This window comes from Cryptomeria japonica, chromosome 10 (assembly GCF_030272615.1).
Source record: "Cryptomeria japonica chromosome 10, Sugi_1.0, whole genome shotgun sequence".
Classification (NCBI taxonomy): domain Eukaryota; kingdom Viridiplantae; phylum Streptophyta; class Pinopsida; order Cupressales; family Cupressaceae; genus Cryptomeria; species Cryptomeria japonica.
The window spans coordinates 847,627,944-847,700,032 of record NC_081414.1 but is presented as its reverse complement, the minus strand read 5'-3'; the positions used below and the strand labels follow the sequence as shown (position 1 = coordinate 847,700,032).

The 72,089-nt window shown below is 34.9% G+C and overlaps 2 protein-coding genes across 2 annotated transcripts; one reads left to right on the top strand and one right to left on the bottom strand.

The window, feature by feature from the left end:
• Positions 1 to 21,050: 21,050 nt before the first annotated feature.
• On the top strand, positions 21,051 to 23,373 carry LOC131054440 (cysteine-rich receptor-like protein kinase 2). The gene is made up of 6 exons (XM_057988955.2): positions 21,051 to 21,924; positions 22,130 to 22,255; positions 22,361 to 22,488; positions 22,568 to 22,781; positions 22,876 to 23,107; positions 23,192 to 23,373. The coding sequence occupies exons 1-6, from the start codon at positions 21,129 to 21,131 to the stop codon at positions 23,343 to 23,345; spliced, it is 1,650 nt and encodes a 549-aa protein (XP_057844938.2). The 5' UTR covers positions 21,051 to 21,128; the 3' UTR covers positions 23,346 to 23,373.
• A 32,533-nt stretch (positions 23,374 to 55,906) lies between these two features.
• Positions 55,907 to 58,597, bottom strand: LOC131859601 (cysteine-rich receptor-like protein kinase 2). The gene is made up of 7 exons (XM_059213546.1): positions 57,965 to 58,597; positions 57,691 to 57,816; positions 57,453 to 57,583; positions 57,159 to 57,372; positions 56,833 to 57,064; positions 56,601 to 56,751; positions 55,907 to 56,501 (listed from the first exon to the last, which is right to left on the bottom strand). The coding sequence occupies exons 1-6, from the start codon at positions 58,239 to 58,241 to the stop codon at positions 56,733 to 56,735; spliced, it is 999 nt and encodes a 332-aa protein (XP_059069529.1). The 5' UTR covers positions 58,242 to 58,597; the 3' UTR covers positions 55,907 to 56,501; positions 56,601 to 56,732.
• Positions 58,598 to 72,089: the final 13,492 nt, after the last annotated feature.

The window sequence follows — 72,089 nt, the reverse complement described above, 5'->3', positions numbered from 1 at the left end:
ATGATTTTATAGCTAACCTGAAAAAATTGAGTGATTTTACGATCTGTAGATAGGCCAAATTAAAGTTGCAATTTCAAAATTGAACCCTACCAAGATTGTCGAAAAATGCAAAATTTGAATTTTGAAAAAGAGAGGGAAACTGAAATTTTGAATTTTATGATTTGAGAGGGAATACCAAAAGCAATGCAAGTTTTGAAATTTGAAAGTTGACTCAATTTCATGCAAAATTCAATTTTGAAAGCAGAAATCAAAGTTGTTGTAATTAAGCACTTAATTTCAAAAGTGACAAATTGCAAAAAATTGAATAAAGCATTGAAATTTCGAATGAATGCTAACACACTTTTCAGATTTAGGACAGTAAGAAACACAATTTTGATATGAATTTTAATTTCAACAATTTTTGAATGATTAGAAGCCTCAATCCAAGCAATCGCTAGACCAACTTTGATTGTAATTTTGAAAGTGTCAAAATTGATAAAATCAGCCAAAATTCTGGATTTTAGCAGAAAAATACAGTAAGATCTAGCTCCCGAAATTTCAGAAAAAATGTCGGGGACGATGGTGCTCGGAGTGCACACGGTCCTCGCAACTTTTTTCCAAATTTTCAGGGATGAAAGATATTATGATTTTATTGTGGAATCCAAAGTTACAGCTGATTTGGAAATGTTTTGATCAGTGAAATTGTCGGACAAAGGTTGAATCAAGAGGGTTTCAAAAATTAGGGTTTTGACACTTAACCACTTAATTTTCAAAATTAATGCACAAATATGAATTGACAATTTGTAATAGAAGGGCAGATCTGAAACAAGCATTTAACAATTAAACATTTCACAAGTTTAATTACTTAAAAAGAAAATTTAGGGTTTTTATGCAATTAACCTCTAAAATTTTGCAAAAGATCAAACATGGAAATGTAATCAAGGAATCCAATTTTCAGATCTAACTATGAATAATTAGAAAGGATGTTCACGTCGGGTTCACCAAAATGTAAAGCGGAAAAAAATCGAACCCTAGTCGTTCTCCCCTCCCCAACTCCGAGGAGAGAGAAGGGAGAGTCACTAGGGTTGATGGTTTTCACTTAGGAGGGACTTTACATTCAAAAGAGGGGTTGAAACCCACAAGATCCAATCCCACACAATGCAAGATTGGATTCTATATGAGTTTCAAGGGTTATGACATCAAGGATACCCTCTTTTGTAAAGAAATGTGGATAGAGTGATTAAGCTAGGAATGCATAGAAAGTGAGAAAGATTCGCTTATAAACTGAGTTAGGGATATGATATGAAGCTGCGGACCTGGAATTAGCAGTAAAATGTCGAGACGGCGCTGTCCTGCAAATTTGAGCAAAAGTTGATGGGACGATGGCGCCCGGCGTGCACACGGTCCTCCAAAAAATCCGCGAAACGAAGGGGGATCTATTCGTCTCTGCACAAGGATTCCAGATCTTCAATTTCAGCCGTGTACCTGCAACCTACACACAGAAAAGAGAAGACGATTGGGGGGTTAGGGATTAGGGGTTTGCCCTTAGGTCAAACCCCGGTTTTGGAATTAACCAAGAAATGAGAAATGTTGTAAATGTAATGTAAAACAAGTACTAATACCTTGTTGTAAGGATGTTTGTATCCTTATATGCGAAGGTATAGATGTTGTTGTTTGTTGTATGTTGTATGTTGTAGTATGTGATCTCCTCTTCAATGGTTGAATCCTTGTCTTGAATGCAACACTTAGCCTTGAATGGAGACTTAGAATGATCAATTGCTTGAAGGAATGCTTGAATGCTTGAATGCTTGAATGTTTGAATATCGTTTCCACCTTTTTCCATCCTCCCCAAAATGAGAGAGGAAAAGTAGTTTATATACTTGCCAATTAGGGTTAAAAGACTGATTTTCCTGACCTTAGGCCGACCAGGAAATGCTATTTTCCAATTTGCAAACAAAAAGGCCCGAAGTCCCATAGGAGACCGGGCCCAAAATAGGGCCAGGGACCAGGGTGCTGGGCACCATGGTCCTGGGGGACTAGGGCGCTGGGCGCCCTGGTCCTAAAGGACCAGGGTGTTGGGCGCTCTGGTCCCACCTCCCGGGACAACGGGGTGTAAGGAGGATCAGGCCAAGGTGCTAGAAAAATGCAGTTTTTGGTGTCGTGAGCAAGTTTCGGGGTCTCCATTCAGGTTCAGTGTTGCGTCACCATCGTGAAGACCCAAATGTGGTCGAAATTGCAAGTGTCGCAATTTTAGGACACTACAAAACTGATCAAGTAATACATGCCATCATGAGTTTTCATTACCAAAATAGTTCTGCACCATAATAAATAGTTGCAGATTGTCGATCTTGACCTAAATTGGCCAGAAAATGAGTAGGGAAATATTATCCAAGGGTTGCATTCTCTTGCATGGAATTAATGAACTAGTTTTTCAAAATATATTTCAAGGTTATTGTTTTATTAGAAAAGATTGCCAGACAAGCTGAAAATCATGAAGAGCATCTTCAAGAGGAAATAGTCATAGAAAGAAACCATGGTATCAAAGTTTTCACACAATAAAGAAGATGGTGCTTAAAGGAAATGGCCCTATGATATAGCCAAATGTTGAGAATATGCAAGATGACATTCTCTTTGACTTGACCAATCACACCCGAGATCTCATAGAAGATGAGGATGAGCTTTCAATAGTTCTTTGGGTGCTTATTGAAGAAGAGACAAAGACAAAGATGATCAACAACCAAATCATTAGTCAGAACCCAGTGCCTAATGAAGAATTATGAAGTTGGTAGCCATTTATAATGTGGAATTTAGTGTTAATGGCCTTATAATTTTTTTTTAATCTAAAATTATGTTTAAAACGACCATTTTCAAAACCATTACTCTGGAAGGAACCGTTTCTTGAAAATGGTAAGAGGGGTTTTAGATATAAATGGATAGAAAATTATAGATTATAAAAAGGGGAGCAAAATTTTTGAAAGACAGAACTTGTGTTGTTTTCAGAAAGACAAATAGAATATGGATATGGTTTGGAATTTGTTGTTTAATTCTATCTATGGAAACTTTTGAATAGTTTATCTGTATAATTGGACTTTGTGCCATAGTACATGAGTTTTGTATTTATCTTATGTGAATGCATTATGTTCAAATTTATGTATGATGAGTAATTTAAGACTTGTTTCCCTCTAATGTTCATTGTGTTGGAATCCAAGAACACTAATAGGGGGGGGTGAATCAGTGTTCTACCAGTAATAGTAGTTTTGAACGTATTACTTTTGAACTAGTTAATAGTAAGTAAAGTTAAAGTGCATAAACCAAATAACACATAAAGAAGAAACACCATAACACCAATATTTATACGTGGAAAAACTTGCAAAGGGAAAAACCACGGTGGAGCTGATACCCACAATATCTATATACTTGATCAAGGTATACACATATTACTTTGAGGGGATTGCACATGCAATGAAGCCAACTACCTAGAGATCACTGCTCAAATAGAAGTCCCACTAACTTACACAGTATTACAAGATGATTACAAAAAAAAATGAACTCATAATATTCATCTAACCATGCTGGATAAGTTGCAGTTTAATCTCTGTTACCCCTTGTTGTGTACTAGTTTTTCTGATGCTCTGTCTTGTCTAGTTCTAGTACCGATTTAGGCTATGCACGTGAAACTACACACAAAAGTTTCCTTTCATTGACCAAAAAGCATATCATCGATTTGTGAAAGATTCACAACCAAAATCACATTCCAAAACTTATATAATCCATTGCTGAAAGTATCTTCTTAAATACCCTTCTAAGTTTTCACCATGTTAGGTTCAATGAAGAATATAATCTTGTCGGCTGCCGACTCACAAGGTATTTCATACTTAATCCTGATGACCATGTCGGCCTACATACGTTACCAAAAATTCCTTAACAGAAATTATCAATGCCACAAGATAACTTAGTTGGGTCCTATCCATAACCAGGTTCCAAATACGCATTATCGGGATGATGACTTAACCGGATGTAAAGAAAATTGAATACCGGTTAAGTGTAGTGAATATCATTTAACCCAATCAAAGAAAAATGATAAATTAATGAATCCTTATAAGGAATATCAACACCTGGAGATGAGTTGCCATCAATGACAACCCAAAATGTCATTAACCCTTAACAGGTGAGTGCCAATTGCCAACACATTATTGTATGATATTCATCTTTTCATGAGTACTAAATGACAGTGGCTAATTGATGGTTGATTGAAAAAATTATTTCATTATCTTTGTGGTTAATTACTTTTGCTTTTCCTTCTTTTTGGTTAAAATCATACCCTGAAGAAAACCCTAAATTTATATCATAAGAGGGAGTCGTACCTCTAAAATTTAGAGGAAAGATGCAAAACAAATGCAACTTATCCAACAATTGTTAATAGTTTGTTCCCTAATCCAAGGCTAGGAATCATATTGCCATATTTTGAAGGGAAAAAAATCTTTTAACCAACATACATGAATCCATCATCATCTGTCATTGACTGTGTTAGATTTTGATTTCCTTATACACACCATGTCAACTAGTATTTTGATCTCTCTTCATTTCCTTGTGGTGAACCCATCATCATCTATCATTGACTGTGTTATCTTTTTCTTTCCTTGTACACATCATGCCAACTAGTAATCTGATCTCTCTTCATTCCTCTGTGGTCCAACAACTACAAAAACATGTCCTTGTTGTAGAAGATCTAAAAGATGATCATATGCAACTGAACTTTCCATGACAATGTTTGGCATGAATATTTTTTTAAATAAAGGAGTTAGATATTGTGGAATCCATCTATCCACCCACTCTCTTGACTCGCATTGATCCCACTCACACTAAATACAACTCTTACAAAAATAAGTCAACTCTCATGTCTAAATGGTCCATGCACTTGCATCTGAGCTTCAAAATGAATGCATCTTTGAAGAATCTTTGATTGTCTGAAAATCCAATCTATGTCCTACTATACCCTCCTCAACTAACCAAAAAAATCTGCACACTATTGAACCACGTGTCCCTCTTGGTAGTATTGTTGAACTACACCAATCAAAAATAGAACATGCATCATAAAATTTAGCACCTGATATCTTCAATTGATCCTTAACTAGAACTCTCTTCAAACATGCACCTGCTCCATCATGCTCCCCTTTCTCATACCCATCTTCAAAAAAACTCCAAATATAAGGTGCACCCCTCTCTACATGCATTCTACTCAACCAGTAAAACACATGAGAATTCTTAAATTGAACCATGCAGTTATTTGACCAAATGAGATGTCAACCCACTATAATACCTTTATCCTACAAGAACTCCAAAAAAATCTCAAACAAATGTTGCACATACTCGGAGGAGTGAGATCTATCATCATTGATATAAAAATAATACTCCCTGATTATCTACCTATCTTCTCTTGTACTATTAGGGGCATGCCTATATGTTATGTGGATAAAAATAGCAATTTGAATGGAACTATAATATTGAGCTTGTACTTCATTTTGTGGTTGCAATGTGTAGTTTTCTGCAAAATCAACCACTAATTTAATGTCAATTGGGAAAGTGTTCTTACACATCTTGAATTGCTAATCCAACCACTAAGGCCTATGGCTTATGCCTTGCATACTTGTAAAAAATATTTTCCTTAAAATCTTAAATAAAATCAGCAATACTACATTTTTTTGTAACCAACTTACATTTAGAATCTTCATCTCCATTCATCAAAGTATATTTGACCATCTCATATCTTTTTTTCTCACAATATTTTTTCCAAATTCATTTTTGTTTCCCTCATGAAAACATAAAAAAAACTTTGAAAAGCCACCACATTATGAGCACTTCGCATTTAAACAATCATTTCTATAGAGAAAACAACCATCATCTCTAGGACATAAAAATAGATGTAGCAAGTCCCTCGATGATTTAGGAAGTTGCATTGTACCACACTCATGCAACATTTTATTTTTATGCAAAGTAGAATGAATATAGCATAATAGTTCATGGTACACTGAAAATTCTACATGGTATTTGCAACAAGTATTACAAATCTTAAGAGCTACACAGTAAAATGGGTTCAGATATTCAAAATCCCTTTGTGAGATTTGCAAAGTTGGATGTGTTTCACAAAATTGTTTGAATGAGATAGAGATAGAGAGAGAGATTGGGCAAGGGAGGGGGAGAGAGGAATCCATAAGGAGAAAGGGAGAGAAGGGGTAAGGGATCTAGAGAGGGAGAGGGGGGGATTGGGAAGGGGTAGGGGGAGAGTGATCTATATAAGGAGAGAATGAGAAAGGGAGAAGGATAGATAGGAAGAGAAGGGGAAATAGATCTAAAGAGAGAGAAAGAGAAGGGGAGAGGGAGAGGGGGTTGGAAAGGGATAGGGGAATGATAGATAGGGAGAGAAGGAGATAGGGAGAGAAGGGGAAAGGGATCTAGAGAGAGAGAGAGAGAGTTGGCAAGGGATAGACGGTGAGTGATAGATAAGGAGAGAAGAGGAAAGGGAGAGAGAGAGAGAGAGGGGGGGGGGGGAGAGGGGAGAGATGGAAGTATCAACAAAGGGATAGATAGTGGGAAATGGAGAGGGGGGAGAGAGGTAGAGAAGGGGATAGGGAGAAGGGGTTGGCAAAGGATAGGGTGGAGATGCATAGGTAGGCAGAGAATGGGAAATGGAGAGAAAGAGATGGGGAGAGAAGGGGAAAGGGATATAGAGAGAGACAAAGTAATTAGAATGAGGGGGATAGGGTAGAGATGGAAGTATCAATAAAGGGATAGGGAGAGAAGGGGAAAGGGAGAGGGTGTGAGCAAGGGAGAGAGTGAAGAAAGGGAGAGAAGAATATATGGAGAGGGGCGAGAGAGCGAGAGAAGTGGACAAGGAGAGGTTGTTGGCAAGGGAGAGAGAGAGAGAGAGAGAGAGAGAGAGAGAGAGAGAGAGCTCAATATATAGAAGTATGATAGATAGGAGGAGATATTTGGGTACAAATAAATTTACATGGTGTTAGGGATAGTGAGAGAGATAGACCTATAGTTAGAGGGAAAGAGATTCCAAATGGGATAATTATACAAGGGATCTAGGGAAACATAATTTATTTAATATAAAATGTGATATCGGGATATATATATATATATATTAATATCATTAATTATATTATATTATATGTATTAGTAATATATATAAATATTTATATATTAAATATATATATAAAATAATTTTTTAAATATTACACATAATTGTAATATAATATATTATATATTATATTTATAAAATTAAACTAATAGAATTAGGATATCCATTACTTGCGGATATATCCGATATTTATTACCTCTAACAAAAGTATGCAGTCTTGGGATTTACCTTGGGATTTCTTTGGGATTCGGATAGGAAATGTCAAACCTAGAAAGCCAACATAAAAAAATGTATTTAGGAGTTTTCCTTTCTTTTCTAAACTTTTACCATGTGGCTGATGACTTTTTTTTAATCCAAAATTGATAAAATGAAAAGGGTTTTTAAGGAGATTCTGAAGTTCCAACAAATATTTATTATGCCTTATTTTGATTTTAATAAATAATTATTATCCATTTTCTATTTGAATTACGATGAAAGTTGTGTTTGACAAGCTGATTGAAAAACATCTAAAACTTTCAAATGATATCACATTTTTTTAATCCGAAATATGCATCACATTCTATACTTCACATACTATAGGATTAAAAAAAATTGAATTTCATAAAGTTTTGACCAAGTTATGGTGGTCAGACATACAACTTTTTATATTTTAAAAAAGTTCTAGTAGAAAATTCACAATTAATTATTTAATTAAAAAAATACAAACAAATATGTGTCAGATTTGGACATGAGTTTTCTGCTTATATCTAAAATATTATAAGAAAATATTATGATTTGATTGTGGTTAGGGTTGTTAAACTGAAACCTCCTTCTTATTTGTTTTCTGAAATTTTAGTTCTACTACATTGAATTTAAAAATTTTTGGCAATTAGATTTGTTTTTTTTTTCATAAAACAACTAGTAGCCTAGAAACTACATTCAATTTGCTCTAGATTCTACTCTTACATGTTTTTCAAATAATGTTGATAACTTATTCAAATTTTTATGTCAACTTTTCTAACTCTATTTTTCTAAATTTTTATCACCACTTAAGGGCCTAGTTTCTCTCACCATGATCCTGCACATACCAACAACCAAGAGGGAACAACAAAGATACATTCTCTCAAGGCCCTATCATGTTAAGGAGAATTTTCCTGAGTAGATTGTAATTTCTCATAATGTCTAAAAAAGACTTGAAGGATATTCAATAGCTCAAAAACCACCATTTGACCATCCTTTATGTGCTTAATACTAGGTGAGGAGTGATGATGATGCAGAGCCAAGGAACAAACTAGGAGATAACTTCTCTCACCCACAACTACTATGTCCAAACCAAGTTGTTTTGTTTGTTCAAGGTGTCAAACAACATACCTAACAAGTTCTCAACTCACACAACAATTTGTGTGACCAGATCCATAAAGGATTTGTATCTAACACTATCTTTCGGTACCAGTGGGATGGAAACACTCAACCCTTGTGTGAATGGTAGATAATATTTAGGTACCATTGGGATGGAAACCTATTTTATTTTGTCTATTTGTGGTCTAACCAACTCAAAACATCAATTAGATTTGACCATCAAATGTGCTTGGGGGGTACTTGTCTCACAAGTGTCCTATTTGTCTAGTAGCCCTATCGGTTGCATTTTCCCCACGCAACTTAATAAAATTCCAAAGGACAAGAAAAACTAAGGGAAGATTCAAATACCCTTTATCAAGTTACACAATTCACCAAAGGATTATACTTTTGTTGGCATTATGTGAACCAGTATGAGGACATAATGACATTGTATGTTGTCATTGATGTCACTATGCTGAAGAGGAGAGAACCGGTATATGTGAGAACTAGTATGTTACCAAGAACTGGTATAACACTGTGAACCGATATATGTGCCAAAGTGAAGTGGTGTGTTTGTTTAAGGTGAATCGGCATGTGGGTATGGGAACCGGCACATGGAAGCTTTGTATGACTACTGGTTGGTAGTCTCAACTTCAGGGTTTCCGATTGAAGTGCTTCAAGCTTGTGTGGCTCAACCGGTGACTTTGTGTGATGAGTTAGCATTGTAACAAGGAACAAATCATGTTGCCACATCAGCCTTGTGCGTGTGAAGGATCTTGCATGAAGGAGATTGTTCCTATCTACCTCAGGAATGTGCGAAGTCTATAAACGGTGATAACGCGTGATGGGTTATCAACCACCATGAAATCGGTGGAAAATGAATGATGGAGAACGTCTTGAGATTGGATCAAGACTTTTGCATTTAATGCAATGTGCTCAACGGTCAGGATTGAACCATTTGAATTCCTTAACTTAACAGGTTTAGGGTTTAGGGTTTAGGGTTTATGCTACCAACCTATCTGTTTCCTATAAGGTCGATGTTGTGTTTCTTTCTGAGGTTGTTGGCAAAAGTTGTGTGTGTGTATCCAAGAGAAGAGCTGCGTGATTCTTGCCAGACCAGAAAAGAGAAGTGATACCTGCAGAGTGTAAGTGCAGAAGGTGAAGAGGAGCTAAAGTGGATCTGCATTGGCATTGAGTGTTGTTACCAGATCATTGTAATACCTACTGATCTCTAACCACTTCAATAGTTGGTAAATCCCTTAACAGGGTAGCTTTAACCAACTTTCTGTAAATCCTTTAACAGGGTGACTCAAAACCATTGAGTTCTTGAAATCCTCTAACAAGGTAACCTCTAACATGGTTTAACCCTTAACTGGGTATTCTAGCCATCCCTTAACTGGGTGATCCCTAACAGGATTGGTTCCTAACAGAACCTATTGTATCAGTCTTTAACCGGACAAGGCTCCTAACAGAGCGGACTTCTAAAAAGTTCAAAAATAGCTTGTGGGTATTCATCCCCACCGTGGTTTTTCCCAATTGGGTTTCCACATGAAAAATATGTGTGTCATATGTGATGTCCTTTTCATGTGATGCTATGTTGTTTTCTATCAAGCGGTGAATCATGTTGATCTAGTTGTTTATATATATATATATATATATCTTTGATGATAGATTACCTATTCATGCACTAGGGTGAAATGGAAATGAAGTATTAGATTGTATGAGAAGATAAGTGTCAACCGGTTTATGCTTGTCTCAACTATTCTGGGTTTTGCCGGTTGTACTCTGTTTAAGACCGGAGTTACTGTCTGTCTGCCTAAGCACAGTGTCTACTGACAAACCAGTTTAGGATTGTGTTTTTGTCTATACTAATTCACCCCCCCCCTCTCAGTACCGATTTGGTACTATCTATTCATCATTGAGTTATCAATTGGTATCAGAGTGTCGTCCAGGTCCTCTGTGTTATAAGCTTAACCACTTGAGGTAAAGATCCCAACCTAATGATGTAGAGTGAAGGTCCAAAGTTCAACAGAGAAAATTTCAATATATGGAAAGACAGAATGAAGATATACATCAGAAGCATGGGTGCTCAACACTGGAGCTATGTTGAGAATGCCTATGTTGCCCCTACCGGTACTCTCACCGATGACCAAAAGAGAGAGATGCAGGAGAATGGGCAAGTCATGGAAGCCCTAACTAGTAGTTTATCTGACATTGAGTTTATTGATGTCCAAGATAAGGTAAATCCCAAAGAGGTATGGGATACTCTTGAAAATATCTATGGCGGTGATGAGCATGTAAAACAAGCTAAGGAAGAAAGCCTTAGAGGGAAGTTTGAAGACATGTGGATGGTTGAAGGTGAGACCATTCAACAGTATGGAATAAGAATCAAAACTGTTGTCGGAGATATCAAGAGTGCAGGTGGTAAAATGGAAGATTCCACTATGGTAAGAAAAGTCCTGAGATCCTTATTACCAGTCTATGCAATAAGGGTTGCTGCTATTCGGGAGTTGAGATCAATAGACAAGACTAAGGTATCCCTAGACTCCATCATTACAAAGTTGACAACCTATGAGCTAAATAGTTTTGATGGCAGTGTTCAAAAGACTGAATCAGCTTTTAAAGCTTCTGTTGTACCATCCAGAAAAGGAAAAGAAGCTAGCACTAGTGGTGAACCAAGACATAGCAGAGAAATGGATGATGAGGAGATTCTGATGGCATTTGAAGCTCTTCTTGCCAGGAAACTTCCTAAAGGAACCGGCAAATACAGAGGTAAGATCCCTTTGAAATGCTTTTCTTGTAACCAGATAGAACATATTGCTGTAAATTGTCCTAATGGTGACAACAAGGACAAACCAGAAAGGTTCAATAAATTCAAAGGAGGAAACTGGAGAAACTATTTTGTGGCAGTTGATGAAGGTGTCACAGAAGAGGAATCAGAAGATGAAAAAAATGAAGATATTGTGTTTGTTGCTGTCAAGGAAGATGGGTCAGACAAGAAGGCTCTTGTCTCCCACTTTGATAATTCCAATGAGTGGATTATTGACAATGGTTGTTCTCACCATATGATTGGTGACCGGAGCAAGTTTCTATCCTTGGAAGAGTATGATGGTGGTGTGGTTCGCTTTGGTAATGATGCACCATGTATGATCAAAGGCAGAGGGTCAATCTCTCTGAATGGAAAGAGTAGTGTTGACAATGTGTATTGGGTTGATGGTCTCAGACACAACCTTCTAATTGTTGCCCAGTTGAATGACAGTGGTCTCACTCTGGAATTCAAAAATGGAGTGTGCAGAATCAAAGGAAAGAGTGGTGAATTGGTGGCCACCGGTATGTAGACCAAAGGTAACCTATTTCAGTCAAATGCAAATATAAGTACATGTCTTATGGCTAAATTTGATGATAGATGGATATGGCATAGGAGACTCTGCCATGTAAACTTTGATAACATTGTGAAGGCCAATAAGATCAAGGTAGTTAGAGGGTTACCGGTGCTAAGAAAATCGGAAAATACCTTGTGCAGAGAGTGTCAACTAGGGAAAATGTCTTCCTCAACCTTTAAAGGTAAACCTTTCACTACTGACAATTTACTTGATCTTGTGCATACTAATTTGTGTGGTCCTATGAAAACTAGGAGTGTGTAGGATGATAGGTACTTCATGATTCTCACTGATGACTGGTCAAGAATGATGTGGGTCACATTCTTGAAAGATAAGTCTGAAGCTTTTGTAAAATTCAAAGCTTTCAGAGCATTAGTGGAGAAGGAAAGTGGTAAAAGGATCAAGTGCCTGAGAACTGTTCAAGGAGGGGAATTCACTTCCAGTGAATTCAACAAGTACTGTGAAGAACATGGCATTAAGAGGCAATTGTTTGCCCCCCGGACTCAACAGCAGAATGGCCTAGCAGAGAGGAATAACCGGATTGTGGTTGAAGCAGCTAGAACTATGTTGATTCAAGGAAAAGTTGCTCACACCTTTTGGAGAGAAGCGGTGAGCACTACAGTCTACACAATGAACCAGGTACTCATCAAGAAAGGTAAGGATTTAAAACTTCTTATGAGTATTGGACCGGTAAGACACCTGTGGTTAGCTACTTTAGAGTGTTTGGTAGCAAATATTACATCAAGAGGAGAAAACACCAGAGCAACTTTGATGCGAAATGTGATGAGGGAATATTCCTAGGGTATTTCACCAAGAACAAAGCTCTCAAGTGTTTCAATAATAGGACTCAGAGAATTATGGAAAGCATCAATGTAAGAGTTGATGAAACATCTGAGAAAACTGAGGAAACTGGTAGTGAGCAAGCAGTAAATGAACCGGTTGTAACCTTTTGGGAACCAGTTGTCAGTCAACCTAGTACTAGTAACAGTGTTTCTACACTGGTAGATGTAGATGTTGATACTGATGGAGATGAGGATGAAGAAGAAAAGCAAGAGGAATCTATCAAGACCATTCCTTGATATGTCAAGCTGAATCATGATCCTAAGCAGATCATAGGAGATAAGGATGCAGGAATTCTTACAAGAAGAAAGGTAAGAGAAAACTCATGTATGATCTTTGAATTTGAGCCTATATCATTCAAAGAGGCACATAAAGATGAAGACTGGATCAAGGCAATGGAAGAGGAACTTGACCAGATAGAGAAAAATGGTACATGGTCTTTGGTACCTAGACCGGAGCATAAAAATGTCATTGGCACCAAATGGGTTTTCAGAAATAAGCTGAATGAGGATGGCACAGTGATTAGAAACAAAGCCAGATTGGTGTGCAAAGGATATGCCCAAGAAGAAGGAGAAGACTATGGAGAAACCTTTGCTCCTGTAGCCAGATTGGAAGGAGTTCGTATGCTTCTTGCATATGCAGCTTTTAAAGGATTCAAAGTATATCAAATGGATGTAAAATTTGCATTCCTAAATGGTGTACTTGAAGAGGAAGTGTATAAAGAGCAACCACATGGGTTTGCCCTATCTGAAGATAGTGACATGGTGTGTAGGCTACATAAAGCCTTATATGGTCTAAAGCAGGCACCTAGAGCATGGTATGAACGCCTGCATTCCCATCTTGTGAAGATTGGATTTGAAAGAACAAGCGAAGATAGCAATATCTACTTGAAGTCTAAAGGAGATTAGATCCTGATCTGTGAGGTATTTGTTGATGACATTATCTTTGGTGGAGATGACAAGATGAGTCATGAGTTTGTAGATGAGATGAAGAAAGAGTCTGAGATGTCACTCATAGGGGAGATTAAGTTCTTCATTGGACTGCAGATCCAACAAATGAAAGATGGAATCTTTATCACTTAGTCCAAGTATGTCAAAGAGGTGTTGAAGACCTTTGGCATGGAAGATAGCAAACCGGTTGGTACACCGATGGTGACCGGTTGTAAACTATCCAAAGAGGATGACTCGGCATTGGTTGATGAGAAGGAATACCGATCAATGATTGGTAAATTGCATTATGTAGTGCATATCAGACCAGATATTGCACATGCAGTTGGCATTACTGCAAGGTTCCAGAAAAGCCCAAGAGAATCCCACTTGGTTGCAATCAAGCCGATTCTTAGGTATCTGAAGGGAACTGTTGATTCTTAAGTATCCATATAGTAAGGATTTCAACTTGAAATTATACACAGATGCTGATTGGGTAGGTAATGTAGATGACCGGAAGAGCACAACTGGTGGTGCATTCTTTCTCGGTGGTAGAGTAGTCTCATGGATGAGTAAGAAGCAGAGTTGTATCTCTCAGTCTACAGCTGAAGCAGAGTATGTTGCAGCTTTCATGAACTGCACTCAAATAATTTGGATGAAGCATGTATTGAATGGCTTCAAAGTTCCTATATTTGAACCGGTATGTATATTTTGTGACAATACTAGTGTAGTTAACATCTTCAAGAATCCAATTTTACATTCAAGAACTAAGCACTTTGAGCTTAAGTATCATTTCTTGAGGGAAAAGGTTCAAAACAAAGAGATTGCACTGGAACATGTTTCCAGTAAGGAGCAGTTAGCAGACATATTCACCAAGCCTCTCCCAAAGGCTACATTTATGTACTTAAGAGGTGAATTAGGGGTGTTGCCCCTTCAGGAGGTGAACTAAAGGTATATGCTCCACATCAGTCAATTGTTGCATAGCCAAAAAAATTTTTGGATTGATGTGTTGAAGGATGCTACTCCTTAGGGCGAGCAGCATAATGGACTAGGGAAGCTTGTGCCTCCACTTTGGCATTGTTGTCAAACGGGGAGAAGAAGAGAAGTGGAGAAGATATCTGCAGAAATTGGGTGAGATGTGAAGTGGAGAGATATCTTTGTATATTTCCATCAATGCCAAAGGGGGAGATTGTTGGCATTATGTGAACCGGTATGAGGACATAATGACATTGTATGTTGTCATTGATGTCAATATGCTAAAGAGGAGAGAACCGGTATATGTGAGAACCGGTATGTTACCAAGAACTGATATAACACTATGAACTAGTATATGTGCCAAAGTGAAGCGGTGTGTTTGTTTAAGGTGAGCCGGCATGTGGGTATGGGAACCGGCACATGGAAGCTTTGTATGACTATCAATTGGTAGTCTCAACTTCAGGGTTTCCGGTTGAAGTGCTTCAAGCCTGTGCGGCTCAACCGGTGACTTTGTGTGATGAGTTAGCATTGTAACGAAGAACAGATCATGTTGCCACGTCAGCCTTGTGCGTGTGAATGATCTTGCATGAAGGAGATTGTTCCTATCTACCTCAAGAATGTGCAAAGTCTATAAACGGTGATAACGCGTGATGGGCTATCAACCGCCATGAAATCGGTGGAAAATGAACGATGGAGAATGTCTTGAGATTAGATCAAAACTATTTCATTTAATGCAATGTGCTCAATGGTCAGGATTGAACCGTTTGAATTCCTTAAGCTAATAGGTTTAGGGTTTAGGGTTTATGCTACCGACCTATCTGTTTCCTATAAGGTCGATGTTGTGTTTCTTTCTGAGGTTGTTGGCAAAAGTTGTGTGTGTGTATCCAAGAGAAGAGATACGTGATTCTTGCTAGACTAGAAGAGAGAAGTGATACCTGCAGAGTGTAAGTGCAGAAGGTGAAGAGGAGCTAAAGCAGATCTGCATTGGCATTGAGTGTTGTTACCAGATCATTGTAATACCTGTTGATCTCTAATCACGTCAACAGTTGGGAAATCCCTTAACAAGGTAGCTTTAACCAGCTTTCTGTAAATCCTTTAATAGGGTGACTCAAAACCATTGAGTTCTTGAAATCCTCTAACAAGGTAACCTCTAACAGGGTTTAACCCTTAACCGGGTATTCTAGCCATCCCTTAACCGGGTAATCCCTAACAGGATCGGTTCCTAACAGAACCTATTTTATCAGTCTTTAACCGGACAAGGCTCCTAACAGAGCAGACTTCTAAAGAGTTCAAAAATAGCTTGTGGGTATTCATCCCCACCGTGGTTTTTCCCAGTTGGGTTTCCACGTGAAAAATATGTGTGTCATATGTGATGTCCTTTTCATGTGATGCTATGTTATTTTCTGTCAAGCGGTGAATCATGTTGATCTAGTTGTTTATATATATATATATATATATATCTTTGATGGTAGATTACCTATTCATGCACTAGGGTGAAATGGAAATGAACTATTCGATTGTATGAGAAGATAAGTGTCAATTGGTTTATGCTTGTCTTAGTTATTCTGGGTTTTGCCGGTTGTACTCTATTTAAGACCGGAGTTACTGTCTGTCTACCTAAGCACAGTGTCTACTAACAAACCGATTTAGGATTGTGTTTTTGTCTATACTGATTCACCCCCCCTCTTAGTACCAGTTTGGTACTATCCATTCATCATTGAGTTATCAACTTTAACCCCAATTTTAAAGGTATGTACCCTTACTGTCCTTACAGACCTAATAAAGCCAATTAGGCCTAATTTACAAAGCAAGTACCCCTTGTATTAGTCCCCTAACTAAACCAACACTTCTGCAAGGTAGGGTAAAATTTCAAACCACCAAATCCAAGGTTTTAGGACTTGATCCCATCTCCTTTTCCTATTGCAAGTGATTTTCACTTCTACAGTTCAAGCGGTCACATAGAGATGCCCGCCTAGGGTCAATTCAACCTCCTCGGGCTAGGAGCCTCCCTGAAAACCAAAACCAAAATATTATGGTACAATAGACCCTCTAATATTTTCCCACAATTTGTTTGGTCCTCTGGTGAAAATGTCAGATTAAGGGCATTTTTTCAGTGAAACCCTAGGTGCTGGCAGGGTTTGTGACTAGTCCGAATAGGTTTTGGTGGATCTTTACAACTCGATTGTTACAAGACCTCAAACTTGATTCAAATGAAAGGTAAGAAACTTCCCTAACTCATCCAATTGGTTTCAGGAATCCTCCAATCCGTATAGGTAAGAAATGAACATCAAACACATAGAATTTCAGGAAACTCCAAAACTCCAAAATCCAAGGTATGTTGTATACTCCAAGTATGTTGTATTACTCCAAAACTCCAAAATATCACCAACAACAACCACTTCAACAAAAACCCTAGAATAAATCCAAGTGGGCCTAATATATCCTCCCTAATGGTTTCCAACCACTTTTCAAACTTTGGAACTGTTGGAGGATTAGTTACCCCTTATTACAAAATTTTGCAATGACAACAAAAGTTGTCAACTTGCAAATTTCAAATTTGGCGACTCCAAGGTGTATACGGCCTATTCCAAGGATTGGTTTGATGTTTCTAAGACCAATATTTATTGCCTGGCTCATGCCTAGACTCCTGCTAGCTCACATGGTCATTTGTCCATGGTGGCTTATAAAATACAACCATGACAATGCCTTACATGAATTGAGTCTTATTGACTCACAAACCTATCAAACCACTACATATGATGTCAATGTGACAAGGTCATTACATTTTCACCTCATGGGTGATATTAGACTCTTTAGGCTTCATTTGTGTCTTTGGGTGCTCCTGCACCAGATGAGCTTTGAGAGCCAAAAAAAATTCTTTGGGTGCATGATCTATCACTTTAAGCTAGTGAAGCCTAGCCTTGATCTGGGCAGCACGAGTGGCATAACTGTCAACGATTTGTTTTTGGTGCTTGAGCTAAGCAACTTGAACCTGCAAGGTAGGACATAAGGGGTTGGTGTTGAGAGATTTTGTGGCATGAGGGTGATCCCACAATACTAGGTTACACGTTTTGGTACATCCTGGTTTTTGTTGAAATCATACATTTTTTAGAAAAGATAATGGTTTAATCTTTAATAGGTCCCCTTTGAAGTAATTAATTGAGGAGAGTTAGATCAAAGACTCTTAGATCAAAATTTATTGGATAGAACCTCTCTACTTCAAAATCATACCTACAATGGAATCTCCTTCACACCTATCAAAACGCTGATAAAAATCCACTTTTACATTAGCTCTTGGGGGTTAAACAAATTCATTTAGAAGTTTTGTTTTCTTAAGTATTTAGTCCTTATTATAATCTTTCCAAATATTATAATTTTTTTAATGTATATAATTTCATTAATATATTTATGTTTTATTTCTTATGAATGTAGGTTTTTCATCAAAAATTAAGGATTGTGTTTCACACATGTAGAAAAATGGAAAAATAGAGAAAAAATTGTAAAAAATATCTTTTCCCTAGGTATTGATATCCTCTTTTCAACACAAAAATAAGAAATTAATTCAAATGCATACAAAAAAAATAATACATTATGGAATACACCTTTGTCCAAATTACAATTACTTTGTCTTCATAAATTAACTAAAAAAAGCATATGTAACAAAAAATTATGAAAAGTATCCTTTCACTAGATATTGGTGTGACAATTCTATATTTTAAAAATTAGAATTTCCTTCTTTCTATAAAAAGTGTTATGCATTACCAAATAAATGTCACTTCCGAAAAATGTTGATTACTGTAAATATTGATTTACTAAAAGTTACATAACAATATGGATAATTAATTTTTAATTATTTTTTATAAAATATATTTAGAATCTATATGAAAAATCTCACAAATTAGTAGTTTACTTCATGTTCAAATTCTTATTGCTTTAGCTACTATAGGTTTTAGAAAGTAAAGATCTAATGCAAAAAGCTGATTTCAGTGTCAAGGCTGGCCAAAAAGTGTAACCTAGTATTATGGGATCACCCATGATGCAAGTATAGAGTATTGGCATCATAGAACTGTCGGGTATACACCACTAGTTGTATTCCATAGATGTGAAAAAAGTGAGTTGTGCATTGGATGGCATCATTCCACCATGTAATCTAGTTGAACAGCTAAGTGGGACAATTTTCCAAGGTCCAAACCCGTTGAATGTAGGAGACCATGGTAGAATGATTTAGCAAAGAAGTATTCAAAAAAAAATGAGATTTGAGAGGTCGAACATGATTCACTTACCAATTAATGGAGAGATTTATGGGGAAGTGGTCTAACAATGTTACCTAGAGGAGAGGTAAAACCAGAAGCTCTTGGTTATCTCTAAAGGAGAAAAAAGATTGAGCTATGATCATAGCACAATCAAGCCTTTTTTGAATTCTATCAATACCTACCCAAAAATTACTCCAATTGTGCCAAACACCATTTGGATTGTGGCAGTTGGTATTTGGATTGAAAAGACCCAATTTATTATGCATGTAAAACCAGGCTTCTCTCTCCCTAGTTGTCCATCAAAAAGGCAAAACACCTTCATTATCAGAAACCACCTCAACCATATTAAAGTCGCCACACAAAACCCAAGTAGTAGGTGGCAATAAATCTACAATCCATCGCTAAAGGTGAGATCTTTCCACACCATCATTGGGAGCATAAACATTAATGATCCTAAAGGAATGATTTTCAACTAATATGAGGACCCAAACCAATCTCTGAGTGGGTCCACTCCACAATTCACAATAGAGGATTGCCAACATGGCAAGAGAAGGGTGACAATACCTCCTCAACTAGCTTCATGATCTGAAGCAAAAACTTGGCCATTTGACCAAATAACATGGCATGTAGTAGTAAACATGAAAGCAACAATTTTAATCTCTTAAAAATTAAAAAAAAACAATACCCAGATATTCAGTCAAGTATCCCACACGAAATACTTCCAAGAAAGGTCAGAAAGACCTCGAACATTCCTAGACATGAAATTCATGATTGAAAATCATGCATGTTATCCTTGTCGTCAACAGAGGAGAAACTGTTTTGCAAAAAAAAAATTGACTAGAAACCTAAGTGTGGAACTACTCGCCACTTTTCAGGAGGTCTGTTGCTATCCTCAACACACGTAGAAGGGCTATGAGAACCACATAGATAGGATGTTTGAACTGAAACAAGAGAAGCGGGCAGGGGGTGCATCCCTAAGAAGAGTGGGCACCATCGGAGCCTGTAGGCTTCTTCCCCTGTAAAACATGGTTTGAAATTGGTTGTTGCGATGGTGATGGCTATGGTTGTGGCTGTGCTATGAAGAAACTTGGGGTTGCATTTGAGAAACAATAGAGTTTGAAGGATTTTGAGAAGTGGTTGAAAAGCCCTTTCCTTTGCGAACAATGGTAGTCCAACCCTCCTTAGTTTTGGGAGCTTCAAAACAAGGAGGAGCAGCCTCCTTGGGAGGATTTCTATCTCTCGAGGGAACCAGAGGATAGTCCTTAATCTTATGTTCTAAAGATTGGCACCAAAAACAAGTATATGGCAAGTTTAGATAAATTACTTGTTGAGAGTAACACAAACCTCCTATCTAACTATCTTTAGACTTTTTGAGGTCCTGAAACAAATCCACTTCAATGCATTACCCTTTTTTGAGGATAGGTATGGAAAAATGATCGGGGTCCATGCAAACCACCTTGCCAATGGATTGGGCAATCGTCTGCATAAAGGGGTAACAAGGAAAGGGGAGACCAAAAAACTCTATCCAGACTAGGACTTTCGGCTTCTTTTCGTCAAAGACAGAAAAGTCTCACGACCATGACTAAAAAACAGGCAAAGAGGATTGAACAAACCAAGCCCAATGATGTATAATATCGTGCACGTGGGTGGAATCGTCGAAACGAAACAAAAAAATCCTTTGGTGAGATTCTGGATGCCGTCAACCTTGACCCCATGAGGGGCCTAGGCGTTGGCAATCCATTTAGGAAGCATGCTTTCAGGTGGAACCTTCCCCACAAAATAGCCTATTAAAGTAAACATTTCAAGCCATTGACAAGCCTTGAACAAGCAAGACAAAATCTGGGGTACCAGAAGGTGTACCTCGTGAAAAACTTTGGAAACAAATTTCCTAGGTCGTTTGATTGGTGGTGTCATGATTGCCAAATGCCAAAACTCCAACACTAGCTAGGTTGAGGCTGGTTGAGGCCATGAAAAGGCTAAAACATCTCGCAATAAATATGATATGACATCAAAAAAACCACAAAGAAACACACAATACAGAGAAACAACCATGCAAAAAATCCTTAGAACTCTCTCCACGATTTCCTTTCCTTAACATAATTTTGATTGTATCCTTAATCATAACTCTAATTCTAAATCTAACAATAATACTAATTCTATTATAAACATAACTTTAACGGTAATCAGGGTTAGGACTAACACTAGGTCTATTTCTAACGATATTTTTTATTATCATGGTTTATAAGATTTGGTGGTCTTCAAAGCAGCAAAATACGTCTTCGGCACTGGTATTTCAAGTTTGCATTGAATATCAATGGGGAATTGGAGAGTGGTCGATGCAACTGCCGAGCCTGCAGATAAAATTTTAAGGTTTGTTATTTTATTATGCATAGCAATGGCTCCCATTAGAGCAGATCCCGAGGCCACGCTTTTATCCTACCAATGCAACTATGGCCCCAACGGCAACGCCACCGTCTTTAAGCAAATTTTGAACGCCGCGCTGGAAACTGTGGTGGAAAAAGTTGCTCCATCTGGATTTGCTACAACAGACGAGGAGATAGCAACAGATCTGGCAGATTCGGTATACGTTCTGGCGCAGTGTAGAAAGGATAAATCCCCTGCCGATTGCGTCGACTGCATAAAGGTTGTAGAGAAGCAAGCACGCAACTGTCCCTATATGTCCTGCAAAGCATACTACGACGGTTGTTATCTGCGTTACGAGAATAACAATTTTTATGATAAATATACTGATGCCACACATAAACCGGTGTGCGGCCAAGTCCACGCCGCAGCTTCCAGTTCATTTTCGGCAACAGGTCGAAGTTTGATAAGTGATCTTTGCAGCGCGACTCCGCGAATAAATGGTTATTTTGCTGCGCAGACCAGACAGGGGCCATCTAATACGACTATCTATGGACTTGCCTTCTGTCTGCGTTCCATTCAAAGGGATTCCTACGAAAATTGTCTGAGTACTGCTCAGGAAAACATAAATAAGTGTTTTCCTAGCTCCGAGGGACGGGCTATAAACGCCAGCTACTACTTGCGATATGATTCCAAACCCTTTTATCCAAGCAATGCGACTATCGACTTGGCACTTTTCTTACCCTCAGGTTACAATTTAATTATATTCAATTGAAGAGCTTGCAATTTTGTTAACCTTTTTTCCACACATAGATGCACGTTTGAATTTACAATTTCAGAAATGTAATTTCATAAAATCACCTGAATCACTTTTGGTTAAAATTTATGTTAGACATTTACTCTTATTTGCAATGGTTTGTTCATAGTTGAGGTATTCTCCATCTTATTTTTCAGGGAAGAAGAAGGTGAGTTCTGCAGTGTGGATAATAATTGGTATTGTCGGAGGGGTATTCCTACTTGGCCTTATAACTTGTCTCCTTGTCTTCCAGAAGAAAATAATTCGGCCAAGCCAGAAACAAGGTAAACTCTTAAAAGGCTAAATTTAATATATTATAGATAAGGAAGCAAAACCTTGCAAGTCTATTCGATCTTAATTAATACTGATATAACAAAAATATGGAACAGTGGATACTGAAGGAGCAACAGAACTTCGTGGCCTAGGAGATTTTGACTTCAAGGTACTGAAACAAGCAACCAACGATTTTGATCCAATGAATAAACTTGGAGAAGGAGGGTTTGGTGAAGTATTTAAGGTAAATTATCAATTATTTCCTTCCCTAATTAGGCTTGTGTGTTAACGTATTCAAATGATGGGTTACTTGATATTTGTAGGGTACATTGAAAAGTGGTAAAGCTGTGGCAGTAAAGAAGTTGTTAATAGGTCGCTCTGCCCGTGCAATTTCTGAATTTGAAAGCGAAGTGAAACTCATTTCTAATGTTCATCACAAAAATCTTGTGCGTTTACTTGGATGTTGCAGACAAGGCCAAGAAAGATTCCTGGTTTATGAGTACATGCCCAACAACAACCTCGACAGAATATTATTTGGTTTGCTACTCCTCAACTTTCCTCTGTTGCTTTTTAAATCTATTACAAATAAATTGATAGGTTTTGAAACTCTAGTGAGTTGCCCCACATGCAGGAGAACATAAAAAAACTTTGAGTTGGAAGGAAAGGTTCAACATTATCTTGGGCACTGCTCGTGGTCTTGCCTATCTCCATGAGGAATTCCATGTCTGTATCATCCATCGTGATATCAAATCAAGCAATATATTACTTGATGAGAACTTTGAGCCAAAAATAGCAGATTTTGGGCTGGCAAGACTTCTTCCAGATGATAAAAGTCATCTTAGCTCAAAATTTGCAGGAACGCTGTGAGAAAACTACTTACTCCACTGTTTTTCCCAATTTCAAAGTTTTCAATATAGATACTAACACTGTTCTTTTTCTTTTTGTAGAGGATACACGGCTCCTGAATACGCTAACCGTGGGCAATTAACAGAGAAAGCTGACACCTACAGCTTTGGTTTAGTGGTTCTTGAAATTGTCAGTGGCAGAAAATGTTACCTTTGTTATGCTGCATTGTCCTTGATGACAAAAAGGTTTTGGTGATTATATAGCTTTATCTCTATGAATAGTGGACAGGTGTAAGCAGATTAATTTTTGGTATTCATTGATAGTGAAACTTTTTGTGGAAGAGAAGAAGGTAGGTTCAATGACCAGTGGTTCTTCAAATTTGCATTGTGGTATTTTTTGATTTAATAATCTACAGGTATGAATGCTTCAGATGGTAATATTTTATGGCTAATTTTGTGGGGATTTCTCGCAATTGTTTTAGCATCAAATTGTCAAATTGTTATTTTTGCAGTATGTTTTGTGAAACCGTGAGGGGTAAAAAGTAAAAAAAAGGAAGTGAAAGAAAAAAAAAGAAAGAAAGATAAAAGTGTTTTCTCTTGTCAAACCATGAAGGGTAAAAAGTAAAATGGAAGTGAAAGAAGAAAAAAAATAGAAAGATAAAAGTGTTTACTCTTCTATTTTTAAAAAAATGAAAAAGATGGTCCCGAGTATTTTTCCAGTTATCAAAAATGCAAAGATTAAAAATATCTTTCTTGCTACTATATTCTTCCAAAGAAATAATCACAAGTAATTTTTTTTAAACAAAAATTGGGAAAAGGAAAGAAGTATTTCTAAAGAGATCCTATGCAGTACATTTATTTTGGTGATAAATTTTTATTAACTCCAACCTAAGTTAGGGTTTGGTAACCCTACTCAAGGATGAACACACAAAACAGTTTTATTCCGGTTGTGATTCAGTTCTATAAAACCTGTATTACAGTTTGGGAACCTGATTTTGGAGCGTGGTCAAGGAAGAAGTTTTGTTAGTTGGTTTTGCTTGATGAAGGATAGATCTCTTGAATATAACAGGGTGTAACAAAAAAAATGAAAAAAAAATAGAGATGGCGGTGATAGACCATCTTTTGTATTAATCTTGTTCAGTGATTGACAAGTTGAGAGTTGCATAATATGATGCACTTCTGAATTTATCAGTGCTCGCAATTGGAGATATTTTCTTGATATCATTTGTGACATAGGGGTCGGTGCTCCTTGAAGTTTGAGACTTCTAAATACAGTGTAAGGAGTGGGTGCTTCTTGAGATAATAAAATATTCTTTTATCGAGTGGTTTTTCTACCCCAAGAGGGTTTTCCACTCATGAAAATCTGTGTTGTGTGCTAATCCACTTTATGTGTTCCATTAGATGAATGCTCTGATACATTTATTTATGCTTCATTGTTGTTCTACAAAATTTTAATTCTTTATGCTGGTCACTTTGTTTTTTAATTAATTCTACCAGTCATAATTTGATGCTTTGACAAGTTCAATAAGAAGCATATCAAGATTACTCAATTATATATATTGTTTAATCAGAAATGCATGCTTCGATACAAGTTAGGGTGTCATATGTGTGTTAAAAGAGTTTTCCAAAGTAAGAAAAAATTAAAGAGAGTTAAATTGATTATTGACTCTGATTCACCCCCCCCTCTCAGAGTCAATCCACTTCCAACAAGTGGTATCAGAGTGTAGGGTCCCATCTTTTAGGTCTATCCTAGGGATTCTTCCTGGTCTTTTGGAAGTCTTGTCATGGCTTATTCACAAGAAGGTGCCTCTCTTTCAAGAGCTCCCCTCTTTGATGGCACAGATTATGTGTTTTGGAAGATCAGAATGGAAACGTACTTGATCTCTGTTGATGTAAATGTGTGGAACATTGTTATCACAAAATATGTTGTTCCTAATGCTATTCCTTCAGATCCTGATGCTAAATCTCAGTATGAGTTAAATGCTAGAGCAAAACATGCTCTCTTGTGTGGTCTTACCAAGGATGTGTTTGTTAAAGTTATGTATTGTGCATCTGCTCATGAAATATGGAGCAAGCTTGAAACTATTTATCAAGGTGATGCAAAGGTCAAAGAATCTAAAATTCTCACACTCAAGAATCAGTTTGAGTCATTGAGAATGAAAGAAGATGAGACTATTGCAAATTATTTTCTTAGAATTGATGAAGTTGTGAATTCAAGAAGGGGTCTTGGTGAAAATGTTGATGAAAAAGATGTTGTCAGAAAGGTTATTAGAACTTTACTTCCTAAATTTGAAACTAAGGTGTCAACTTTAGAAGAAAAGAAAAGCTTTTCAACTATGTCTCTTGACAGCCTACAAAGCATACTCACAGCCTATGAAATGAGGATAGGTAGTAATCCTTCTAGTTCTAAAGAAACTGCATTTAAAGTAGAAAAGAAGGAGGAACTAGATAGTGAGTCTAAACTTTCAAATGCTATAGAAGCTTTGCTAGTTAGAAAGTTAAAAAAGAAGTATAAGGGAAAATTACCCTTCAAATGTTTTAATTGCGGCAAAGCTGGGCACTTTGCTGCTTAATGTCCCCTGAGTGATCAAAATAATGAAGAAGAAAAACCAGAAAAAGTATTCAAAATGAAAAAATGGAACTCTAAAAAGAAATTCAATCCTTTTCAGAAAAAGAAGAGTCTTTTTATTAAAGAAGATTCTGAAAATGATTCAGATGACTCACCTTGTGAAGGTGATGAAACCTTGTTTATGGCTGCAATAGAAACTTCCTCAAAGAAAGATTTAAATAACATATCAATAGATCAATCTGATGATTTAGATCAAGGTGAAATTGATCTTGAAGGAGAGTTACTGTGTGCTCTCAAAGAAATCAAAAGGTTTAAGAAACTTGTAGCTTCTCATGAAAGTGAAAAACAGATTTTACAAATTGAATTAAAAGATTCAAAGCAAACAGTTGAGGATCTGAAAGTCTTACTTGCTGATAGTGAATTGAAAGTTAACATTTTGGAACAGCAAAGTAGTTCTTTACATAAGCAGATTGAGCAGTATGAAAGTACCTTGCATTTGAATGAAATCTTAAGCAAACAAAAACAATGCAAGAATTTGACAGGTATAGGTTTTGATAGTGCTGAATCATCAAAACAACTTACTAAACTTGCAAACAAAAAACAATTTCAGGCCTACAACAGAATGACTCCTTTTAGGTTTGGGTTCTTTCATGGTTACTGTTTTTACTGCAACAAGTTTGGCCATAAGGTTAACACTTGCAGATTTTTGCAATATAAAACTTCTATGTTTGGACATAATCAAGCCTCTGGTTTTCCAAATACTGTGAAGTGCATTAAGTGTAACTTCTTTGGACATACTTCTTCTCAATGCAAGTCAAAGGAAAAAATTCATAAGGTGTGGAAACCAAAGTTTGTTCCTAGTTCTGAACAGTCTATGATAGTGCAAACTGCATTTCTTTCAAGTAAAAAGTCATTGTGGGTGTTGGACAGTGGCTGTTCACACCATATGACAGGAGACAGAAATAAATTCCTTCATTTTGAAAACTTTGATGGAGGTTTTGTAAGATTTGGTGATAATTCAGGAGCCTTTGTCAGAGGTAAAGGCACATTACTGCTAAATGATGACAGTCCTATTCATGATGTTTATTTTGTTGAAGGATTAAAACACAATTTGTTGAGTGTCAGTCAAATTTGTGACAGTGGTTATAATGTATCTTTTAGTTCTCAAGGTTGTGCTATCAAAAATAAATCTGGTAAAATTGTTGCTACTGGTTTGAGGACTATTGGGAATGTTTACAATTTACTTGACTCCACAGATTATGAAAATAATGTAGGTATGTGTCTTATGGGTCAAGTAAAAGAAAACTGGTTATGGCACAAGCGCTTGGGACATGTAAACTTTGATAATCTAGTTCGAATCAGCAAGAACCAGAATGTCAAAGGTTTACCCATCTTGAGCAAACCATTAAATATTGTGTGCAAAGAGTGTTTGAAAGGTAAACAGACAAAAGTATCTTTTAAATCTAAAGAACACTCTTCTACTAGTCCTTTACAACTTGTTCACACAGATTTATGTGGTCCAACAAGGACACAATCCATCAATGGTGAAAAATACTTCATGCTCTTTGTGGATGATTATACAAGAATGGTATGGGTCACTTTTCTCAAACATAAATCTGAAGCATTTGACAGATTTAAAATTTTTAGGAAAATGGTTGAACGTGAAACTGATTTAAAACTTAAATGTTTAAGATCAGACAAGGGTGGTGAATTTACATCACAGGAATTTGTTGATTATTGTGAAAAACATGGCATTAAAAGATAGTATGCTGCCGCTCGAACACCTCAACAAAATGGGGTGGTTGAGAGGAAAAACAGAACAGTCAAAGAGATGGCTCGCACAATGCTTAATGAGGCAAATCTGCCAGACAGATATTGGAAAGAAGCTGTTCACACAGCTGTTTATATTCTGAATCGTGTGCAAATTAGGGTAAAATCTACTTTTACTCCTTATGAACTCTGGTATGGTAAAGCTGCTTCAATTAAGTATTTCAAGATTTTTGGGTGCAAGTGTTATATAAAAAGAGATGAAGAGAATCTAGGAAGCTCTGATGCTAAGACTGATGAGGGTATATTTCTTGGATATTCTACTCATAGCAAAGCTTACAGGTGTTTCAATAATAGATTGAACAAAATTGTTGAAACTGTTAATGTAAGATTTGATGAGCAATTCTTTCTAAGTGATGGTATGCAGGATGTTGAAGAGGATATACCAATAAGACTGGAACAAGTTTCTAAATCTGCTGAAGCAGAAATTACAAATGAGAAGAGTCCTCCATCAAGTCCTAAAGCAGAAAATCTTTTACATACACCCTCTAGAATCATTACTAAAAGACATCCTCAAAGTCAAATTATTGGTGAAATAGATGCAGGAATCTTGACTAGGAGAAGAGCAAGAATTGGTGAACAAGCTCAAATGGCTGAGCATTACTGTCTGGTAACTGATTTTGAACCTAAGTCTGTTTCTGAAGCTCTTATTAATGATTGTTGGCCGAATGCAATGCAAGATGAAATCAATCAAATAGAAAAGAATAAAACCTAGGAACTAGTGCCTAGACCAGATGATAAAAATGTTATAGGGGGTAAATGGATTTTCAGAAATAAACTTGATGAATCTGGTAAAGTTGTTAGGAATAAAGCACGCTTTGTGTGTAAAGGCTATGCACAGCAAGAAGGTGTAGATTTTGGTGAAACATTTGCACCTGTTGCTAGGCTAGAGTCAATACGAATATTTCTGGCATACTCCTGTTATAAAAATTTTAAAATTTATCAAATGGATGTTAAAACAGCATTCCTAAATGGTTATCTTGATGAAGAGGTATATATGGAACAGCCAGAAGGGTTTGTCTCTGCAGATAAACCTGATTATGTATACAGGTTGAAAAAGGCTCTATATGGTCTTAAACAAGCTCCAAGAGCTTGGTACTCTAGGTTAGATGCTCACCTTACAGCAAATGGATTTACTAGAGGTGGAGTTGACAGTAACTTATATGTCAAAGTTGAAGGTAATGATATTTTACTTGTTGAGGTCTATGTGGATGATATCATTTTTGGCTGCAATAATGATTCTTTATCCAAAAAAATTTCAAAACTCATGGAATCTGAATTTGAAATGTCCATGTTGGGTGAATTAACCTTCTTTCTTGTTCTTCAAGTAATGCAGCTTGAACAAGGCATTTTTTTATCACAAACCAAATATGCAAAAGAAATGCTAAAGAAGTTTAATATGATAGATTGCAAACCTGTTAGTACTCCAATGGAGACTAGCTGTAAATTAACCAAGGCAGATGACTCACCTGAAGTCAATCAATCTGAGTACAAATCAATGATAGGCAGCTTACTTTATTTAACTGCATCTAGGCCTGATTTAATGCATGCAGTCTGTTTGTTTTCACAATTTCAATCTGCCCCTAAACAATCTCATTTGATAGTTGTGAAAAGAATTTTAAAGTACATTCAAGGTACTTTAGACTATGGTTTATGGTATCCACGAAATAATGATTTTACTCTTGTTGGTTTTACGGATGCTGACTGGGCTGGCTATGTAGATGATAGAAAAAGCACCAATGGTGCAGCTTTCTTCCTAGGAGATCGTCTTGTTGCCTGGCATAGCAAAAAGCAAGAATGTGTCACTTTATCAACTGCAAAATCTGAGTATATTGCCGCAACAGCTTGTTGTACCCAATTAATCTGGATGTCTTATCAACTTGCTGATATGGGTATTACAGTAAACAAGCCAATCTCTATTTTTTGTGATAACACTAGTGCCATAAATCTTTCTAAAAATCCTATTATGCACTCACACACTAAACATGTTGCAATAAAGTTACATTTTCTACGTGAACAGGTGTTAGCTAATGAATTTCAACTTTTATATGTGCCTTCCCAGGCACAAGTGGCTGACATTTTCACAAAGGCTCTATCTAAAGAAGTATTTGAACATTTCAGAGACAGGTTAGGAGTTATCTCTCAATCTATTCTTGCTTAATATCTTGCATTCTATGAGGGGGAGCATCACTCTCCCCAAGTTTTTCCCTTTGTCCTTGAGACAAAAAGGGGGAGAAGACAGTTGTTCTTACAGGTTATTCTAAAGTTTCACAGTTGGAATTACAGGTTATTCTGAGTTTCACAGATAGTTGGAATTATAGGTTGTTCTAAGGTTTCACAAATTAATTGGCAGTTTACTCAGGTGGTATTTATGGTATCATGATGTTGTTTCTAGCAGTTAATGATGGTTCAGTTTTTGCCATCAAGGACAAAGGGGGAGTTTGTTACCTTTGTTATGCTGCATTGTCCTTGATGACAAAAAGGTTTTGGTGACTATATAGCTTTATCTCTATGAATAGTGGACAGGTGTAAGCAGATTAATTTTTGGTATTCATTGATAGTGAAACTTTTTGTGGAAGAGAAGAAGGTAGGTTCAGTGACCAGTGGTTCTTCAAATTCGCATTGTGGTATTTTTTGATTTAATAATCTACAGGTATGAATGCTTCAGATGGTAATATTTTATGGCTAATTTTGTGGGGATTTCTCGCAATTGTTTTAGCATCAAATTGTCAAATTGTTATTTTTGCAGTATGTTTTGTGAAACCGTGAGGGGTAAAAAGTAAAAAAAAGGAAGTGAAAGAAAAAAAAAGAAAGAAAGATAAAAGTGTTTTCTCTTGTCAAACCATGAAGGGTAAAAAGTAAAATGGAAGTGAAAGAAGAAAAAAAATAGAAAGATAAAAGTGTTTACTCTTCTATTTTTAAAAAAATGAAAAAGATGGTCCCGAGTATTTTCCAGTTATCAAAAATGCAAAGATTAAAAATATCTTTCTTGCTACTATATTCTTCGAAAGAAATAATCACAAGTAATTTTTTTTAAACAAAAATTGGGAAAAGGAAAGAAGTATTTCTAAAGAGATCCTATGCAGTACATTTATTTTGGTGATAAATTTTTATTAACTCCAACCTAAGTTAGGGTTTGGTAACCCTACTCAAGGATGAACATACAAAACAGTTTTATTCCGGTTGTGATTCAGTTCTATAAAGCCCGTATTACAGTTTGGGAACCTGATTTTGGAGCGTGGTCAAGGAAGAAGTTTTGTTAGTTGGTTTTGCTTGATGAAGGATAGATCTCTTGAATATAACAGGGTGTAACAAAAAAAATAAAAAAAAATAGAGATGGCGGTGATAGACCATCTTTTGTATTAATCTTGTTCAGTGATTGACAAGTTGAGAGTTGCATAATATGATGCACTTCTGAATTTATCAGTGCTCGTAATTGGAGATATTTTCGTGATATCATTTGTGACATAGGGGTCGGTGCTCCTTGAAGTTTGAGACTTCTAAATACAGTGTAAGGAGTGGGTGCTTCTTGAGATAATAAAATATTCTTTTATCGAGTGGTTTTTCTACCCCAAGAGGGTTTTCCACTCATGAAAATCTGTGTTGTGTGCTAATCCACTTTATGTGTTCCATTAGATGAATGCTCTGATACATTTATTTATGCTTCATTGTTGTTCTACAAAATTTTAATTCTTTATGCTGGTCACTTTGTTTTTTAATTAATTCTACCAGTCATAATTTGATGCTTTGACAAGTTCAATAAGAAGCATATCAAGATTACTCAATTATATATATATTGTTTAATCAGAAATGCATGCTTCGATACAAGTTAGGGTGTCATATGTGTGTTAAAAGAGTTTTCCAAAGTAAGAAAAAATTAAAGAGAGTTAAATTGATTATTGGCTCTGATTCACCCCCCCCTCTCAGAGTCAATCCACTTCCAACAGAAAAAGCATTGACTTGAATCAACCACCTCATATGCAGTATCTGCTTGAATGGGTATTTTAAGATTCTAATAATATTCTTTCAATCCATTTATCTCATCATTCTCTCCCTTTACAAGCTCGATCATTTTGAAAAAAAATTATGGCAGGTTTGGAGGCTATACGAAGAAAACAATGTTTTAGAGCTGGTGAAAACTCAAGAGGAGATGGAAGGGTATAGCAAAGAAGAGGTGTTGAGGGTGATAAACCTTGCACTTCTATGCATACAAGCTTCTGCTAGTCATAGGCCATCAATGTCTGAGGTCGGGACAATACTATTAACAAAAGATGGGATTGATTTTGAGAAACCTTTGCAACCAGCATTCCTAGACATGGGTTATAAAGCACAACAAGAAAGTTCCATTTCTGGTATATCTGCATCATATGCATTGATTACAGAATCCCTTAATGCTCGATAATGGTGGATATTTCTCTTGTCGATGGACACATGGAGAGTAGCATGGAAGGATGGATTGTTAAGTTCTAATTTTGATTATATAGCTTTTCATTACTATTTTCAAATAGGATTTAAATATTACAATATGCATTTTCCTTTTCCATCTTTAAATATAACCAAAAATTGTTTGAAAAGAGATGTTTATCTCACTTCAATTTCTAAATATAATGTTACATAAATATTGTATATTTTGTATATTTTATAGTTGGGGGATTACCTTATTTAATGTATTTTAAATATGAAGGATATATTTTTGTTAGCATAGTGTTGCATATAGGTGACATGTTATTAATTTGTAATAATATGAAAATGAAAGCTATCTTATGATTAACATGAATAATCTTTTTTCTGCAATGTTTATTTTACATGTAGAAGCTAGAACTAACTTTTTGAATACAAATTTGTGATTAGTTTATAAGAAATATGTTAAACTGATTTTGTAGAGATTTAGTTTGCAAGATAGTAAATGTATAGAAACTCCACTCCTTTTATAAAAACTTATCTACTCAAAAATGTCTTCAAATAGAAAGTAAAATTGAGAAAATGTGTGAGATTGCTAATGTTAGAGCAGTTGACATACTCATGTCTACAACATTTTTAACTAGAGAAGACATTGTACATGAAGTTGTAGTGTGGGTAGATATATATCCAAACAAGATAAAGAATATTGGAATACTATGAATAAAACTTTATATATCTATATGATACATTAGCTTATGCAACTTGTTATAAAGGAAGATATGATGAAAATAAAATTTTAAGTTCATAAAAAAATATGGATTCCAATTAGGTTGAAGGTGAACTAGTAGTATGTATTCAATATTTTATATGGAGTAGTAAGTTAGAAGAAAAATAATTCCTTTAAATGGTTGTGATATCTACAACGTATGCTAACTGCATGTTAACTATATGTAAGGATGTAGTGGTGAGTGGTGGCTATAGAGGTTGTGCTTCATTATTTGTCTTCAAACAAAAAAATCTATGAATGGACAATGATAGTTAGGTTTCAATATATTTGGTCAAGAATGCTATTTATCATGCTCAATCAAAGCATATTAGAGTGCAATATACCTTTTCAAGAGAAATACTTGAATGAAAATGAATATTATTGAAAAAGTTTGATACACTAAAGAATATTGTTGATTCATTAATAAAGTTATGAGTATTTCAAGAAATTTGATTGGCCTATAGAATATTAATGTGCATAGGCACTCTAAACTTCTAATTAAGGGTCCCTATATAATGTATTTAGCAATTGGGAAAATGTTAGTAAATTTTCTATACTTAGCATGTTTCATAATCATTGGAAAATCTCATCATATTTTACATATTTTGTAAGTTGTAAAAATTTTCCATTTTTCTTTATGTTACTTTGGATATTTTTTATCTTTCTCATGTTTATCTTTTGCATGATTCATGCTAAGTGTAAAATTACATTTGATGCATTTAGAAATATTTATAGATGATTAAGAGTGAAATATGAGATTCACAATTGTATTAGAGAATTATTGAATTTTATACAATAAATAAATTTTTGTTGTGTTATGATTTTTATCCAAAATGATTTTTTAAGGCGAAAATTTTACATATAGTCTTTACATTATATTTATGTTACTATTTCTTGAGATCTTATATGTAACAATTCTATTATGACACTTCATTGAGTCTCTTCTTTTTCTACAACAAAAGAAAATTTCTCTAGTCTGAAATATTAAAATTGAAATTTTAAACTATTCAATCATAGTTGTAAGTACAACTTAACAATAAGAAAATATGCTCATCAACAATTAAAAACTATCAATTATTAATATTTAGAATTCAAGAACATAATTTCCATAACACCTTTTTTTTGTAAATTTACTAAGTTTGTTCATTCTATATAAAAAAATGTGAGATTTTAATGCTCAAAGAAAATATTTTTCCTTCTATATGTTACAAATAAAATAATTTCATTAATAAAAAGAAATAAGTATTAATAAAAAAATCTTTCAACAACAAATTATAACATCCTAAAAAAATCATTTTATCTCAATAAATTATCTTACTACTGAAGTTTCATAGATATTATACATCTTAAGGAAATAGGTCTATTGACAACTTGAATTTCCATTAATTTTCTTAGAGCGCCATCCACAATAATATGTTGTCTTATAGATGATTTGTAGTTATCATTTTTATTTTTATTTTACTCTTCATGACATAAAAAATAAATTAGTACTAACACAAAATGCTCTATTTTCTTTGGAGAGTACTTGTTAAAATTGGTGGTTGGTGGATGTTTTTGAGGAACTAGAAGTTGCAGATAGCTTGGTGTTTCTGATGATTTCTCATCTTGCTGCTATTTCTTTGGTTGTTACTTTGGCTTACCTTATGGCTCAGTCTTATTCTACTTCCTCGGGGTCTTCAACATCCCTCTCTTCTTCTTATTTGGATTGTCATATGTTTTCTCACCATTTTTGTGCTGGTAGGTTCACTTATCATAGGTTCTTTTCTATTTGTGAGTTTTATTCTATTCAGAAGACTAGAAACATGTGTTGATTAGATAGGACAGTTTTGGGTTGAAGGCACTGGTTCTATTTTGATATGTTCACTTCTATATGCTGGTTGAGGCAGCTTCCTTTATATCTAATGCAGATGGCTATGTAATTAGGAGGGTTTTTGGGGAGCCTATGGGCTTTTGTAATGGGTAGATAGGCCTATGTTTTCTTGAGCAATACTGAAAGGTTTTCTTACTGGTTCTTTCCCTTCAGTGCTCTTTGAACCAGACACATGTAAAAAACAAAAATTTTAATATAATTTCAATGGTTTCATCCACTTTTATCAAAAAATAAATAAATTAGTAGACCTAGACTACATTAAAATAAGAGTTCCAAATACTCTACAACAATTAACAGATCATAAATTTCACTCATAATTATCTATATTTTTTTAAAAATCAAATTTTTTATTTGTAGCGTCCTAAAATTGTGACACTTGCAATTTCGACTGCATTTCGGTCTTCACGATGGCGACGCAACACGCAACCTGAATGGAGACCCTGAAACTTGCTCACGACACTGAAAACTGCATTTTTCAAGCACCCTGGCCTGAACCTCCTTGCACCCTGCTGTCCCGGGAGGTGGGACCAGAGCGCCCAGCGCCCTGGTCCCTTAGGACCAGGGCGCTGGGCACCCTGGTCCCCAGGACCATGGCACCCAGCACCCTGGTCCCTGGGTCCTATTTTGGGCCCGGTCTCCTAAGGGGCTCGGGTCTTTTCGTTTGCAATTTGGAAATTAGCTTTCCTAGTCGGCCTAAGGTCGAGAAAATCAGTCTATCAGCCCTAAATGACAAGTATATAAACTACATTTTCCTCTTTCATTCAATATGATGGAAAAGGCGTGGAAACTATACTCAAGCATTCAAGCATTCAAGCATTCAAGCATTCCTTCAAGCAATTGATCATTTCAAGTCTCCATTCAAGGCTAAGTGTTGCATTCAAGACAAGGATTCAACCATTGAAGAGGAGATCACATATCACATACTACATGTTACATACAACATCTAAACCTTCGCACATAAGGATACAAACATCCTTAGAACAAGGTATTAGTACTTGTTTTACAGTCATTTACATTTACAGCTCTTGCTCATTTCTTGGTTAATTCCAAAACCGGGGTTTGACCTAAAGGCAAACCCCTAATCCCTAACCCCCCAATCGTCTTCTCTTTTCTGTGTGTAGGTTGCAGGTACGTGGCTGAAATTGAAGATCTAGAATCCTTGTGCAGAGACGAACAGATCCCCCTTCGTTTCACGGATTTTTCGGAGGACCGTGGTGCCGGGCACCATCGTCCCGACAACTTTTGCTCAAATTTGCAAGACAGCGCCGTATCGACATTTTACTGCTAATTCCAGGTCCGCAGCTTCATCCTATAATCCGAACTCAATTTATAAGCAAATCTTTGTTACTTTCTATGCATGCTTAGTTTAATTCTTCTATCAACATTCTTTACAAAAGAGGGTAGCCTTGCTGTCTTAACCCTTGAAACACATTTAGCATCCAATCTTGCATTGCGTGGGATTGGATCTAGTGGGTTTCAACCCCTCTTTTGAATGTAAAGTCTCTCCCCTACGTGAAAACCATCGAATCCTAGCGAACCTCCCTTCTCTCTCCTCGGAGTTGGAAGAGGGGAGAACAACTAGGGTTCGATCGCGATTTTCCGCTTTACATTTTGGTGAACCCGACGTGAACATCCTTTCTGATTTTTCATGCTTGGATTTGAAAAAATTGATTACATTTCCATGTTTGATCTTTTGCAAAATTTTAGAGGTGATTGCATAAAAACCCTAAATTTTCTTTTTAGTAATTGAACTTGCGAAATGTCTAAATGTTAATACTTGTTTTAGATCTGTCCTTCTATTACAAATTATCAATTCATATTTGTGCTTTAATTCTGAAAATTAAGTGGTTAAGTGTCAAAACCCTAATTTTTGAAACCCTCTTGATCCAACCTTTGTCCGACAATTTCACTGATCAAAACATCTCCAAATCAGCTGTAACTTTGGATTCCGCAATAAAATCACAACATCTTTCATCCCTGAAAATTTGGAAAAAAGTTGCGAGGACCGTGGCGCCGAGCGCCATCGTCCCCGACATTTTTTCCGAAATTTCGGGAGCAAGATCTCACTGTATTTTTCTGCTAAAATTCAGAATTTTGGCTGATTTTATCAATTATAACACCTTCAAAATTACAGTCAAAGTTGGTCTTGTGATTGCTTGGATTAAGGCTTCTAAACATTTAAAAATCATTGAAATTGAAATTTTGTGTCAAAATTGTGTTCTTACTGTCCTAAATCTGAAAAGTGCGTTAACATTCATTAAAAATTTCAGTGCTTTATTCAAATTCTTACAATTTGTGACTTTTGAAATTAAGTGCTTAATTACAACAACTTTAATTTCCGCTTTCAAAATTGAATTTTGCGTGAAATTGAGTCAATTTTTAAATTTCAAAATTTGCATTGCTCTTGAGGCCCTCTAAAATCATAAAATTCAAAATTTCAGTTTCCCTCTCTTTTTCAAAATTCAAATTTTGCATTTTTCGACAATCTTGGTAGGGTTCAATTTCGAGATTGCAACTTTAATTTGCCCTATCTACAAATCGTAAAATCACTCAATTTTTTCAGATTAGCTCTAAAATCATCATACCTTTCATCCCTGCAAATTTCGAAAAAAGTTGCAAGGACCGTGTTGCACTCCGAGCGCCACGGTCCTGGACATTTTTTCTAAAATTTCGGGAGACTGTTGTGATTGCATTTAACAGCTTAAATCCAGAAGATTGGCTGATTTTACTGAAAATTGCTACCTCTAAAAACAAAATTTTCTCTCCTTCTCTAGTGCATGAGTTTTACAACAATAAGCCCTACTTACACTATTCCCGTTAGACGAAGCCGTAGAATTAAGTCTTTCCGAGGTTTAATTACCGAGGAGATGGAACCTAATTTGAATAGCCTTTTTAACGAGGACATGGGTAATTCCTCTAATCCTCCTAATGATGAAGAAGCTCTCCATGAGGTTTCTGAAGAACAACTTTCGAAATTGGATAACCAATTTGACGATTTTCGACAATGGATGTCTCAAGAATACCCTGATAGTCAAGCTCTTCCTTTAATTGAGGGTCTAAAACGTATGCTTCAAAGTGATAAGAATGGAATTGATATTTTGCGTGGTATTTCACACATTGTGAACTCGAATGTGATGCCTAAGAAGAGTTGTGCCGAAACTTTAGATTATACACAACCTCCTACACAAGTCAATCATTCTATTCCTTTGACAACTCCTATTGCTAGCATACCTACCTTTACATCAAACATAATGACTACTTCTATACAAGACATTCCGCCTATGATCACTAGTCATGGGGGCAATCCCTCTTCTTCAATTAACCCTATTCCTTCATTCAATCCAACTTCTTCATACATTCCTTCAATGAGTGTTCCTATTACATCTTCACAAATGAACATGACGCAAGGGGGCAATTCATTTAACCATTCCATTCCTCCTTGTAGTGTTCCTCCTGTCCAATCATCTCCTATGACTAATTATCATAGGGTCCCACCACCTTACTCTTTGCCTTCTTTCAATAACATAACACCTCCATCTCAATCTAACACATCTAATATGAACTCTTCGACTGAAGCGACCATTAACAATCTTGCACAAACTGTCTCTTCTTTACAGCAACAAATTGCCTCTATGAACCAATCTAAGTTTAGTGTGCCCACATTTGATGTTGCGAGCCCACTTTCTCTTGACATTGTTCGAGCTATTCCTCCTAAACATGTTGAAATTCCGCATTTGGAGCTTTATAATGGTAAGGGTGATCCTCTAACACATGTTAAGACCTTTCAAACAATATGTATTGATTTTGCTTATGACCAAAGGTTGCTTGCAAAATTGTTCACTAGAACATTAAGAGACAAAGCCCTACAATGGTATTGCTCGTTGCCTTCTTATTCTATTACTTCTTTCGAACAACTTGCAAATGCTTTCATTCAACAATTTCAAAACAATATAAGTCCTAAGGTTACTTTGATTGATTTAATGCATTGTAAACAAGGTGTTAAAGAAAAAGTGACTGATTTCATTGGTAGATATAAGCATTTGTATGCTCAAATTTCTTTTCCAGTGCCTGACAATGATATTCAAAGAATCTTGATTTCTAATTTACAAAAAGATATTCGAGACAAACTTCTGTTTTCTGAGTTTACTTCTTTCCAACAGTTGTGTGCAACTCTTCACAATTATCAACTGACCGTGAGTCAAATGGAACAATCACATCCTATGGCTCCGAGTGATAAGGGTGATAGCAGTCAACAACCATTTGGGAAGTTTAAACTGAACAGAGATTCCATCAAATTCAATGAAAACATCATCAACAACAATGTGAATGCAGCATCAGGTGTGCCTCCTATTTCTAAGTTTTTCAAGAAAGAAAGAAAGTATACTCCTTTGAATGAATCATTGCATAGTATTATGAATAAGTTATTGGAACAAAATGTGCTTACTCTTCCTCCTATAAGACAAATTGATCCTGCAAAGATTACTTCACCTTATTTTGATAACAAATCTTTTTGTCAATTTCACCGTCAGCCTGGGCATGATACTGAAAAATGTTTTTCTTTAAAGGGTAAAATTCAAGATTTGATTGATAATAATACTATCTCTATTTCTGGAGTGAATGATAAAGGCAACACATCTGTAGCTCCTCCTAACCAAAATCTTCAGATTTTCACTGATCCATTACCTTCTCATACCTCTAATGCGATTGAGACTAATGATTCCTCTCGTTCATCTGATGGTCTTGTGTCTATGACTTCAAATGTGATTAACTTTGTAGAGCAGCAAGAAATCCCTAAAGAACCTTCCATCACATTTGATTCCAATGAAACCATTAGGGCACCTGATGGTCCTTTATACATAGTTGCAAAAGTCAAGAATACACCTTGCCGTGGAGTGCTTATTGATCCTTCGTGCATGATTAATGTTATTACTGAAGAATTCCTTTTTACTTTGCAATTGAATCAAGTGATCTATGACAAAACAAATGTGATTGTGAAACTATTTGATGCATTTTCTTCTCCTGCAATTGGTTCTATTACATTGCCTATTGAGGTCCATAACAAATCCCTTGATGTGAACTTTGCTATTATTCCATCTTCCGAACAATTTCGTGTGAAGCTTGGCTATCCTTGGCTATCTTCCATGAAAGCTATTGCTTCTCCTATTCACAAGTGTTTGAAATTTCCCCATAATGGTGAAGTTGTTACTGTCAATCATAGTCTCTTTAAACCTGCTGAAAGAACTTCTAGCGTTCCTATTGATTACTTTTGGCCTAAACAATTCCAATCTCTTCCTCCGCGAAGTGATCATCTTTTCAAATCTTATCAAAAGTGGAAAACAGATATGATCTTATCTCTAAGTGAACCTAGAACACCTAAACTTGACATTCCTATCATTCTTGAGAAGGAAGTTCTTCCTTTGAAAGATAAAACTAATGTCTTTCCTCAAGAAGATTCCCAACCCATCCCTATGGATGTAACTATGTCTATGCCTAATAAACTTCCTAAGAGTAGACCTATACCTCCTTGTCATGATGGACTTGGTCTTCTCCCTAAACCAAATATTCCTCCTTTATATGAAGCAGTTCCTCCTCCTTCTTTTTATGGAGAGAAGAGACCTTCCTCTTCTCCTATTATTCAACCTAAGAGACCACAACCTAAACACCCAAGTAATAGGGATGAGAACATTCCTCCTCCTCAATCTTCTCCACTTCCTACTAAGACTAGACGAAATCGTTCTGCACGTGAACGCCGACGAAAGCGTCATCTTAGGGCTCAAGCAGCTGTTGCTCAAACTTTGAAATCTCCAAAAACACCTTCAACAAGCATTATTCCATTTTCTCCTCAGCCGGACATTGAGCCTAAATCTCCTAAACATAAGATGCATGATGGTCTTGATCCTGTGCGAGTTAAAGATCCTATTTTTATAAATCTTGATGATGATATAGATGAAAATGTTATTCATGATGAAAATGTTACTCCTCTTGCTTCTGATAGTGAATATGAACTTATTGATGTTGATAACCATTTATCTAATGAATTTTCTAAAGCACTTATCCTAGCTCCTAGACAAGAACAATGTGGCTCGAAACATGAACATAGCCCTTGTTTGGATCTTGTGATAGCTCCATCTGCTGTGTTGGATGTTCCTCCTCTAGCGTGTTCCCTGCCTTCCCGAAACATTGATCAACAAGATCGGGGGGTAGATGACATTAGCAGAGCAAATTCTCTCCTCCTCTCTTGTGTTACTTCTTCTATGTGTTATTCTCATTCTTCTATTTGTCGTCCTTAGTGTTGTCTACTTGAGGATGATGCAAAGCATTGAGATCTCTCGGTCTCTCTCATGTTGACTCAAAAGACACATGTGTTCCCTTCTTCTAGGTGACCTTCCTTGATTGGGGAATGAAGAACAATTATGCATACATACATATGATATATATACATGAATTATCATACAGCATACTAACCCCGAGGAAAGTGAAGTCACCTTGTGCTTTATGTTTTGTGTCTATTATCCTTGGGTTTATCTCACACTTGGGGCTAAATCCTTGCGATAACATGCTCCTTTCCTTTCTCATTTCTTATGTGTATCACTACGTTAAAACAATCACCCCCGGTGAGGCGTGTGCGATCGCTTTAACGTAGGGGGGCATACATCCCGTTTATATCTTTTCAAGATACTTGAAAATTTCTTGGTCAATTTAGCCTTGCCTTGAAAATTTTTGATATCTTTCTTGCATGACTCATAGTGAGGGAACCTTACTACTGACAGTCATGGTTCTCCCTCGTGATCTTCCCTTTTACTTTGTCAATCGAAGTCGTAAGATCCTTAGTCCACTGGGGGCTTGGTGTATCTTGCCTCCTTGACGTGGTGAAAGTCTTTCAATATTGTTTCCTTGTACTTTACCGGAAGTATGAGCATACATACTCCCGCTAAAGTGGGGGCTAAATGTAGCGTCCTAAAATTGCGACGCTTGCAATTTCGACTGCATTTCGGTCTTCACGATGGCGACGCAACACGCAACCTGAATGGAGACCCTGAAACTTGCTCACGACACTGAAAACTGCATTTTTCAAGCACCCTGGCCTGAACCTCCTTGCACCCTGCTGTCCCGGGAGGTGGGACCAGAGCGCCCAGCGCCCTGGTCCCTCAGGACCAGGGCACTGGGCACCCTGGTCCCCAGGACCATGGCGCCCAGCACCCTGGTCCTTGGGCCCTATTTTGGGCCCGGTCTCCTAAGGGGCTCGGGTCTTTTCGTTTGCAATTTGGAAATTAGCTTTCCTAGTCGGCCTAAGGTCGAGAAAATCAGTCTATCAGCCCTAAATGACAAGTATATAAACTACATTTTCCTCTTTCATTCAATATGATGGAAAAGGCGTGGAAACTATACTCAAGCATTCAAGCATTCAAGCATTCCTTCAAGCAATTGATCATTTCAAGTCTCCATTCAAGGCTAAGTGTTGCATTCAAGACAAGGATTCAACCATTGAAGAGGAGATCACATATCACATACTACATGTTACATACAACATCTAAACCTTCGCACATAAGGATACAAACATCCTTAGAACAAGGTATTAGTACTTGTTTTACAGTCATTTACATTTACAGCTCTTGCTCATTTCTTGGTTAATTCCAAAACCGGGGTTTGACCTAAAGGCAAACCCCTAATCCCTAACCCCCCAATCGTCTTCGCTTTTCTGTGTGTAGGTTGCAGGTACGCGGCTGAAATTGAAGATCTGGAATCCTTGTGCAGAGACGAACAGATCCCCCTTCGTTTCGCGGATTTTTCGGAGGACCGTGGCGCCGGGCACCATCGTCCCGACAACTTTTGCTCAAATTTTCAAGACAGCGCCGTATCGACATTTTACTGCTAATTCCAGGTCCGCAGCTTCATCCTATAATCCGAACTCAATTTATAAGCAAATCTTTGTCACTTTCTATGCATGCTTAGTTTAATTCTTCTATCAACATTCTTTACAAAAGAGGGTAGCCTTGCTGTCTTAACCCTTGAAACACATTTAGCATCCAATCTTGCATTGCGTGGGATTGGATCTAGTGGGTTTCAACCCCTCTTTTGAATGTAAAGTCTCTCCCCTACGTGAAAACCATCGAATCCTAGCGAACCTCCCTTCTCTCTCCTCGGAGTTGGAAGAGGGGAGAACAACTAGGGTTCGATCGCGATTTTCTGCTTTACATTATTATCATTGTATCACTTTCTAACCTTGTTAAAAATAATTTATAATTACCTCATAACATTGAAAAAAATAAAATACGGTTATAATATTATAATGATAAACAAAGATACATATTGTCTAGGATTTCTGATTCCACAATGAAATTATTGATAATAAAAAGGCCATATCACTAAGAATATTGAGGTTGTGGATCAACCAATTGCCTCCGCAAACCCTTATTGAAATCCCCCTAACGGTCAGCATAGTGGGAGACTACAATAATACGATGGACAGCATCGTACGGTTGAGAGACAACGTTCACCTCATACGGCCATATTAGAAATTGTCGACGTGTATACAGCACAGAAAATCTAATCCTTATCGGCTTTCATACTGACCATGACTCATGAGTGCACTACTCGTTGCCTGTCTACATCGACATAAAACTTTCGAAAAAGATCTCTCACTAACCATGCTGTCACGAACGTGAATATTGTACTCTAACACAAGACTTTTGGAAAGACTTCGACTCTTCTTCCACCACACGTTCAATTGAAGGTTTGGTTTTGGTTCCGTCTGTGTGTAAGTCTCTTTTTTTTTTAAGAGATTGATTAGGAAAGGAAATGATCTTTTATAGTTTATGATGTCAGTAATCTGTATATGAGTTTATAGATGGCTTACAGAAATATTGGACCGCACTGTACTCTTTGTGGGAGGCATCTAACTCTGCTTCAAACGAGATGTACATATAATATCCCTGTTAGATTTGAACTTGTGACTGCTCTTTCAAGAATACAATTTCTTCACCACTATGCCAACTCAGATTGGAAACAAGTTTATTTGTTGGCTATGCTCACAACAAGACTGAGTGGGATTGGCAATTTGTTTCTTTTGAACCAAAAAATTGGCATAAATGGTTGGAATATGTCAAGATCATTGACTACACATGCATAAGAAATGAATAATGATGATTAAGCATGTCTTAGAAAGTTAAACAATGATAGTGATACAAATTTCTCTTATATAAAAAGTTGTATAGGCTAGAAAACATATAATTTTAGTCTTTGCTTTCTTTTGAACCAAAAAATTAGCATAAATGGTTGGAATATGTCAAGATCATTGACTACACATGCATAAGAAATGAATAAATGACGATTAAGCATGTTTTAGAAAGTTAAACGATGATAGTGATACAAATTTCTCTTAGATAAAAAGTTGTATAGGTTAAAAAACATATAATTTGTGGTTCGCTCTTTATATATATATATATATATATATATATATATATTGTCTTTGTTGTCATTTATTTGTTGTTTATTTTTATTTTTATTTCTTTCTCCTTTCCCTTTCCTTTTTGGTAGTTGGTCTTGTTTATCCTCCTTGATCCTCGAGCCACCTCTCTCCTCTTTTTAGGTGCCTTGGTCTGCTTCTTGTTCATTTTCTCTCTTCTGAAGCTCTCTACTTCATCCTGATGATGGATCACAAAGTGTGATCCGAAACATTGATGTTAAAAAATTTTACACAATCTGATCCGGAAACACTATAGATCAATTTTAGTCTTGTTTTGGAATTTTGATTTTATATAGGAATGCTAAAAGAAAGAAGAAGAGTTTAATAATCTTAAACAAGATCAAGGAAACAATTATTTAGCAAGAATATTGTATTTTGTAAAGTTGAAGTTGTGAAAAGTGAAGAGGAGAAGGAAGGGTATAGTGAAGAATAGGTGTTGAAGGTGGTAAAGCTTGTGCTTCTATGCATACAAGATTTTCTCAGTTATATACCATCAATATCTCAGGTTGTGACGATATTGTTAAGAAAGAATGATGAAAATAAAACTTTGAGTTTATAGAAAATTATGAATTCTAATTAGGTTGAAGATCAATTGGTAGATATGTATTCAATATTTTTATAGTAGTAATTTTGATGACAATAAAGATAGTTAATGGTTGCATTATATGAAATATATGCTAAGTAGATTGTAGTTGATGATGCATGGAAGGAAGTAGTGTGGTTGTAGAGGTTGTGCTTTGTTATTTGGCTTGAAACAAAAAGAATTGTATGCATTGACAATGATAGTTAGAATGCAATATATTTGGTTAAGAATTCTATTTATCATGCTGAATCAAAGAAGTATAATACATCTTTTCAGAAGAAATACTTGAAAAAAATGAGTACTACTTCAAATAATTGATACATAAAAAAAAAATGTTGACTAATATTTTGAGAAATTTTCTTAGCCTATAGAATATTAATTGCCATGATTATTCTAAACAATTGATAATTTAGACTTATAAATATGCTACTATTTATAAAGATTAAAAAAAAACCATTAATCTAGGTGTAATGTGGTTGTGGATCAAACAATTGTCTCCACAAATCCTTATTCAAATCCCCCGAATGTTGACTATAGTGGGAGACAGAAATAACACGGTGGACAGCATTGTGCGGTTGAGAGACACCCTTCACCTCATACGGCCTTCTAGAAATTATGGACCTACATAGTGAACATGACTCATGAATACGATTCCCTTGTTGACTATTAAATGCATCCGTTCCTGTCTACATCCACATCAAAATTTCGAATAAAATCTCTCACTAACACAAGACTTTTGGAGGTCTTTTAGGCAATTTGTTTCGATAGAGTTAACGTGTACACATCAAACAAAATTTTCTTCCCCAACTCGTTCAACTGAGGGGTCCATGTGGGGCTAAGTTTCTTTGTTAATAGACTGATTGGAAACAAGTTTACTTGTTGGTTATGCTCACAACAAGATTGATTACGATTGGCATAATAAGAGGTCCATGTGAGGCTAAGTTTCTTTGTTAATAAACTGATTGGAAACAAGTTTACTTGTTGGTTATGCTCACGACAAGATTGACTACGATTGGCGTAATAAGAGGATAGAATAGGACAAGATCATTGACTACACATCCATAAGAAATGGATGAGGATGAAGCAAGGCTTGGAAAGTTAAAAGATGATTTGTTACAAATTTTCTTTTTAATTTTCTTTACGATTTTAGATTTTATGTAAGAAGTTAAAAGATAGAAGAAGACTTAAAAAGGTCAAATAAGACCAAGGAGGTTTATCTTTTAATTGGAATAATGTCTTTTATAGAGTTGAAGTCAAGATTAATATAGTCTTCTAGATCAATAGATTACTCAAAAAGAAGTCTACTTTGGTTTACACAAGATGAGTCTTGATAGAAAGATCCCTCTTGGATGGCTAAATCTACCTGTTATCACAAAAGCTTGCACCCTTACTGAGATATCAACTCAGCAACCTTGTGAAACATGGAAACAACCTCGAAGTGTGGGACCTTGTGCAAGGGGGTTGAATCTCCAGAGAAGATCAGCTTCCTTCTCTATCTAGGTGCAGGTGTTGAACCAACTCAACACTTCAAAGCTAACTCCTAAGCCTACCCTAACAACTTGCAGAGGAAAAGAGAAGAGAGAAATTGCTTGAAACAAAGGGAGGTGATGCACCAAGAAGAGATAGTTCCTCTCCCTACCTAAATGACACAAGTAATTAACTGAAACACCCTGAAGATGCACAACTTTCAATTGTATGAGTAACCCCAATGCATATATGAAGATTATAATCCACCGAATGCCAAGAGGGAAGAAGGATTCCCACAAGTCACACTCATAAAACCAGTTAACACAACATATATGAAGAGAAAGAGCCACAACATGCACCTATGATGAAGGTAAGAAAGCATACACAACATACATAGGTTGAAAGAAGGCAAGAATAGTGTTCTTCAATTAATCATAAGCCCAAATGCCAATCTTACAGTTGTAGAAATGCAAAGATTACAAGTCTTCAAGAGAAGAGGAGAGCATAAGAAAACTCCAGGCATTAGGGAGAGAACCCTTTACAATGAGGCTTAAAAGACATTATATAGAAAATGGTCACAAGGGTGATCATGATCCCTGCATGTCAGTCTAGAAGTGCAGGGAAGTGCATGCACTTGACTTGTACATGGAAGCAACCTAGCCATACCCACAAAGGGCAATCCTGAGAAGGTGGATTGACTAACCTTCCAAAGTCCGACATGACAGTCATGACACAAGTCACCAAGCATGGCCCCGTACCTCCCTTGATGGAAATCCTGCCAAAAACATTAAATACACCCCTCTGGCTCCACAAAAAAAGGTGCGTAAGTCACCAAAACTGTCAGAGAATTTAAAGCCTTGAGTGTCGATCATGCCATCCAGAAGTGTTGCCAGTCGGAAGTAAGCTTGAAATACTTCAAAGACTGGGGTCACCATAGTTGGGGAACTTCGAAGACCAGGGTCACCGTAGTTGGGGAATTTCGAGGACCAGAGTCACCGTAGTTGGGGAACTTTGGAGTTTGGGGTCATCATAGTTGGGGAACTTCGGGGACCGGGGTCACCATAGTTTGGGAACTTTGGGGACCGGAGTCACCGTAGTTGGGGAACTTCGGGGACCGGAGTCACTATAATTGGGGAACTTTGGGGACCCACAGTTTTGGGGTCAAAGAAAAAGGAACTTGGAAACCTGGGGGTTTCGGAGTTCCGAGGTTGAAGAACTAGGAACTTGAGAACCTGGGGGTTCCGGAGTTATGGGGTTGAAGAACTAAGAACTTGGGAACCTGGGGGTTCCAGAGTTTTGGGGTTGAAGAACTAGGAACTTGAGAACCTAGAGGTTCTGGAGTTCTGGGGTTGAAGAACTAGGAACTTGGGAACCTGGGGGTTCCGGAGTTCTGGGGTTGAAGAACTAGGAACTTTGGAACCTGGGGGTTCTGGAGTTCCGGGGTTGAGGAACTAGGAACTTCGAAATCTGGGGGTTCTGGATTTCGGGGTTGAAGAACAAGGAACTTGGGAACCTTGGGGTTCTGGAGTTCCGGGGTTGAAGAACTGTGAACTTGGGAACTTGGGGGTTCCGGAGTTCCAGAATTCCGGGGTAGAAGAACAAGGAACTTGGGAACCTGGGGGTTCCGGAGTTTCGAGGTTGAGGAACTAGGAACTTCGAAAGCTGGGGGTTACGGAATTCTGGGGTTGAGGAAGAGAAGACTTAGGAACTTCGAAGACCTGGGTCACTGTAGTTGGGGAAACTTCAGAGACTTGGGTTACCATAGTTGGGGAAACTTTCGAGAGCTAGGTCACCGTAGTTGGGAAGACTTGGGAACCTGGGAACTTTAGGGTTTCGGAGTTCTAAGGCAAGAGAACAAGAGACCAAGGAAGGGAACTTTGGAATCTCGGGGTTCCAGAGTTCTGGGAAAGAGAGAGGAAGAGAAGGCTTGGGAAAGGAACTTCCGACAAGACAACACTTCATACTTTATGATTCCATCATCTTCTCCTAGATTGAACTAGGGTAGTGCTGGTCCATGGAACATATCTCTGATCGGTTCTCACTGATGGACCAAGGGTGTCATAAAATGGCAACACTACCCAAACATGATCGAGAATTGCATGAAAGTTATGCCTCCATCTTGTGAATTTAAAATTTACCACCAATATGTATGCATGATAATTTAAGGGTTGTTCAAGAAACTTTTACCCAATTTGTCATGAAGGAGAGAAATCCATTCAATTGTAATACTATGGAGAAGGGTGATGCCAATATGTTCAAGTGAAAACTAATAAATTTAGAAGGAAGGCATTATAGCTTCTTATAAGGATGTTATAGATCAAGAGGTACTCATGAAATACTTGGAAGGTTATTTAGTACCCTTAAGGGGCTCTTATTGATAGCTAAACCATAGAATATAAATGAGGGTTAAATCTAAAACCATTATTTAGAGTTAGAAAAGAAAGTTGGCATTTCTTTCTCTAACATAAATAGTATGATAGGAAAAAATAAGCTAGTGAAAAGGAAAAAGGAAATGAAAAGTGAAGGGGAAGAGGAATGCAACAATAATCACAATTACACACATAGGATAGACAAGTATATTTTTGAAGTTGCATATGGATTTAGCTCCTCTAAAGAACATAAAAAAAGAAGAATAAGAATTATTGTATGTATGAGAAAGGGAAAGGAGACTGATTGAAGCTCCAAAATAGATATTCAATTATCATATGTCACTATGAGGAAAGGTTCACATTCCTAAATAATTTAATCTCAATATTAAGGCGGTTTATCCAGTTTTCTTTCATAAAAAATTATGTAAATGGCTAAAGTATATTCTTTATTTGATATGCATTCATAAATAATCCCCTTTTGATAAGATTTAAGTTTAAAATTTGGCTTGAGACTAAAAATAATCCTTATCGACATTCCTTTAGATGTGTTTTTTGGTGCTTCAACAAACTTGTAACTCAAATAATATTCTAGTTTTTTCATCTCTACTAAAAATAATGAAATTTCAAAGAACAACAAATGATTATCCAAAGGTCTTTACATGTACATCTGGGCCTACAAGGTAGATCAATTGTTCGTGACAAGATTGACTACGATTAGCATAATAAGAGGATAGAATATGAAATCTCAATATTAAGGCGGTTTATCCATTTTTCTTTCATCAAAAATTATGTAAATGGAAAAAGTATATTCTTTATTTGATATGCATTCATAAATAATCCCCTTTTGATAAAATTTAAGTTTAATATTTGGCTTGAGACTAAAAATAATCCTTATCGACATTCCTTTAGATGTGTTTTTGGGTTCTTTAGCACACTTGTAACTCAAATAATATTCTAGATTTTTCATCTCTCCTAAAAATAATAAAATTTCAAAGAACAACACATGATTATCCAAAGGTCTTTACATGTACATCTGGGCTTACAAGGTAGATCAATTGTTCACGACAAGATTGACTACGATTGGTGTAATAAGAGGATAGAATAGAACAATATCAGTGACTACACATCCATAAGAAATGGAGGAGGATGAAGCAAGGCTTAGAAAGTGAAAAGATGATTTGTTACAAATTTTCTTTTTAATTTTCTTTACGATTTTAGATTTTATGTAAGAAGTTAAAAGATAGAAGAAGACTTTAATAAGTCCAAATAAGATCAAGGAGCTTCATCTTTTAACTGGATTAATGTCTTTTATAGAGTTGAAGTCAAGATTAATACAGTCTTTTTAAAGGAAAGGTTGGGAAAGGAATTTGCTAGATCAATAGATTACTCAAAAAGAAGTGTACTTTGGTTTACACAAGATGATTCTTGATCGAAAGATCCCTCTTGGATGGCTAAATCTACCCAAACATGATCTAGAATAGCATGAAAGTTATGCCTCTATCTTATGAATTTAGAATTTACCACCAATATGTATGCGTGATAATTTAAGGGTTGTTCAAGAAAATTTTACCCAATTTATCATGAAAGAGAGAGATCCATTCAATTGTAATACTATGGAGAAGGGTGATGCCAATATGTTCAAGTGAAAACTAATGAATTTAGAAAGAAGGCATTATAGCTTCTTATAAGGATGTTATAGATCGAGAGGTACTCGTGAAATACTAGGAAGGTTATTTAGTACCCTCAAGGGGCTCTTATTGATAGCTAAACCATAGAATATAAATGAGGGTTAAATCTAAATCCATTATTTAGAGTTAGAAAAGAAAGTGGGCATTTCTTTCTCCAACATAAATGGTATGGTAGGAAAAAATAAGCTAGTGAAATGGAAAAAGGAAATGAAAAGTGAATGGGAAGAGGAATGCAAGAATAATCACAATTACACACATAGGATAGACAAGTATATTTTTGAAGTTGCATATGGATTTAGGTCCTCCAAAGAACATAAAAGAAAGAAGAATAAGAATTGTTGTATGTGTCAGAAAGGGAAAGTAGACTGATTGAAGCTCCAAAATAGATAATCAATTATCATATGTCACTACGACGAAAGGTTCACGTTCCTAAAAAAATTAATCTCAATATTAAGGCGGTTTATCCAGTTTTCTTTCATCAAAAATTATGTAAATGGCAAAAGTATATTCTTTATTTGATATGCATTCATAAATAATCCCCTTTTGATAAAATTTAAGTTTAAAATTTGGCTTGAGACTAAAAGTAATATTTATCGACATTCCTTTAGATGTGTTTTTGGGTGCTTTAGCACACTTGTAACTCAAATAATCTTCTAGATTTTTCATCTCTCCTAAAAATAATGAAATTTTAAAGAATAAAAAATGATTATCCAAAGGTCTTTACATGTACATCTGGGCCTACAAGGTAGATCAATTGTTCAAGGTATTTGTTGTTTAAATATAGTAACTTACTTAATTGTTCTTCTACAATCTTATTGTAAAGATTGAATCTAAAAGATGAAGAGATTTATGTCACTTTTTGTTAGGGATATGTGTTGTAAACCTTGTGTAACATAAATTCTTTTCATTAATTCAATACAAAATTTATTTGGGATGCATTATTAGGAGATGTGTTTAGAAACATTAATTATTTATTTGAGTCCACTTGTAAAGTTATATGTAATATTGGCTATATATTTTATGTGTGAAATGCACATGTGAAACAATATTAAATAATTGGGAAACTTAGTACTAAAAAATAAATGAGGGGTTAATGGTTTTGTGTAGACATGATTTTGAGGCAAATACTTTGACCTTACCACTTGGGTGTATTTGTGTGAGCTTGATTCCATAAAATATGGCACATGTTTATGTTTTGAGGTTGGTCATTGGTGATATTTAGCTTAGTTGTCGTTATATTGAGTATTCTTCTAAAGGGTACATATTAAGGCATGGCATATAATGTGTTGATACATGTTTGAACACGTGGTGGATGCATTTGTTCAACACTTTTGAATGATGATTCAATTTCAATATATTTATACATTATTATTATACTAATTACAATGATTAATGTTAATATAATGATAATGTATAATATAATATATTTTAATTATGTTTTAATATTAATATAACATGAATAGAGTTATTTTAATATTTAAATTATTTTATTTATGTCGACGTCAAACCCTAATTTTATATTGCCTTCAAAGTCATGCATTCTTATCTATGTTTGAGGGTACGGGGTGCCAATTCTTCGACTGGATAGCCGGCTCCGTCAATGATCTTGTCCTATTCCTGCCAATACTAATCAATCTTGTCAAATCAATCTATTAACAAAGAAACTTAGCCCTACAATGTAACCATCAGCTGAACGAGTGGCGAATAAAATTTTGTTTGATGCGTACAATGTAACTCGATTGAACGAGTGGCGAATCAAATCGTCTGCTAACTTTCTAAGCCTTGCTTCATCCTCATCCATTTATTATGGATGCGGACTCAATGATCTTGTCCTATCATGCCAATCGTAGTAAACTTAGTCCTACACGGAACCACTAGTTGAACCTGTGGTGGAAGAGGAGTCAAAGTCTTTGCAAAAGTCTTGTACTAAAAGTATAATATTCATGTTCATGACAGCATGGTTAGTGAGAGATCCTTTTCGAAGGTTTGATGTAGATGTAGACAGGCACAGATGCATTTACTATGGTTAGTGGTAGATCGTTGTCAAAGTTTGATGTCGATGTAGACAGGCACGGATGCATTTAGTGGGAGGTCTTTTTTGAAATTTCTAATAGGAAAGAGGTTATCTCTCAACCAAACAATGCTGCCCATCGTGTTATTGCTGTCTCCCACTACACTCAAGATTGGGGAGATTTCAATATGGGTTTCTGGAGACAATTCGTTGATTCACAGCCACAATATTCTTGGTGATATGATTTAATTTTCGTTGTTATATATGTTAGTGTTTGGAGATTCTATTTTAATTTAATATACCATGAAGACAAAAAGCAAAATAAAAATGATAACTACAAATCATCTATAAGACAATATGATACATATAGAGTGAATGGTTCCCCATAAAAATTAATGAAAATTCAAGTTGTTGAGATGTATAATATCCACGAGACTTAAGTAATAAGACAATATATTCAAACAAAATGAAAGAATGCTATAATTTGTTGTTGCAAGAAAATTTAAATTAATACTTATTTATTTGTATTAGGTAATGCAACTATTTAATTTGTAACACATAGAAGGAAAATTGGTTTTTTAAGCTTTCATGTTTCAACTTTTTTTTTCTTTTATATAGCATGAACATGCTTAGTGATATTATAAAATCATGATGTGATATATTCTAAAGTTGTTGTTGAAAATATAGTCTTGAATTCAAAATATTGATAGGTTTTCTGGTATCGAAAATAGATGCAAATTACAAGAATAGAAGAAAGGTTAACTCTTTTTTGTATGATTATCTTCAATGGTTCTTCACCTTTGATAGCTCCAATAATCCATTTAGCAGCTAAACATGTCCCTTGTGTTTTAGGATTAATTAACCCCAAGCCACATTTATGTTTAAGTTGAATGCAATGAGTCCATGATTTGGAAATGAATCCCATATTACCATCTAATTTGGCCCAAATAAATCGTCGTATAATTTTAGTTAAGTCATCATAACCTTTTGTAGAAGGCAACTAGAGTGGAATGAATAATAAAAATCTGTGGCAAGAAGTATTTTGTTAACAACTTGAATTTTACCAGCCAAAGAAAGATATTTGTTCCCCCAACTAATTTTTTAATTTTTTACTCTGTTAAGATACTAGTTCCAAATATTAGAAAGAGAAATACCAATACCAAATGGTATCCCAAGATACCTCATGATTTCTCCATGCCTAATTTGTTTGCAATCCTAAGGAATCCATGGAGGAATAGGCCCTACTTAAACCATTAAAATTTTTACCATGGGCAAGTTTTGAGCCTGAAACAACATAGTACAATTCTGGTATATCCATTGTTTTGGAGATGTTTTTTTCATTATTTTGTAAAAGTAGCATGCTATCATCAGCATAATGAGAGTTAATTATAACAAACATTTTTGGGGCTAGAGATTCCATAAATAAGATTCAAACTATTGGCTCTTTCAAGAATATATCCTAGTGCATCAACTGTGAGAGCATAGAGATATGACACTAAGGGAAAACCTTCTCGAATTGATCTTTGTAGAAGAAACGAATCTCTCATCATCTTATTGATAATAATCCAAGCATTAGCATCTCAAAATAGAATTTGAATACGAGCCCAGATTTTAAAACCAAAACCCAACCATTAAAGAATTTTGAGGATTAAGTTCCAATGAATTCTATCATATGCTTTATCAAAATCTAGTTTGATCAAACTAGCATTTTGACCAGTTTGTTGAGCCTTTTCACCATGGTTTGTAATTATGAAGAACCACATTTTCTTATTATTAAGTTGTACTTACAACTATGGTTGAATATTTTAAATTTTAAATTTTAATATTTCAAACTATAGAATTTTTCTTCTATTGAAAACAAAGATGCAATGATATGTACAATAGAATCAGTTTATGTAAGATCTAAATAAAAAAGAAAAGACTATATGTTAAATTTTCACCTTGCATATATCTTTAAAGATAAAAATACTAGCACAACAAAAAATTTGTTTATTTTATAAAACTCAACAATTCTCTAATACAAAATGAATCTCATATTCCACCCTTAATCTTCAAAAGTAATTTTAGACATACATGAATCATGCAAAAAGATAAATATGGTAGAAAATCTTTGAAGCCATACATGAAAAAAAGCCAAAAATTATATAAGATGAAAAGTATGTAAAATATGAAGAGATTTTGCCATGACTATAAAACATGCAAAGTATGCAAAAATTACTATCATCCTCCCACTTGTTGATCTCTTTATATAGGGATTTATAAATCTAAACTATTAATTGTTTAGAACAACCATGCCCATTTATATTATGTAGGACAAGAAACATTCTCAAACTACTCATAGTTTTGTCACTAAATCAATAGCATTATTCTATGTATCAACCTTTTCTAATAATCCTCATTTTCCTTCAAGTATTTTTCTTTAAAATACATATTTTACTCTAATATGCTTTGACCAAGCATGATAAATAGGATTCTTGGCCAAATATATTGCACTCTAACTATCATAGTCAATGTATATAAATTTTTTTGTCAATCCAAACAATAAAGCACAACCTCTATAGTGATACTACTTCCTTACATGAATGATGAGCTACCATCTAGTTAGCATATTTTGTGTGTAATACAACCATTACCTATATTATTTTTCATCAAACTTCCTACTCAAAAGTTATTCAATACATATCTACTAGATAATCTTCAACCTAATTAGAATCCATAATTTTTAATGACTCTAAATTTTTATTTTCGTCATCTCTCCTTCATGAAAAGTTGCATAAGTCGATATTCCATAAAGGACTTCATGTGAAATATCAAGTTTAGTTCAAAATATTGTAGATATGAGCATTGCAACTATTCTCGTATAAGAAATCTCACATATTTTCTCAATTTTACCTTCTATTTGAAAATATATTTTAGTAGACAATAATTTACGATCAAAAAATAGATTTTCCATAGGCTTACTATCTTGCAACCTTAATCTATACAAATTGAATTCAACATATATCTTTTAACGTAACCACAAAATTTCTATTTGTGCGATTGATTATAATTTCTATAATAAAAATAAATTTTGTAGCACAAATATCTCTCATTTCAAATTGTAAGTTAGCTTTCATTCTCATATTATTACGAATTAACAATATGCCATCTTATACGCAACACAATGATAAGAATGTCGTAACCTTCACATTTGAAATCAATTAAATAAAATCACACTACTTCCTTACATGCATGAGCAACTACCATCTACTTAGCATATGTTGTATACAATGGAACCATTACCTATCTTTTTAGATATCAAACTTACTACTCCAGAAATATTGAGCACATATCTACCAATTTATCCTCAACCTAATTAAAATCCAAAATCTTTTATGAGTTTAAAGTTTTATTGCTGGGTTTGTCCAATATTGTTTTCTTGATTGGATATAATTGTACTCATAACTATGAATTCATGTGCAATGTCAAGTCTAGTTCAAAACATTGTAGACATGAGTATGCCAACTATTCTAATATAATAAATCTCACACATTTTCTCAATTTTACTTTCTATTTGAAAACACTTTCGAGTAGACAAATTTTTATTAATAAGAAATGGAGTTTCCATAAGCTTGCTATCTTGAAACTGAAATCTCAACAAAATCAATTCAATATATTTATTTTTATATAACCACAAATTTTTATTTTCACAATTGATTCTAATTTTTATAATGAAAATAATTTATCCAAATCAAATTGTAAGAGAGTTTTCATTCTCATACTATTAAGAATTAATATTATATCATCTATATGCAATAGTATGATAACAAAATTCTATCCTTCATATTTGAAATAGAAATAAGGTCGCCACTCAACTATAAAATATACCACTTTTGTCCAACATTTAAATTTACAAATGAGTAAGATACACGTCTCTTTTGGAAAAAATCCTGATTATTTTTAAAGATAGAAAGGAAATATATGTTATAATATTTAAATCCTATTTGAAAATAGCGAGGAACTGTGTAATCCATTAGAACTTAACAATCTATCCTTCCTTGTTGCTCTCCATGTATCCATCAACAACAGAAATAACCACTACTAACGAGCATCGAGGGATTCTGTAACCATGGCATTTGATTGAGATGAAGATTTGGTTAGAGTGGTACTTTCTCCACGTACTTTGTACGCCACATCTATGAATGCTGGCTGCAGAGGTTTCTGAAAATCAATCTCAGCTTTACTCAACAGTAATGTCACAACCTCGGACATGGATGGTCTATGAGAGGCAGCACCTTGTATGCATAGAAGTGCAAGGTTTATCACCCTCACCACCTCTTCATCGCTATACCCTTCCATTCTTTCTTGACTTTCCACCATCTTTAAAACCTTGTTTTCTTCATATAGGCTCCAGACCTGCAATAAATTTTTATTTATTTATAATGATCAAGCTTTTTAACGGAGAGAATGATGGGATAAAAGGATTAAAATAGTCCTATTAGAGTTTTAAAATACCCATTCAAGAAGATATTAGATATGAGGTGGTTGATTCAAGTCAATGCTTTTTCTGCCACTGACAATTTCAAGAACCACCACACCAAAGCTATAGGTGTCAGCTTTCTCTGTTAGTTGCCCATGGCCAGCATATTAAGGAGCCGTGTATCCTCTGCAAAGGAAAAAAAAATGGTCTTACTATATTTGAAAATTTTGATTAGAAAAATGATGGAGTAAGGAGAGGTTTTCTCACAAGGTTCCTGTTAATTTTGTGCTAACATGACTTTTATCATTTGGGAGAAGTCTTGCCAGCCCAAAATCTGCTAATTTTGCCTCAAAATTTTGGTCAAGTAATATATTGCTTGATTTAATATCACGATGGATGATACGGACATGGAATTCCTCATGAAGATAGGCCAGACCACGAGCAGTGCCCAGAATAATTTTGAACCTTTCCTTCCAACTCAAAGGATTTCTTTGTTCTCCTACATGTAGAGCAATTCACTAGAGTTTAAAAACCTATCATGTTTGTTGTAACACATGACAGAAGCGAAAGAGGAAAGTTGCAGAATATCAAACCAAATAATTTTCTGTCGAGGCTGCTGTTGGGCATGTACTCATAAACCAGGAGTCTTTCTTGGCCTTGTCTGCAACAACCAAGTAAACGCACAAGATTTTTGTGATGAACATTGGAAATAAGTTTCACTTCGCGTTCGAATTCAGATACTGCCCGTGCAGATTGACCTAATATCAGCTTCTTTACTGCCACATCTTTACCATTTTTCAACGTACCCTGAAAATATCAAAGAACCCATCATTTGAATAATATAAACGCAGAAGCCTAATTAGAGAATGAAATAAGTGATAATATACCTTGAATACTTCACCAAACCCTCCTTCTCCAAGCTTATTTGCTTGATCAAAATTGTTTGTTGCCTTTTTCAGTATCTCGAAATCAAAATCTCCTGGCCCTTGAAGTTCTGTTGCTTCTTCTTCAGTATCCACTGTTCCATATATTTGTTACATTAGTATAGATTAAGATCGAACTGACTTTCAAGACATTTGCAACTCCTTATCTATAATATATTTAAATTAGCGTTTAAGAGTTCACCTTGTTTCTGCCCTGTCCTCGTTATCCGCTTCCGGAAAACAAGGAGACAAGTTATGAGGCCAAGTATGAATACCCCTCCCACAACACCAATTATTACCCACACTGTAGAACTCACCTTCTTCTTCCCTGAAAATCAAAAAATTCAATCTCGCTCCTAAGGAAAAGTGCCTAACACTATAAATTCAATCTTGCTTCTAAGGAAAAGTGTCTAAAAAAAAAAAAAAGGTCAACAAAATTGCAAGCTCTTCAATTGAATATATAATTAAATTCTCACCTGTGTGTAAGAAAGGTTCCAAATCGATAGTCGCATTGCTTGGAAAAAAGGGTTTGGAATCGTATCGCAAGTAGCAGCCGGCGTCTATAGCCCTCCCCTGGGAGCGAGGAAAACACTTATTTATGTTGGTCTTAGCAGTACTCAGGCATTCTTCGCAGGAATCCCTTTCAATGGAATTCTTCGCAGGAATCCCTTTCAATGGAACGTATACACGAGGCAAGTCCATAAATTGTCTTGTTAGACGGCCCTTGTCTAGTCTGTGCAGCAAAATAACCATTTATTCTTGGAGTTGCAGTGCAGAGATCGTTTATCAAACTTTGAGCAGTTGCCGAAGACGAATTGGACATGGTTACGTTGGCATTACCGCAGATCTGTTTATTTCCCTCATCGGTGTAGCTTGAAATGTAATATTTATAGTTCTCGTAACGCAGAAAGCATCCGTCGTAGCTTGCCCTGGCGCCGGTAATATTATTGGGACAGACGCCAATTTGTTTTGTTGCTACCTTGATGTAGGTAGCGCAATCAGCAGAGGACTTATCCTTTCTACACTGCGCCAGTACATATACTGAATCTACCTGATCTGCTCCTACCGACTCATTGCTTGTAGCAAACCCAGACGGAACAACATTTTCCACCACGGCTGCCACAGCCACCTTTAAATTTCCAAAGGCTAAGAGTTTAACGTTGTTGATGGGGGCGGTGCTGCATCCAAAGGCTAAAAGTTGTTGATGGCGGTGGTGCATACATAATAAAATAATAAAACTTACAATTTTTCCACTCTGGTTTCTCTCATTGACATGGGAGATGAACTTGGAATACAAGCGTGAGTATGGTATTTAGCTGCTGTGAAGGCCAACAAATCGTGTGAACTCCTATATTGAATAGAGGATAGAGGATACATATACCTTTATTTCTTTTTTGTTTTTGTTTTCACTTAGTATTATTATTTATTTATGATGCCGAAGGTCAACAATGTATTAATGCACTCACAGACTTTTCATATAAATATGACAACATTTCAAAGCACACGAAAGACTTAGCTGTATAAAAGTAAATTTCACATGACTAAAGTCATAAATATCTTTGCCACCACATAATAATTTAGATGTACAAAAGATCCGACCTTTCAACTGACTATATATTTTTTAATATTGAGTCAAACATGTTTATAAAGAATAGGAGCTACCAATCAAGAGCTAAAGAAATGTACATTGTCTGATAATAGGTACAAAGTAGTTGTCAGACGGGTGAAAGACTCATTCATTTCATATATTAAATACTTTTATTTTGACAAACATTACTAGCAAATTAGAATTGTAGCACTTGTTCTTTAATTTGCTGAAGTAGTTTTATGATTTTTCTATTCTTCTTGTATAAACTTAGAACTGCGAAAATAGAAAAGCCACTTGAAGAAAAATATGAGAATAAAGTCTTAAAGTGATAGTTGTCTGATGATAGTTTTCGGGAGACATTGTAAAATATTTAGTTTTAACATTGGCATGTGTACCAAAACCAAAGATAACTTCTTTTCAATTTAGTTCATTATAGAAAATAGCATAAAAGTTTTTAAACATAAGTGGTAATTGCTTCCTAAAACATATGTAGTCCTAAAATATATGTTTCATATTCTCAACACATAGGCAAAAGGCACAATTATTTAGTTGAATCATCATACATTTCAATCTATCCTCGACACATAGCTTGCAATGTAAAATTTTCTAGGCTAGCACTTGAGTATACAAATCATCTTTTGACTTCCATATTTGACCACTCATTTTGAATCAAAATTTGAAAGCAATTTGCATTTCCACTTATTATTGAGATGAGGTGTAAGAGGCCAATAAGGAAGGATATGAGAATAAACACTTTTTAAAGGAAGACAATTCAACAAATTGAATGACAACCATTTCCAATCTTAAAAACATTATACTCTCTGGCAATGCAATGTTTCGTAGAGAGATCAATAGGGATTAAGGACTACACAAAGATAAGAAAATGTTAAAATTTATCACTCAGTTCATAATGCTCTTTGATATGAAACCAAGACTCCTAATCAAATGTGTTCAAATCACAAATATATTTGAATGTGTGAATTCCCTTTTTAAACAAATAATAAGCATGTCTTGGAAAGCTAATAGGAAGTGGATGATTATGAATTTAATAATCCGATTCCACCATATTGAAGTTGAGGCAAAATTGAAACCATGTTGCAAGGAAGAGTTATTCCACTCTAAAAAAATGGCAAACTATTTGCCAAGATTTTCAAATAGACCAAGCCTATTACATGTTTGGTGTAGGGTTTATTCTTGTGATTGACTTGTAGATGCATTAATATTATTCTAGGCCAATATGTGAATGTAATTATGATTATAACTCATATATAAAGTTGATCTAGGTCCATTCCTAATGTGTTTCTTTAATGTGAATATCTAGAAGTTATGATTGATATATAAGTATGTCAGCGATGTTGTGTGAGTAGCATCGTAATCATTGTACGGTTTCACCTAGAGATTATATGCATTGTGACAAGGATTTCTGATGTTGATCCAATCAAAAAGTTACTAAGTAACCAAACCCGAAGGTCTACAATTATATCTCTTGTATTTCTGTAGGATTGGTGGCTCACAAGTTGAGTTGGTTCTTAGACCCTAGATTTGTAGATTGGTGTCTCCTATAGATTGCTATTGGAAAATGTATTTGGGGATTGGTGCCTTCAGTAGGTTGGTGCTTACTTCATATTATAAGTGATCTACTATTTTGTGAGGCTCTATTTGGGCAATAGATGCAAGCAATTTTTTTCATCGTGTTTTTTCCCTTTTGGGTTTCTATGTAAATCTGGCAGTCATTTGAGTGAATGTATTTGTGTGTTTGTTGATAATTTTCTTTATCCTTAGGGATTCAAAATTAGTAAATGCTACTTTGATGATTTGGGGGTCATGCTTGGATAAATTATTAATGATAACTAATGTTTAATAAAATTGAAATTGATATCTATTGATTCACTCTTCCATGTTTACTGGAATGATAGTCATTATCGTCTTATATGTCTCTAAAGGGTTTGGGCATAACAAGAAGGAATGTCTATGCAGATCGCACCTCTTCATAAAAATATAATTTGTTATTCCCACGTGCCTTTTCATAATCAAACAATTCCTCTTGCATTTGCTATCAGTAGTGAACAATCATAAATATTAACAGAAATGTCTAGTCATGTAATATCTGACACTAATGACTTATTCATAAATATTTATTATTTAGCATTAATATAAATATATGCAAAAACTAATAAGAAGATTAAATATTAATGAAGGGATATTACACTCACACAAATATACCTAAGTTGTAAGGTCAAGTCATGTGCCTCAAAACCACGAGTAGAAGAGACTATTGATCCCACATTTACTTTTTAGTAATACTTATTCTAATTATTAAATATCTATTTGGTGTTAAATATGACTTTGCATGTGGATCCAAATAAATATTTAAAGTTGTTAAATACATCTCCTAGTGATGCACAACAAATAAATATTTATTTTACATAATTAAAATAATTCATGTTATGCAAGGTGTACAACATCCATTCCTAATAGTAAGTGGTCTAAATCTCTTCATCTTTTCAATTTAATCCTCACAATAAGATTCTAGTAAATCAATTGTGTAAGTTCCAATATGTAAACAACAAATAGAATGAAAAATTAATCTATATTTTAGGAAAATAGCTATATATAAAGACCTTTGGATAGTCATTATTGATTATTTGGACTTTTGCTCTTCTTAGGAGATGTGATGTATGTAAAATTTTATTTGAGTAACAAGTGTGTTAAGGCACTTGATTACAAATTTCAAGGAATATGGATTAGGATGACTTTTTTGTCCTAAACCAAATTTGAGACTTAAATTTTATAAATTGGGACTATTTATAAACATGTGTCAAATAAATAATTCATTGTTGTTCCATTTAGTTAATTTTTTTTTTAGAAAATCAATTAACTCATCTTCATCTTGAGACCCATATTTGTTTGAACATGCACCTTTCCTCATAGTGGCACATGATAGTTATTATCTATTTTTATGTAGGAGAATCTACGATGTAAGAGCAATCTTTCATCACCCAAAATATATTGTTTCTCTTTTTAGTAAGAGCTCAAATTGGTAGGGTTACTAAATTTTTAGTAAGTTCATTTGTGAACATATGGACAGAAAATCTTACATAGACCTCCCGAATGGTGAAATGAAGCCAATGGCGAAGAAATCACTTCAATGTACCATTTTTCATTTGTGAGGTATTAATATATGCATTTTTTGAAATCTCTTTCAAATATTCAAAGTCAAATTTATACCTTTCAATAAATTTTTATGGACAAGAATTTTTCTAAGACATTTCCAATGATATATAACAAATGAAAATCCAATTATTATATCAAAAGTTATGACTTCAAGAAGTTGTACTACCAAATTTTAAAATTTGAAATATCTTTTTGAGTAAAACATAGAAGGTTGAACTTTTGGCAACCAAAAGGGGAGTTATACTTTCCAAAATATTTTAGGGTGATTACACATTCCAAATAAAGAAGTTGAATGAAGGTTACATAGAATAATTCAAAGTGCAGACTATTGCTCCAACTTTTAGTTGTTTGTAATTAGAAAGCCCGTGTGGTTGCAGCTCATGATTTTTTTAGTATTTAATTTCATTTATTAAAGTAATTAAAGAAAAAAAATTATTTTATTTCTTGCAATTTTTTTGTGCTATACTCTATTGTTGTGTTGTTTATGAGCATTGGGTGGTCTGACCCCCTCATCAAGTAGTATCAGAGTAGAAGTTTCTAATTGTGTCAATAGACCATTGAATGTCAAGTTGTTTTCACTAGGACTATGGATGTGTTTATGAAAAGGTGAGGAAAATGCCTCATGAAGGAACTATGGTGAAAGAAATTTTGTTGTGATAGAAGAGGGTTTTAGAGCCGCACTACAAAAGGAGATATGTAGAGGAGTTGATGTTAAAAGAAGAGATGAAAGTGAGGATGAATTTAAAGGAGAACAATTTGAAGAAGACAAAGTAGTGGCAATATATCTTAAAGAGGACAAATTTTTTAGGGTCCTTTTTGAGACTGGAAAGAGGTCAAAGATTGAAGTGTCAACATTTTTACCTATGTTTAACATTTCAAATTTGATAGAGTATTACATAAGAAGAATTGAAGAGGAACCAACAAAAGTACAATAGAATATTCTAGCACCTACTTCAAAGAAGGAGATCAAATGTATCTTGGATAACCATGTGGGTAGAATCATAAGACAAAAACAATATGAAGAGTAGTTGGTTAAATGGAGAGGAAGATTTGTTGAAGATTCATCATGGTTATCTAAGGTTGAGGTTGATTGTCTTGGTCTCTAATTCCTGAGATGTGACAGGGTCACTTCTCAAATTACCTTGAGTGCTTGATGTAGGAGTATCCAGGGTGTAAGAGAAATATTTCATCACTCAAAAATATTATTTCTTTATTTTAGTAAGGGCTAAAATTGCCAGGGTTACAATTTTAGTAAGTTAGCATTTGTGCACATATGGACATGAAATATTACATAGAGTTCTAGAATGGTGAAATGAATCCAATGGTGAAGAAAGCACTTTAATGCCATTTTTCATTTGTGAGATATTAATATTTTTATTTTTTGAAATCTCTTTAAAATATTTAATGTTAAATTTGAGGCACTAAGAGGCTCTAGATGGGCCCAAAAATTGCTCAAAATCAAAATATACCCTTTAGGAAAAATTTAAGGACAAATATTTTTTTGAGAGCTTTCAAACGATATATAATAATTGAAAATCGAATAGTCAGATCAAAAGTTATGATTCAGAAAAGTTGTATTACTAAAATTCAAATTTTAAAATATCTTCTTGAGTGGAAAATAGATAGTTGGACTTTTGGCACCCAAAATGGGAGTTACAATTTCCAAAATATTCTAGGATGGTTACACATTCTATATAAAAGAAGGTGAGGGTTATAAAGCATGATCCATAGTGCAAATTGTGGCTCCAACTTGTAGATTTTTGTAATTAGAAAGCCCATGCAGTTATATCTTGTAATTTTTCGAGTATTGTATTTCTTCTATTGAAGCAATAGAAAGAAAAAATATCCTCTCTTGCAAATTTTTGTGTTATTCTATGTTGTGTTGTTTATGAACGTTGGGTGTTGTAAACCCCCTCATCAATTTTGGAGCTCAAATTAGTCTCGTTCCCTTTTCTCACATATTCAACATTCTTATTCTTCATTTTCATGTTCTTTGGAGGAGCCAAATCTATATACAACTTCAAACATGTTTCTTTCATATTGTTATCTTTATCACAATGTGTGTAATAGTGGTCATCCTTAAATTCCTTTTACCCATCATTCGCCTTTTCCCTTTTTCTTTTCACTAGTTTATTTTTTCCTACCTTACTATTTACATTAGAGAAAGAGATGACCCTTTTCCTTTCTAACTTTAACTAATGCACATAGAGTTAACCCTTATTTATATTCTTGGGTTTGGCTATCAACGAGAGCCTCTTGAGGGTTCTAAATATCCTACCAAGTATTTCATAAGGACCTATTGATTTATAATACCCTACCAAGTATTTTATAATACCCTACCAAGTATTTCATAAAGACCTATTGATAGAATGTTTTTAATGAAAAATCATCATGTAAATTAAAATTGACTTCTATTTGAATAATCTATTGATATAACAAGCTTGTATACCAAACTCTCCCTTTACAAAAATGATACAAATCACTTAAAGAGACAGACTTAACCATCAGTTGAAGTCGTTGTGGAAGAAGAGCCAAAGTCTTCCCAAAAGTCTTGTGTTGAGAGTCATAAAAGCATAGTTAGTGAGATATATGTTTTAAAATTGACGTGGATGTAGACAGGCACGGATGCATTTAGTAGCTAATCAACAAGGCCGGCAAATTCACGAGTCAAGTCAAGCTTTTCTCTCTACCCGCCCCACACTCCATTTTTTTCCACCGCAACCAATAAAAAATACAATATGGGTTTGCAGCAATCGGTCAATCCACAACCATAATATTCTTAGTTATATGGTTTCTTAATTTTCCTTTCTAAATAATAACATCACATGAATTCTTAGATAATATCTTTCTCTATGACATGTTCTTAAAAGTTATTTAATTGTTGTAATTAATAAATTAATTTAATAATCTCATTAATAAATTAATTTAATAATCTCATTAATAAATTGGTGATTATTCAATTTTAAAAATAATTTGAATTGTATTTGTTTGTCTTTATTGATTTTCAAAGTTAATTAAATGATTATTTTTATTAATTTTTACTAATGAAACACACCAAACAAAAAAACAAATTCTATGGTTCAACTTTCCTTATCCTACAAATTGCCTTGAATACTCGCATGAAAAATAACTTATCCAATTCTCTCATTGACTATTCCAAATTGAGAATCTAATTCTGTATGAAAACGTTATGGTTGAAATACTATTCACCATAATTCCTACCTTAATGGGAGTAAAAACTTACAAAAACAATGAAATCTAAAATCCAAACTTATATCATTGCATAGTTCATGTTTAGATATTTTTAAGAATTTTTACAAGTTGAAAATTTGACATCATGGGTGAAAGTTATGCCCATTGAAAGAATAGTGCTTTAAAAGACTAAAGAGGGGAAATGGATTTGAATGTTGCAATGGAAAATTTCAAAGATATATTTGAAAATGTTTAAATGTTTTTGTTTAGGCCCAAGGATTGGTTGGGAAGCTAGCACGATCGAGGTTTGGTGACCAGTGGTTAAGCCTTGCTAGTTGAAGTTTGATAACTATTGATGGACTATGTAGTCTATTGATAGCCTAAGAAAATTTATCACCACCAATGCCTTAGAAAAATTATTTGGAATGAAAATAAGCCATAAGCCCAAAATGATGGACAACTTGGCAAAGCCAAAATAGTAAAACTCTTGTTGTATTCACAATTGATAGAGGAAATTATGTTCTTTGACATAGAATATTTCCCAAAGATATGTTTAGACCTCTACTTTTCATCATTATATAGAGAACAATATTACTATCTTTTCATAAAAATCATTTATAGATAGTGAATGTCTAGATTTTGATTGAAATAAAATGATAAAAAAATATTTATTATCTAACATAATCATAACAATTATGAAACTCAATGTCTGCTAGTAACTTTCTTATATTAGAATCATGTTAACATTCCCATTTTAAAGAGAATGATAGTCTTAAAATCTTTGAGACCTATTTATAATGCCACTACCTACTAGCTTTTCCCCATCTTTCAGCTTCCAATCCAAGATTAGTCATAATAGTTATCTCGTTATAAAATGAAATGATGATGTTATACTTTTACATTTCAGTTTGAGACCTCCACAAACAGATTTATTTTTGAAATAAATTATCACCTCAGATGTTTCCATATTTTAGTCTTGACTGGTTCAGGATGTCCGGCCGTGTAGGAATGAAGTTGTTACGCGAAAACAAAAACAATACGCCAATTACTAGTGAACAAGGGAGTCACTGTCAACACGTCTGCAATTACAAGGAGGGCCGTAAGAGCTGAAGGTTATCTGTACTCAAATTCGGGGGATTTCAATAAGGGTTTGTGGAGTCAATAGATTGATTATATATATATAATTTCATTTTGAAACCAAAAAATTTATTATATTTTTATTTTTTTGATAAGATTAATGTTTTTGATTAAAATAAAATGGGTTTTATAGGGATCCGAAACTCAAATCCAAACATAAGAAAATTAAACCAGTAGCGAACCAAAGAACAAACAACAGCCAAACGACATGAGAAACATCAGAAACATTCCACGACATCAGAAACAGAGAAACATGAGAAACATCCCACGGCATTAGAAAGAGAGAAACCTAAGCAAAAAGTTTCTTGTTTTTTTATTTATGTTGATAAGATTAATGTTGTCTATTAGATTATTATGGATTATTATTTTTTAATTTATTTTTGATGAAAGATTTTCACTCAACAAGAAGACTTGATTTCAAGTGGGTTTATTAAGAACTATTCAACTTGTTAATACTATAAATAATTTTTGACAAGGCTAGAAAGTGATATGAAGATCATAAACAATTTGATAACAAATTTTATAAATAAATTAAAGTGAAATTTAGGATCCCTTATTTGTTGACAGAGTGCTTGTGGCTCTTACCCAAACCTTGTATAGCTCTCCTAACTAATCTTTCATATCATGAAGAGTTGAAATAAAAAAATGATAAATACAAATCATATAGAAGACATCATAATACATTATAGTGGATGACTCTAGCAAAATTAATGAAAATTCAAGTTGTGGATAGATCTATTTTCTTGAGATATATAATATCTATGAAAATTAAATAACAAGAGATGCCAAATTCCTCCATAATTCTTTTGTATCAAGGTTGGAACTTTTGTAGATTGTAGTAATAATACAACAAATCTTCCAACAAATAGCAATGATGAGAATTTAACCTTGAAACATCTATATTTAAATGTTAAATCATAAAATGTTTCCTTACTAAGTAATCAAAAGACAAAAGACACATTGCATCTAGTTCCTATAAGTCAATAAAATCTATAACATGTTGCTTAGTTAAACAACATTATACCAATACTGATTTTGCATGTAACAAAAACTAGATATGTATAATTCTTTTGTATTAATGTTGGAACTTTTGTAAATTGTAGTAATACTTTTAAAATCTTGACATCTTTAAATAATAATTTAGAATTCTTCAAATAATAATTGTAGTGATAATATAGTAAATCTTCTAAGACATTTCATTGAGGAAAGTTTAACCTTGAAATATCTATATTTTAATGTTAAACCATAAAATGTTTCCTTATTAACCAAAAGACAAAAGATACATTGCATCTAGTTACTATAAGTCAATAACATCCATAGTATGTTGCTTAGTTAAACAAAATTGTAACAATAATGATTTATGCGTGTAACAAAAACTAGATATGTATAAGTTTTGCAAAATATAGAGTGCGTTAGATTAAAATTAAAGCTCCATGTACAATAATTTTAAATCATTAAATTAAAATAAATTAATACATAATTATAATATAATGACTATACAATTACAATAATAACTATATAACTATAATAACTACACAATTATTATTGTTAATTAATTAAATATACTAATAATTAGGACAACTAGAATCATGTATATACATGTAATAATTAACTTATATAACAATAATAGAAATATAATATTTTTTATTATAAATTTTAATCATTAATAACATTATTATTATTCATAATAAATATTTATAATCAATCTATTAAATTTAAAATATATTAAAAGTTGAAAAATAAATGGTGATGGGCGAAAGGAAGGCGATCTTGTGATTCTAAGCTAGCGGGTCGTACCTCGGTAGTGATGGTGGAGGAGGTCTCCCTCCTCCACGTGGTTTGATTTCCTTTTTATCTATGCTTTTTTTTATCTGCTTCATTTAATTTCGTTCTTCATTTATTTATGTGTATTCCTTGTTGTTCGCTAGTGCGATTTCCCTTAGCCTTAATGGAGGCGGAATTTGACAGTGCATTTATTGCACCTACCCCACCCATTTCTTCCCAACCTTCTCTACAACCAAGGAAAAAAATTAGTGAGGTTGTGGCTAGGGATTCGTCTGCAATCTCTGAGAATGCAAAGTTTATTGCCGCTGATGGAGATGAAGGAGAGAATTCAGAAGGTATGGACCTTGGCTTCGACTCTAGCTCTATCTCCATTTCACCTAACGAATCCATGGCTAATGAAATAGATTTAGAGAAGATTAGACTAAAAGATACTACCATCTTTTTTGCTTGTGTCGATGTTGAAAAATTCCCTCCTCGAAAATTATTGGACGACTGGTTTCACAATTATTGGAATTTAAAATTAGGTTTTTGGATTTCTTTCTGTAGACAAATACATAAAGGGTTGTTTGTGATCTTCTTTAATAATCATGAATTGCAGCTTGAAGTTCTTAAAAAACTCTACTAGAATGTGGGGAAAACGTCCTTTCGTGCCCTCGGTTGGACCCTAGATGTTATTTCAGAGGAAATCCTAGCTCTCTCATGCCGTCAATGGGTCTTAATAAAGAATGTCCCTCCCTTATTGTGGTATTTTATCCCCCAGATTGTGGAACCTATTGGCAAAATCATTCGCATGGACGATTCCTCTCGACTCGTGTCACACCTAGATGCAAGGGTTCTTATTTCTATTAAACCTGGAATCGACCTTCCTAAAGCTCTTAACCTAAAATTGAAGGAGATTTCTTCTCCCACCCTATCGAAATCCTAGGGGGTTTGAATGCATTCCTCCTCTGCAAAAAAGAGGGCCATTTATGCAAAGATTTCCTGATTGTCAATAGGAAAAAAATGGGGAATGATACTCGAAGGAATCACTCAGATGTGAAGAAACCTCCTTTAAACCCTGATATTCCTTCCGCTTCCATGGCCCAACCCGATAGTAGTGAAAATCTCACAGTGAAAGGAGACGCCCCCATTGCTGACACTTGCCCAAATTTTGGGCAATTTACGGTGACACCATTCCCCCATTCTCCGATTGGAGAAGCTTTGGAACAGATGGAGAGTGATCAACATGAAAATTTTCAGGTTGTCACTAGGAAATCTAAGAAGCGCAGAAGGAAAAAAGCGCAATAGTTAGCCATTGAAAGAATTAGATCTACTAATCATGTTGCGAATCCTATTGAAGGTAGAAAGAAGGATACCCCCCCTATGGATCATGAAAATAGATCCTTGGTTAAGTCCATTGTCAAAATTTTTGAGAGTTCTGATAGATGCAGTAATGATTTTAATGTTGGAGGTGGCCTAGTGAGGACCTCGTATTCTAATAGACTATCTGTTGAGCTCATCCCTATTGTTTCCACCTCCTGCATTAGAACCACTACTGTATCTAACGGGAGTCTACCTCCTAAATTATTTAGAGAAATTGAGGATGATGTTGTGATCCAAGTCATTACTGTTGACAATAGTGGTTCTAGAAATAATTTTTTTTCTCTCCTAACATTTCGTCCACACAAGTACCCTAGACGGTGATGAATGCAACCCCTGTCCAACCAAGCCACACCATGGAACCCAAAAACTAGTGATATATCTCAAGGTGAAGATGACTCTGGTGATGATCAAGATGATCACATTGTTAGGTCCCGGGGACAACTGAGAGGGGGGGGGGGTGAATCAGTTGTCTTAATAATATTAACCAAAAACAACTTAATCAATTTACTGCTTAATACCGGTGAGATAGTCTGTTATACCGGTTGACAATTTTAACAGATAAATGCAATACTAGTAAAGATTAATGCATGAAACCAAAAGACAAAGTCATCCACAACACATAACACCAATATTTGTACGTGGAAACCTTGGACCTATTTGCCGGTAACGCAAATATGCAAATACGAATATGCCAATAAACAATTCTCCAAGATAAGATGTCCAAACAATGTCTTCAACATTACCAAGTGTTTTCCAAGTCATTCCAAGTGTCGGTGATCATTATTTCCTGCCGGTGTACCATAAACCAGTGACTGTGCAAAAGTCATTTGCTTGCCGGTGAATGTTGTTGGATCTCCAAAGTGCTAAAGTTTTAGTAGGTGTTGACATCAATGACAAAACCATACCAAAATACCAACAATCTTCCCCTTTGGCATTGATGGCAACACAAGATGGAAAAACCATCAAAGTGCCAAAACAGAAATGCCAAGTATAAAACCAATAATCTCCCCAAAGTAACAATCTCTCCCCTTGAGAGTAATATGAGTTTCTCTATGTTTTCTGTACCAATCTCTTCCCAAAAGATAGTGTATAATGTATCTCTCCCCAAAAGATAGTGTATAATGTGTTTTTCCAATAGATATCTCTCCCCCTTTGACATCAAATGCCAAAGATAAAAAGAAAAAAAATCCATATACAAAATACCAACCAATTATAATATACCAACTACTCCCCCTATGAAGTAGCTTCCTCATCAAAGCCGGAGTAAAAAATATTTCTGTTAATTCTGTCGGTTGATGACAATCATCAACTGTCTAAGTATCTACCGGTGGGGGTATGATCCCAAGCTGATCTCTTAGATACTCAAAAGTCTCCTTAGGTAGAGGTTTAGTGAAAATATCTGCAATCTGCTCTTTAGTATTCACATAAACCATTTTGACTATTTTTGCTTCAACATTTTCTTTCAGAAAGTTCAATTTGATAGAAACATGTTTAGTTTTAGAATGTTGTACTAGATTCTTTGATATATCAATTGTTGCAGTGTTTTCACAATAGATAGTTATAGGTTCCTTGCAATTTACCTGTATGTCTTTTAACATTTGTTTAAGCCATAATACATTGTACAGTTTGTTGCTGCTGCAACATATTCTGATTTTGCTGTTGATAAAGATGTGCAACTTTGTTTCTTACTTAACCAAGAAATTAATCTGTTTCCAATGAAAAATGCTCTACCGGTGGTGCTTTTTCTTTCATCTACATCTCCTGCCCAATTTGAATCTATGTATGCGCATAATTCAAAGTTTTCATCTCTAGGATACTATAAGCCAAGATTTGTAGTGCCTTGTAAGTACCAGAAAATCCTTTTTACTGCTGATTCATGATTTTCTCTAGGATTACTTTGAAATCTTGACATAATACATACTGCATTCATAATATCTGGTCTTGTTTGTGTTAAATACAGTAAACCTCCTATCATAGATTTGTACCTAGTTGGATTAACAGGTGTTGATTCATCTCTTAGTGATAATTTGTCATTTTTAGTCATAGGTGTACTTACCGGTTTAGAGTTCTCCATCCCAAATTTCTTTACTAGCTCTTTTAAGTATTTTGATTGAGTCAAGAATATACCTTTATCAGTCTGTGAGATCTGCAATCCTAAAAAGAATTTTACTTCTCCAATCATAGACATTTCAAATTCTTGCTGCATTTTGATAGAGAAATCCTTACATAATCCATCTTCTCCTCCAAATATTATATCATCAACAAAAACTTCTATAACCAAGATGTCATCATTAGTCACTTTATAGTATAAATTACTGTCTGCATTTCCTTTAGAGAAACCAATCTTCAAAAGATACTTATCT

Bases quoted from the DNA above. Each gene is read 5' to 3' on its own strand.
- LOC131054440 (XM_057988955.2), top strand. From the start codon at position 21,129: ATGGGGAATTGGAGAGTGGTCGATGCAACTGCCGAGCCTGCAGATAAA. The intron at 21,925-22,129 runs GTTACAATTTAA...CTTATTTTTCAG, and splicing joins GGCACTTTTCTTACCCTCAG to GGAAGAAGAAGGTGAGTTCT. The intron at 23,108-23,191 runs GTGAGAAAACTA...TTCTTTTTGTAG, and splicing joins TCAAAATTTGCAGGAACGCT to AGGATACACGGCTCCTGAAT.
- LOC131859601 (XM_059213546.1), bottom strand. From the start codon at position 58,241: ATGGTTATTTTGCTGCACAGACTAGACAAGGGCCGTCTAACAAGACAA. The intron at 57,817-57,964 runs GTGAGAATTTAA...TTTGATTTTCAG, and splicing joins GGAACCTTTCTTACACACAG to GGAAGAAGAAGGTGAGTTCT. The intron at 57,065-57,158 runs GTTTGATATTCT...CTCTACATGTAG, and splicing joins CCTCGACAGAAAATTATTTG to GAGAACAAAGAAATCCTTTG.